The following is a 63,991-nucleotide window of genomic DNA, read 5'->3' on the forward strand; positions in this document are numbered from 1 at the left end:
TCTTTCTTTCTTTCTCTTTTGTTTCTTTGAATATATTTCCTTTCCTCTCTTCTCTTTCCTTCCTTATTACATGTTCGTGGTGGTTGTCTTTCTCCTTCCGCTTGCTTGCACTCCCCCGGGCCTGCCTTACCCCCCTCCCTCCCCTTCCCTCGTCCCCCTTTTGTTTCTCAATGCCTGAATGCCTTACGATGCAGTGATCCCCATCCTTCAGGCACCTTACCGCGTGTCGGCGTTTGAAGCATAATTATTTCCCCCATTCGGAACCTTTCACTCAAGATTGAATCTATCCCACCGGCCTTGCCCCCTCAAACCCCCCCCTTTCAGTTTTCTCCACGTTAAGCTTCAATTGTGACTGGATGGCCTTAATATCTCCTTTCCGGTACTGATTGGCAGATGCAGTGCCCAAAAGAACACCCTCAGTGCTCCCATTGCACCAGTGACAACATAATATGCCAATATATCTCCTCGTCTAGCTCACTGGTGTGGCCCAGGGTCAAGTCCCGCTCCACCACTCCAACCATTCCGCCAGCACGGACAACGGCGTCTCAACCGCAACCCAACACCAGGATTTATGCTCAGTATCGTCTCGTAATGGACCACTCCATTAGTCCATGCCCTCCGCCGGGAGGCGAACTCAACATCCAGGACTTGGAACTAATGATGCAGTGGTGCACCACCACCTACCGTTCTGTCTCGCGCAACAGCACCGTGGAAGGAATTTGGCAGGGCGTGGTCCCGCGCGAGGCAATGCGCCACCCATTCCTTATGCATGGTATTCTGGCCCTGTCAGCCCTACATCTGGCCTCCTCCACCTCCTCCACCACTGGAGCCAGCAAAGAGGAGTATCTGCGCATCGCCAAGAGTCATCAGCAACAGGCCGTTGCGGGCTTGGCCAAGGTCGCCGACCATCTAGACCGGTCCAATTGCAACGCGGCGTTTGCCCTCTCCAGCATCATGGTCGTCTTCGCGTTCGCCTTCCAGGGAAACCCAATTCCCACCGCCAGCACACAAACCAATGCCTTGGATGCGCTTATGGACATTTTCCAGTTTACCAGGGGCTCCATTGATGTACAGGGCGAGATCATCGAATGGGTCGCGGATGGAGAGTTCAGCGCTCTCCTAGAATACGACAACTCGCAGCCTAAAATGCCGGACACTTCGCGCCTGGCCATTATGTCTCTCTCAAGGCGGAATACTAACTTAGCGACCAAGGATCCGACGCACGAAAAGGATGTGTACGATGCGACCATCAACCATCTCGGATTCTCCCTGGATAAGCTTGCACGGGGAGGTGAGACCATGATCATCGCCTTTCAATGGATATTCCGGATTCCGTCGCGATATGTGGAATTGGTCCGGGCGCGAAAACCGTTTGCATTGGCGATTCTAGCCCACTACGCTGTCATCATCCACTCGTTGCGAGGGCATTGGTGGATTGGCGAATGGGGGACTCGATTGATCCGCGACATTGGCCAGCATCTGGATGCCGGCTGGAGAGAGTCGATCAGTTGGGTCATTGACGCCACAGGTTGTTATATCCCTCCGGTCTGAACAAGCCCACCCGGCTTCTCTCTACGACCACCACAGATGTTCGCCTGAATCGCGCCTCACTCCACGACGCATGTCACCATAGCACTACGCACAATCTGCTACGCTGCAACCAGCGAAGCGCATGCACTTCCCGCAGCATGGGAACGTCGCTCTCGGGGGCGTACAGATTCTCAGCAACTAGCGTGGGCTCTTACCACACTGAACACTGCGCTACTCTTCCTTTCCGCGATCGACACTGGGATTTCGATACCTAGCCCCGCTCATTCAGGGATCAGAATCATTCATTTGTTCTGCCGACATTCCCCTAGAAACAGACTTTCGAATCCTCGACGCGCTTTCAAACCTCCAACTCCTCCTCAACTGAACGCCCTGCTCATGAGAACAAAACACCACTGGATCCCGCCATGACAGCCAGCCTGTCCCCGACCAGGTTCCCACCCCAACCCAACACGGGCTCAATTGCAAAATAGAATACAGGGTGCTGGACATCTTAACGGAACGGCCATGACACATATACGAAGAATTTTTTCCTTATAGGGGTTTTGTTGAGATGGAATAGCGTTGATCCTGGCTACTTGACCACTATTAACTAGCCCTTCCTCCACCGGTGTCTCCCCGCGCGCACTCCTCTTATAGCATACATTTTGGCCTTCTCCGTTCTATCATAGCGACCGCATCATCTATAATATATTCTTCTGGATAGAAAGAAAGACCACTACTCGGCATGCATACATTCATATGACAAGAAGATACACTCCTCGTTCTCGAACTACGGTACCGTGCCGGTGTAGTTTTGTTTCTCTTTATCCTTCCTTGGGCAGAACGGGATGGAGAAGGATCCAATGGTATAAATTAACGAGAATTCCGCAAGGGAAGGAGAGAGGGGGGAGGCTATTCCTGATAAGCCCGTGCATTCTCATTGGAGAGACATTTTGTTTCCGTCTTAGTGCCGTCACAAGCGACAAGCATACAAAAGGCCGACGACGCGCTGCAGAACCTATGATCCTTTTTTAATGAGAAGGTAAGCATGCATGGATTATGGACAGGACAAAAAAAAAGAAAAAAAAAGAAGCCACCCATCCTCCGCTGTTGCGGACGGATCAGAACAAGACCAGTCAACAAAACAACACAAACAACACCTTGACCAAAACCATACACCGGCGCCTGTTTCCTAATTTTGACGTAAGTCTACATGGGTATTGATTAAATAACATAATGTGTAAGAAGGAGAAAAAGAAGAAAGGAAACGGAAAAGGGGACCGGCTGCTGCCTCCTTGCAAAACCTCTCCACCAACATATGGCGAAGAAGGGAGCAGAGATTCAGAGAGTCGAAAGGAGATAAGAACCCCGAGAGGCCTCTTCAGGATCATCAGCAGCATCAGCGACATTGTGCCATTGACACCATCAATATCACCATCATCACCACCACCACCCCCGCAGCATATTGTCGAACTCCCCTCCTTGACAAAGAGTCGAAGCTGCCCATTAGTGACCAGAGTCGATCACAAATATATCACCCCTAGCATCCACCATCGAGGGTTACCAATTATGTAGTCATGTTTGGAGAAGAACCAGAAAACCCGACCGGGGACAAGGAGAGATACCTGTCCCACAGCGCCCTCGTCCGCCGGTAGTTGCCAAATACCGACTGCCAACGACAAGCATATCGAATTCTGAGGGAAATCAACTCCAAACGTGTGCTAGTCAACTGGACGAGGGTTGTCGCTCCTCGCTGGCCGGGCGACTCTCGCTACTGCTGAGAGCTCCCGGGGAGGCCACCGCCGCAGGAGGAGTATGCGCCGCCCCGGCCGTGTGCTCGAGGTCCTTGCGGCGATCCTTGGACTGGGTTCTCACGCGGGCCAGTTGGGCCTCCTGGGTCTTGACGCGCGCCAACTGCGCCTCGCCTTGTTCGCGCATGCGCTTCTCTTCTTCGGGGGTGGGGAAATATGCGTTTGCGACACCGCCTGTGGGAGATGGAGATGGATTGGTTAGCTTTTGGGACGAGGCTTTTCATCTCGACTATAATCAGGAAAACAGAGAAAGAGAGACGAATCAGGACCACGAAGAAGGTTGAGAAAACCCACCTCGTCCGGTAAAATGCGGCGCCTCGTCCATGCGCAACGGCGGGGTCTCGACGTCCTGCAATTCGCGCGCCAGTTCGGGATGTTGCGGGTCGTTCTGCATCATGTTGCCGGAGCCGCCGCGGCCGGTGGTGAAGACATCTTGCTTGATGGTCGGGGTGACGAGGTCCTTGGTGGTGGTGCGCGATCCGCCGGTGCCGGAGAAGATGTTCCCTGTTGGTATTTGGGGAAAGATTTAGCTAACGGGTTCTTTGTTTCTTGCAGTGTCCCTGAGGGGGGATGATCGGGGTAGGAAGTAGTGAGTGGGGTCTTCGGGGAAGGGGGAGGGGGGGGGGGAAATTGAAGACGTACCCGCGCCACCGCGACCATGAGAAATATTCCTGCCCATGACTTTTTTCCGCAGCGGGCGATACCGTGGAAGATTGTGGGAGATAATGAAATCGGTGACAAGGGGAAAAGAAAGTCAAGGCGCCTCGATCCGTCCGTTTTGCGAAAAGCAAGAGATTAATTGCACGAGACGGGAAAAGAAGTTGCGATCGGCTCGACTCGGTTGAAGGTTGAAGATGGAAATTGTCCGGACGGGTTGTTGCTGGTGGTCGCTCGACTCAGCTTTCAAATGGCGAACTGGCGAACTGGTAAGAGACTCTGGTTTCAAGAGGGGTGCACGAAGGATGATAGATTTGCCCCCACCAAGGCCGTGAATTATTGCAACGGTGAGACACAACAACACGAGAGAATGGGAAGTGAAATTCGAAGAAAGAAGAAATGAAATAAATGGTGGTGGATGATGCGATGAGAGCCAAGAAGCAGCAGCAGTTGCCCGTCGGGGGTCAAATGACGTCCGTTTTTTTTTTCCTTGGGCAATTGGCAATGAAGTGCCCGCAACGGCTCCGTCTTTCTTTCTTTCTTTCTTTTACTGCGCCTATTTTACTTCTTGCCTCGAGGATAATCAAGTGGTACCCTCATAAGATACAGTATGTCTTTAGGCATTAGTACCATCTCTAAGTCATCAACCAGACAAAGTCAAGTAAGGTTGGGTCTTGATTTCCCCCCGCTCAATGCAACTGAATTTTTGCTCGGGGCAGTTTCAGTTTCTCTTACCTCACTGATATTCCAGCCCTTCCAGGTGACCCGATCGTGATACTTAGTTGTTGTACAGTACAGGGGGCATTAATTTCCACCCCCGCGCTTTCTTTCTTTCTAGACTGCCTAAGGTACCCTTCCAAATCTCCAGATCTCCTTCTAGCCGGTTACTGCTTTGATCGAGGTCCGAGTGGACCCTTTGTCCAGTATTACCCCAACAAGCTTACTGCTTTTGGGGGTAGAGGGGTCAGATGACTTGTCTTGAATATTAAGTCCGAGGTAAAGGTTAGTACTAAGTAGTTCGTAGGCAGGAGAGGATTGTCTGTTCCGGCACAAATGTGTATTGAGTATCTTCTAAGGGCCTGTATTGAATAAGGCCTGCATTGCACTATGCAGAGTACTGTAATGGTGATCACAAGAGGTAGAGTAGGCTGATCAGTTACAGTGTGGTGCCCTATCTCCTGGTAGACAATACACCGCTTCCCCCCTCCCCCCCCCCTCCCCGCTTCCCCGCCATAGCTCGATCGCAGCTCAAATCAAGCCGTAGATGCATTCGGATCATCCGTGTAAAGCAGGGATGCGAGTTGGATTAGCAAATGTATACCATCGTCTTCTTCTTGCTGAACACGGCATGCATGTCATGCCGGCCGGATGTAAATTTCTGTCTGTAGTCTATCTAGGAAACTGCACGAGTAGTATCACAAGAACAAAGATCGCTTGGAGGAAATTAAAAAAAAAGCCATACATGGTGACCCCGATGCGGTACCCCCTATCATATACACAAGTCCCTGATTTCCATATTAACATTCGAAAGTCGAATTGAAAAAACGCAAAAGTCATGCCCACATATATCATTATAAGATCGCTTCCTCCGTGCTTGCATTTGAGTTCCGTAATGGGGCAAAGCTGACGTATCCCCATACTCTTTTTGGTCGGAGAACACCTTCCACCCAGCGGGAAGGTGGTTATGGAAAATTCACATATCAAACCATCGATACGAGTCTCGTGTATATGCCTCCTCGAAGCCCATGCTCCAGACGCCGTGGGCGCCCTTGACGCGGTACGGGCCTTCCCACTTCCACGTCTTCTTCTTCTCCTTGTACGAGACGGCGCCGACATGCTGCATCTGCGAGGGGGAGATGGCCAACCGGTCCAGCCCTTCCTTCCCGGCCAGCATCTCGATGACGCTATCCACCGCCTTGGTGGGGACCTTGTCCTCCCGTTCGGCCAGGTACCGCAGGAGTTCCGGCACGTGGGCCCGGTTGTAGAGCAGGGCCTGGGAGCAGCAGCCGTGCGCGTTCATGACATGCACGCCGGGCTCCATGGGAAACCAGGTGACGCGGCCGGTCATGAAGAAGAGGCCGATGAGGGCGGGAACGCAGAGGAAGCAGACCACCAGGAGGAAAGGGTTGGTGAGCACGCCCTGGGTGGCGCGGACCTTGCGGCGGGCGACGAGGACCACCCAGGCGACGCAGGCGACGGTCAACGCGCTCCAGAAGAGGTAGACGGGCCAGCTCTCCGAGTTCCAGCCCAGGAACTTCTCCGTGTAGAACAGGCGCACGTACAGCCAGTCCGTGGTCAGGAAACCGCGCTGGCGGCCGTCCTCGATGCGGCGCACGCTCTGCATGGTGTGCTCGTACCAGTTGCGCTGGGCCACCACGTCGTCCTCCAGCATGATGATCCAGGGGGCGTCGCTGCGGTCGTAGCAGGCCTGCAGGCCCAGGCGGTAGTCCAGCAGCGACTTGCGCTTGATGTCCTTCTGCTTCTCGAGGCGGGCGATCGTCACGTGCGGCGCGTCCACCGTCTCGTACGTAAGCACCTCGTCCACGATCGTCGACAGCCACGTCTGGTTGTAGTCCGGGTGGTCGGCGGGGTTGCTGAGCGCGAACAGCACCTGGATGTTCAGCGCGCGCCGCTGCTCCGGCGTCAGCGTGTCCTGGATCGAGGCGACCGTCGTGCCGAGATTCTGCTGCAGCGGCCGTTTCACCGTCACGATCCCCACGCAGGCGGTCTTGTCCTTCGGCGGTTGGTATTCGCTGGGCGGGTAGGGGTAGCTGATGCCGGTCTGGTTGTAGACGGACAGGTAGTCGAGCGATTCCTGGATGCGGGTCAGGCTGTATTTGGGGCGGTAGCCTTCGGTGGATTCGAAGAAGAGGGAGCCCGGGTCGCGGAGGGACCAGAAGCGGCAAAGGAGGAGGAGGAATGAGAAGAGGATGGCGTAGGCGATCAGCAGAAGCCTCTGCTTCCTGTTGAAATGGTGGAAAGCCATCGGTCACATGCTGGGAGGAATTGAAGCGACGAGAGGGATGTCAGTTGACGGTGGCGGAGAGGAGAGGAGGGAATTGAAGCAGGGTATATATTAGAGGCGACAAAGATGGGAGAGAGCGAGAACGCGAGAACGAGGGACACAAAAACAACAATTGCAGAGAAATGGAGAGAAGTGCGAGGATGGAAGAGAGATAAAAGGAAGAGAAAGAGGAAGAAGAAGAAGAGTCAGTCAGCCATGGTCGCCGCGAGTTGCAGATAAGCAGCAGCAGCAACAATGGGATTAGTTTCGTAAACTACTGGCAGCACAACAGCAACAGCAGCCAGACTAAGCCAGGGTCCGTCCATCGCTTAAGCAGCACTAGTCCTGATAAGCGCCTAGTTTAGTGCTTGTCTCGGGCGTGTTTTTCTTCCTCTTCGCCCAGCTTCGTGTTTTTGGGACAGTGGAGTGTGGATTTCCATTTCCATTTCCATTTCCAAGACTTTTCCAACTTGTTTTGAACAGGCCGTCCGAGTGTCTTTTCATTCTCGGTTCCTGACCCACACCTCTCAGCCTTCCTCCTGGGCCACCACGCAATCCACACTTTACCGAACCAAGCACCCCAAACGATCAGGAGTTACCGGAATAGGAATTTCCTACTCTCCCAGCGGTGTTCACTTTACGAAGAATGGATTGAGGCCGTGCAGATGATTGTCCTCAGATGTACTGAGCACATACAATATGAGCATTGGCCATTGGACTTGACTCAAAGACCCCAGGATGGCTTGGATGGCTCCATTTGCCCCTCCCAATATAGGCAGTGAATTTGCAACCTGACCAATGATGGGGCGATGGGCGGTCGCTAAAAAAAGGGCGGGAGCAAAAGCTTAGCTCCGCGATTTGACTCGGTGGAAAAAAAGCCAGGTGAGGCGCTTTATTTTTATCGATCATGGTCACCACTCTCTGCTTTGGTCAGGATGTCTCATGTGTCAATTGAGGGGGGTCTTCGATGATGTAACTGTGAAAAGGATGATATATTGCCCTGGTTTGGGGATATCATGGTCTGTGGTCTATGGTCTAGTTAAAGGAGTAACTTACTACCTACCAGGATATGGTCCGGTGCAAACCACATGTCAGATAATGTAATCGCTATCTAGCCTTACCCAAGGTCCACTGCCTCGGCACTCCAGTAAACTAACTCAGGACTAAGGGCATCACATCCAATCCATCAAGTTGATAAGTATGCATCAAATTCAATGGCACCCTGATGATGAGAATATCAGAAAAGAGAAATTGTATCACAGCACCATGCTTGGCTGCGGGGTAAGAGAGAAGGTTAACCGATTTGGCCGAGGCAAAACGTCTATACCTCACCTCAACTCATAGGTGAACTATAAGGATATAGGTGATGCCAATGCCAGTATTATTTCGAGTACTAGATCTGTATTGCTTCAGTATACCTGGGAATCAGAAAAGCCATTTGATCTTCAAGTCTGTAATCCAACACCAAAATGTCAACCACCATCACCGTCCCAACGTCCTACGAGACCCAGCCCACGCAACACATCAAGCTCTCGCACCACCCGGCCGGCTCACCCACCGCAACCCCCGTCATCACCGTCACGCTGAACAGACCCGAGAAGCGCAATGCATTCACGGGCACCATGGCCACGGAGCTGGAATGGGCCTTCACGACCCTCGACCGCGACGAGCGCGTCAAGGTCATCGTCCTGACCGGCGCAGGCGACACCTTCTGCGCGGGCGCCGACCTGGACATCGGCTTCCCTGACGACAAGCAGGAGAGGCCGATAGATCATCGAGATAGGTGAGTAATCACCCTACCCATGACCTTTGACTGAATGGCAGACACAACCACTAAGCCGCCCCACCAGCGGCGGAAGAGTCGCCCTCGCCATCCACCGATGCCGCAAGACCACCATCGCCGCCATGCAAGGCTCCGCCGTGGGCGTCGGCATGACCATGACCCTTCCTGCCACCATTAGGTCTGTTGACACTGCAACAAAGTAGAGACCACCCAGTTAACATTAGGTGTAGACTCGCCCACCAAGACAGCAAATACGGCTTCGTCTTCGCCCGCCGCGGCATCACCATGGAATCCTGCTCAGCGTACTTCTTGCCCCGGCTGATCGGCTACTCGCGGGCCATGTACCTCGTCGCCACGGGCCAGGTCTTCCCCCCGACCGCGGCGCAGTTCGACGGCCTCTTCGCCGAGACCTTCCCGCAGCGGGAACAGGTGCGGGCGCGGGCGCTGGCGCTGGCGGACGAGATCGCGTCGAACGTCAGTCCGATGGCGGCGGTGTTGAATCGCGCGCTGATGTGGCGGGGTCCCCACTCGGCGGAGGAGGCGCATCTTCTGGATTCGAGTGTCCTGGCGCATATGTTTGCTTCGGAGTATGTGGTTTCCCTGTTCTTGGATTGGGTCCTTCAGAGGTTGTGGGGGAGAAGGGGAAAGGGGAGGCTTCGATCCCGGGGAGGGAGCCTGAGAAACGGCTGCCACATCCAAGGAAGGCAGCAGGCGCGCAAATTACCCAAGCCCGACACGGGCAGGGAATGGAGAAAGTGTGGTATGATACGCTAACTTTTGTTTCCTTGTTTAGGGACCAGAGAGAAGGGGTCCGAGCCTTCTTGGAGAAGAGAAAGGCTAATTTCCGGGCGACACTGGAGGAACACGGTCCGGAGAATTATCCTTGGTGGGCTGAAGTGCGCGTTGATCGGAAGCCGGCTGCTGTGGGGGAGTCTAAGTTGTAGGCCGTTCATGAGAGAAAGTAGAGCAGAAGCAGAGCTGGACATTTAGGAAAGGGGGCAGAGGTAAGAATGATAAGGCAAGCTAGCAGTACAAAGGTAGTAGAAGAAAAAATCCATTTCAATCGCTCACGGATACTCAATATTCATACAATCAAATCCACCAGACTCGAAGAGAAGTCCCGTACGGAGGATGAAACCAATTAAAACAACACAATGCCCAATCATGGAAAGGTAACCCCGTTATGCAGAGTAGAGAAACCTATACCTCATAAACATTTAGGCGATGAAGTGGCGTCTCTTGCGGTTGTACGCTCTCTGATCCTTCAGCCATTGTCGGTAGCCCTGGACACTGCCGATCTTCTCACCATAGTAGTCAGGGACAGGGTTGGCGATGGAGTTGGACGAAGGGTCGACGCGGAATCGGCGGATGCGATCGTAGAATTGCTTTTCTTTCTGAGGGTTGCGAAATTGCCATCGTTAGTATCTTCTCCATCATTTTGTGCGGCTGTCACAACATGGGGAGCGTTGTGAGAAAGTGATAAGTCAAACTCACCTGTAGAAGGGAAGGCTTGTATCTCCGGTAGATCAAGCTCCAGACCGAGTTCCCCACGAAAGGACCAAGGAGCCAGCCCGCCGCACCGCACGCGGCAGTCGCCATACCCAGCACCACAAACGGATCCAGACCCATCACCTGCGCGCCCAGGGACTCCAGATCCTGCGATGAGAGGACCTGCATTCCCAAGACCGTGGTGAAAGCCGAGGTCACGACCGACGAGGCCAGCGTGTAGCGACGCCGGCTGGCACGGAGCTTGAAGAACGAGTCCCAGTCCAGCCGCACGAGCTGCTGCCCGGAGGGGGCAGGCGAGGCGGCGGCGTTGGACTTGGCCCGGCGGGGAGCTGGAGCGGAACAGAGCGAGGGAATGGGCTTCTGCGGGCGAGCAGCCGAGGTCTTCAGCGTGCGTGCGGCATTGTTGGCCGTCGCTGTGCTGGCCGTGCGGGCCGATGGGATCGCATGATACAATTGTCTCGTGAGGTTGCTGTTGGCATGTGCGAATGGTCTCAAGGTTGAGGTGGAGAAGCTTCCGCCGAGAACGGCGGTGCGCATCCCGCAGATTGAGGTGCTGTGCATTGTGGTCGTTGAGGGTCGAGAAATGGTGAGGAAGAAGACAAAGCTGGTTGTCAATGATAAGTTGACGAGTTGGATCAGGTTCGGCGGAGAAAGATGCGCGGATTAGATAAGCGGCGGCTGCATGAGGTCACTGCCTCGGGTCGGCCATTGCAGAAAGAGAATGAATAGTGGGTACAACTAAGGTTATGAGGTGAGAATTCATATATTCCAACCTGAGATTCTTTCACTTTATTACGCTGGCTATGGCCCGAGAGAATAAATCACTGGCTAGTATCTCTCATATTATCTTGATTTGTTCAGGTCCAAAATTCTATTGTTATGTCTATGAGACCATGCCAAATCACAGCTCATACTCTAGAAAGCTTCACCAACGCTGTATCAAAAGTCTATACCGTCCCCTTTCCAAGACGATAGTGTCCAGTCCAACCGCTGTCATGTGCCGCCCAATTCTGGTAAATGAGCAAGTGCCCTAGAAGTGGCCATTCTGCTTGATGGCACCCGGGCGAGACTGGGGCTTGCTCGTTCCAAAGCCGTTGACACGTCCGTACAACCACTTCAGGGTGCCAGTACTCAACGCCATTACCACTGCACTAATAGCAAAGATCCCAACACGACCTTCGAAGCCCGCCACCTCAAAAATCGGATAAGGATATCTGGAGACATATGAGTGGAGTGATTCGGCTCCGAGACTGCGGGATTACATACATTCCGTTGTATGAAAAGCACCGTTCGATCCAGAACCAATACCCTATCGCAATAGTGCTGGATAATCCCAATGAGGGAAGAATAGTGATGGTCCATGGTGGTGACAGAAGTAGGAGATCTATCAGAAGGATCACTGACGGGGCGGCATGGAAGCTTATGTCTGAATTTCCAGGGGTGTTAACGATTACGGGAGTCTGTGCTGTACGATCCTTGAGACTCACCAGCATTCAAGGGAATGATAGCCCAGTCAGGAACGACAAGACGCTTGTCAATCTGGAAGCAGTATATCAGAGACACGAAGAGCAGGGGCGACAGGGTCGAGTACTGACCAAGCGAAGACCCCAGTACAAAATACTAATCAGCACCTCCAATGGCGTACAGCACATCGAGAGGAGGTTCTTGACGAGAAAAAGGCGGGGTGATAGTGTCACATCTGCGATAAGGCCACAGGCCATAGTGACAAGAGAGAGGGAGAGGCCTAGCACGGTGAGGTACTGATAAGGAAAGAAGTCAGAAACCGATGACGGCTGGAGCTCGCAATCACGTACTTGAAAATGCCAGCCATATGCTTCGTTCCTATCAGTCGCAAAGATAAGTAAGCATCGAACATACTCGGCTCCCGAGGCCAAGGATCCGGGGAAAGACTAACGCGTGATTGGGGTTATCGTGCATACTAAGAGATTCATTGGTTAGCAGCTGAACCCAAGTGACCTCAGGCGGACAGCTCAGGATCAGTAAGCACATACTACTTGAATGACCATATAAAGCTAGTGAGACCCAGAAGCTTAACAGTGGTGGAGGTGATTAGTGAGACAGTCCATGGAACAGTACTGAAAAGAGATGGAAATCTAGACGTACATGGACCAGAGCTGAGAACCCTCTGGAAGGGCTGGCCATTCGTTGTAAAGGATGCTTTCGTTGAAGCGATTCAGCGACGGCTGAGGAACCCATACTGCCAAGGGTCTAGAAGATCGAAAAATTGAGTTAGGGGATATGCTTTAGAACAAATCAGAAAAAGATCTAGGTTGATATGATTGACAGGGAGTTGACAGGGAGTGGAATGATTCTCAGTAGTCCACTCAGACAGTATGATATCACAGCTCCAGACTCAGGCTGCTTCCCCGGGTTTTCCGGACCAGCACAACCTAAAGCAGGCTAGTGGGATTCTCACCCGACGGACTGACCGACTGGCCGACTGACTGACTGACATAACCAAGTTGTGGCGCTGCCTGCTCGGAGAAACCTCCCGGAACAACTGTCGACTGAATAGACTAATTTAACAGTGGAATTCCAGCCAGTCTTATCTGCCCTTCTCTGATTGACGGAGAAAGCCGATGACTGTGGTTATCGGCAGGTTATCTTGCTTATTGACTGGTCTACGCACTCCGGGTGGATATACACTAGCCTAAAGGTATACTTTGGTGATGGATAACGAATTGAGTCCCCTTCCTAGTCGACTCCCCGTACTAACCAAGGCTAGGCTTGACTGCAACAATCCCCATTCATTCACTCATTCACCTCCTCTTTTCTTTCTCCTGCTTCTCCGGTCCCCTCCATACCGTCACGAGCATTCTAGCCCTACGCATCTCGATCTATAGACAGAAGAATACCAAAGCATCGCTTCTAGAACAAATCCGCAGCTAGTTCGTCCCACACCTCGATGACGAAGAGCGGGTGTGGGTGTCTTCTTGATTATCGTTTCTTAGCATCCTGGGTCAAACACCCTACATCAACGCACCGGAAACACCCCCACTGGGACTCATCTCCAGACTCTAGCAAGAAGAAAGTGTTTTTCCACTACGTTGTCTGCATGGCGATCTTATTGTGCAGATCGATCCGAAGCTATTTCAAGATCCCGGCCATTAGCTCCCCTGGTCGTGGATTTCTTTTGCTGGAAATATTCCCTCAGCCAGATCGGATCTGAACCTCAATGCCTCGACCGAGAAGACCCGGGGCCCCCGAGCCGAAACGAAGGTCGCGCAAGGGCTGCTGGTGAGGGTCTCCAAAGCGATCTTTTCCACTGCTGGATTTGACTAATCGTGCATGTTTCCAGGCCTTGTAAAGCACGCAAAGTGAAGTGGTTTGTGATACCTTCTCTTACTTAGTCCACAAAGTACTATCGTAAGCTGATCGCTTTACAGTGGTGAGGAAAAGCCGTCGTGTCTCAATTGCCAACGCCAAAATGAATTGTGTGACTACCGCATCAGACTGAACTGGGGAGGAAGAACCAGAAGAAAGTCATCGGTAGACTCTCCGATATCGCATTCGAGCAGTCCTTCAGGAACCTATGGCTCGTTCTCACTATCACCGGCGAATACCTATCAGTCCGACAATTTATCGTCCTCGCACTCACACAAAGCCACATCTCCAGAGTCCGAGAACACAGCACAATTTCCAGCCACAGAGGAATTGCAATGGGATGTCGAGCTTTCCGAAGAGATGGCAATAGGGACTCCGGCAGCTTATCCTAGAGGGCTACATGATATTCATGAATCTCCAATCTTTGGCCAGACTCTTTATAGCTCCAACCGTACAAATGGCAAGAACTCTGTAGACAGCATGAGGGCTCCGTCACCCCGACAGGATGGGACATCCCCATGGCCAGACCTGCCCCAAACCAGCACCGCGACCGTCTTTTCTGCCTCCGCTCCAACATCCCTGGAAACCATCATCTCTCATCCGTCTCCTGTGGAAACGAATTCCAGTATAGGTTCTTGGGCCACCTTGAGCTTCTCGCCTGTCACGGCTCTATCGCGCCCGATTTCGTTTCTCCGGCACACCTCCGAATCGCATCATGCGACACCCACAAACAATCGGATGTCCGATCATGGCATTGAGTTCAGCAGCTATTTTTCCGCGGCCAACGCAAAAGCCACTTATGACAACTACGCGGTTCAAGAGACATCGGGCCTCGGCAGCTCAGACTCACCATACGCAGAAGAATCAGCCATGTCGTCATTGGACGCGAGCGAAGGAGCCCAACCTCTAGAGGCACAGCCATCCGTTCGCTCGGAGAGCTACCTCACCAAGATCATGAACCGTCCAATAGCCTCGGACCGCGATTTCAATAGCGTGCAGATGCCTGGCTCAAGCACGCGCCTGCATCAGTATCCCAACACCTCCAGTCAAAGTATGGTCGCAACGGATGCCTCAAGCGCCGAGAGAAAATGGCAAGCCTATCTCACAAGCGTTACAGACAACTACGGCTTGGATCGCGGTCGTCCTGATCTGGATTTGAATAGGAATGATGATCATTCCGCTATTGATATCAACTATGCTCTTGACTTGATCAACGCACAGAGAATTACCCCCCCAGGGTCCACCCCTCGAGGCGGCAACTTGGAAGGCGTGGGAAATGACACCTTCGATTGCAGTAAATACATGTATTATGCTTCGCCTGTACCGATCAACATTCCACGCTATTTGTCTCCGCTGCCACCATCGCTGGTCAAAACACCAATCAATCTGATGTACTTTCATCATTTCCTGAACCATACGGCCAAGATGCTGGTCCCGCATGATTGTGACGACAATCCATTCATATCCGTACTGCCGACAAGTAAGTCTTTGAATTGTCTGAACTATTCAATTCTTTCGTCTGACTCCACCAAAAGTGGCGATTAGTGATTCCAATCTGCTCAATTTGACACTGGCATACTCAGCTAGCCATCGGGCTAGATACCTCGAGCACCCGGAGCCGGCGAATCGGATTGCGCATTGGGTGAGCAATGTCTTCCCAACTCTGCGCTTAGCTCTGGAGGATCCTCACGAAAAGGTCACCGATAACCACCTTGCTGCCGCTATAATGCTCCTGTCGTTGAAGATTGTCTCGCCCAGTACTTTTGAGGTCCCAATTCCATGGCAGAGCCACCTCAAACTTGCACGAGACTTGTTCCTTGCACGAAAGGAGCAGCTGGCTTACCCGGGAAACCTTGTGGGTGCATTTCTGACTCGCTGGTTGAGCTATCTTGACATTGTGGGAACATTGTCATGCCGCCACAGCGAACCGCCCTCGCTAAACTATGCATCCGTTCTCAGCGCATGCAGTGGTGTCGGAGAGTATGACGAGTTCCAGATCGACTGTTTCACCGGGTTCACGCCAAGGACAGGTCAGTTTCTCGCGCAAGTCGGGAGACTGACTCACCAGTGTGACAATGAACGGTTCGATGAGTCGGGCATCTTCAACCCAGACTGGAAACCGTCTCCTGCTGCAGTCATTGCCGGCGAAGAACTTCTGTCGGACATTGAGCTGTTGGAAACACACGCCCATGCCAACGGCACCCATTTCCATCTCGGTAATATGGACAGCCTTGCTATCGACAGGGCATTTCGATATGCCGGACTTCTACATCTCCATCGTCGTGTGCTGGACACATCGCCTCTCTCTGGGCAGGTCACACATGCCTCGGACGAGCTGCTGAAGGCAATGGTCGAGATTAGACACGGCGCCTCTGCCGAAGTGGGCGCGTTGTTCCCTCTGTTCACCGCTGGGTGTGAGACCACGGACCCTCATATTAGGGCAGATATTCAGGAGCGGTTCAAAATGATGGAAAGAACTGGAATGAAACAGGTGAGCTAACCGGATGATGTGCCGAGATGATGCACTAACTCTTACAACCATAGATCCAGAATGCGCGTAAGTTAATGCAGCGCTGCTGGGACGAGGACCTTCCGTGGGTTGCGCTGGCTGAAGGAGAATTTCTCGGATGATCGATCTGACTCTGTCCTGGTTATTATGTAAGGCTCAGCAAAGTACTCCTCGTGCTTTGGACGTACACTCTACGAGCACCACTGTTCATCTTCTCTATCTTTTTGAGGTTATGCATGAATTGACTATGCGCCTTTGGTGGCTGACTGGTTCCGCGTCGGAATTCTCTTGGTACATACATGTAACCGATTAAGGCTGTACTTCTATAGTTTCAAGGTGTCAAATGTTTCAAGTATGAAGGAGTATCACCTCCATCAGTATCGTTTCCAGCGTTCTTGTATGCCAGTTATTCTATTATCTTGCTCTGTTTGGGCTTACCCCAACATCACTCAAAGCTCTCTCGTCCCTTTAATGCGAATCTCTCTTCAAGTAACTAAACACTTATATCTGGGCTTTTCAATTATAGTATAAAAGCCTTCTTGGTAACCAATCTGGTCACCAATTACGTGCTCACTAAACTGTGCTATCTCTCGAACAAGAAGCAACTGCACTGCTCACCGTACTGGAAGCACACCACTCACTCAGGGCTCTTGTGCCAAAGAATCGCTTAAAATGGAAGGCTGCACCAAACAGCTCCACTTCTATTGCAGCCCGAAGGGGTATAGCGAGTTGGTGCTAGCGCTTCTACTCTCTATGGTGATCGTTCTCTGTTTACTTCTACATCGTCTTCTGTCATTGGCAGTTTCATGCTCGGCAGTTAATCGCTTCCCAGCCTCAGCTCACAGTGAGCTGGGCGTCATTCACTCCTCCATTCAAAGGATGGACCCGCCGCACCCGGATTTGCAGGCCACGTTCGAGCGGTCACAACACGAGCATGATACCTGTATCCTTGACAGTCGGCTGGACGACATCCATGTCCCCAGCCTTGTGCCGTTGCCTTGCCCACCGGTGATTCTGCCCAAGAGAGTCAACCATCCGAGCTCTGCTCTCGAAGCTCATGTTGACCGCGAGCTCACAGTCACTCCAGCCCCGGCTCACTTGGTGCGTGTTTCCATGCTGCGCAGCTCTGCAGTTAACATCCCCCGTGTGCTACAAGCTAACATGCCTGTATGTCTCTACAGGCACGTCCTTCTGCTGCTTCCGTCACCATGACCGCCACCGCCGCCACCACCGCATCGCAGCTCGTTCCGTGGGACGGAAAGATCAACTGGGCCCTGAATGGAGCCACCGTCTTCAAGGACTCGGAAGAGGAGCGCCGCGCAAGGGTCAACCTGTCCAACACCTTCAACCGGGAGTCGCACTCAAAACTCTGGGTGTTCCAGTTCGGCCTGCGCTACATCCCCGCCGACTTCGAGCACAACGTGTACCGCGCCATCAAGGTCGACAGCCTGCCGTCCGGGACCGGGCTCTCGCAGATCCTACCCCTGATCCCGGGGGAGATCCTCTCCGCCCGCCTGCTCGACACCCGCACTATCACCGGGTCCAAGACCGCCTTCGTCACCTTCGTGCACCAGGCCGACGCAGTGGGCTTCCTGCACTCGACAAAAGGTGTCCTTCAACTGAAATCCGGACAGGCCCAGGTCGCGCCGATCCCTACCCCCAGCTACCCCATCAGCGCGGACATGGAGAAGTTGATCCACGAGAAGGGATACACCCGGTGCATCCGCATCACCAACCTCCGGGAGTCGCTGAAGGGGGATATCTGCCGTGCCTTGAGCAACGCGTATCTGGTTCCGCAGATTGAGAGCATCCGTGAGGGGCCGGGGGCCGGTGAGAGCCAGCTGCGCTTCTGCTCCATCAAGGCGGCGGCGGCGGCTTATGTTCTTCTCAGAGGCCATGCCAAGTTCGATGAGTGCCAGTGGGAGTTTGTCAAGGCTGTTCGTCCTAAGAACCCTCGGATTGGGATCTGGGACTAGAAGGGAGGGGGTACTGCTGCATGTATTCTGAGGAGCTGTGCTTGTGACGAGGGAAGTTGAGCAACCGTCCAAGGCTTCGCAGGGGAGGAGAGGGCTGCTAGGATTTAGCGTGTATTTCAGATCCGGACAATACAACTTCGCTTGATGATGAGCAGGACCTTTAGTGCCGTAGACGGTCAGGGAGATGGACAGCTCAGACCGGTAAGAGGGAGATGATGTTTCTCCTACTATCTGACATCCCCTCTTTTCCTCCGGATTTAGCACTGCCTAGGCACGAAAGAAGCATCAGGGCCGCCATGAGCGAAGATGGCTAGCCCGACAGCGGCTGCCTCGATTATGAAGCCGCGGATATAACCCTTATCATAGTCTCTCTCATACAGAGGCACACCCCCTTACGACCACCCTCAGCAATGGAGCAGAACGCATAGCTGCCGTAATGAATCTCACCCAAAGCAGCCCGAAACCAGACCGATTCTACGAGACTAATTCAAAGGCAGATCTGCCCTCTCTATCCTGTACCCTCTATCCTCTTTACCCCTCCTCTCCCCCCCCTCCCCCCTCGAACCCCACAATCTACAACCCATCGTAAACCTCACCCCTACCCCACCGAATACAAATTCACAATATCCTGATCCTTCCTCGGCCCCTTGACCACATGCCGACTCGCCCAGCTAACCACCTCCCCACTCTCCGCCCGCACCCGGAACGCATACGCCGTGCGATACATATCCTTGATGCAGAGATGATTGCCCCTGGCCGTGACGACCACCGTCGCCTCCGCCTCGGACTTGGACGTTGACAGTAGTTCCGGCGGTGCAGGAGGCGTCACGTAAGTCTCGTCGTTACTGCTGCCGCTGCCGCTGCCGCTGCCGGTGTTGGCAGCATCCGCACCGTCAACCGCCACCTCAAACTCCACCTCATGGAACAGGTAATCGGCTTCGGGGTGCGTGGCTGCGTCCTTGGTGACCTTGACAAACCATACGCTAATCCGGCCTTCCGGGCTGAGACGCCAGATGTAGGATTTCGTCCAGCGGAGGTTTGGGCCGAGGGTTGCGGGGAGGGAGCCGGATTCGGTGTAGAGGGTTTGGGTTTGGGGGTCTTCGGTGGGTGTAGAGGTAGAAGGCGGGGCTGGGAGGGGTTGGAAGGAGGCTTCGCCGTGGAGGTCGCCGTGGAGGTCGAGGGGATTGTCGCTTTGGAGGGTGCGGCGGAGGGTCCAGGTGGGCGTGCGGGCGAGCGAGGCGAAGAGCGTAGGGAGGAGGCGCGGGGAGATCTTGGTGGTTGGCATTTTTGTTGTGCTGTGTAGATGGATATTGGAGCTGGAGGTGAGATGGTGGAGTTTAGGTCATAAGGTCATTGTTGCGATGGTGGTTCTTGGGTTAGGAGGAGGAGAAAAAGGAGGATTGAATTGAGATGATGATGCCAGGAGTCAATTCCGGTGGGCCGTGCGCTGCTCCGCTCCACCCGCCCACTCTCCATCTCCATCATCTCCGACTCCACCCTGCAACAACAACAACACCCATACAGATTCCCGGCCTCACTTCCTAGCGTCGGAGATCTGTTGATATGTCCGGTGAGAATTGAGAATTATTCGTCAACAACGCTACTTTTTCATTATTTGACACTGATCTTTACAGGGGTCAAAGTTACTGCACCGTTGGTTCAAAACGGGTTGAGCCATGATGAGCCATGTTGATTCATGACTGATGTCCATAATTCTCGGCTTGGCATCGCTCCTGCCCTCTCTATATGATGGTTGTCTTCCGCAGTCTGAAGATGGCTTTTCTCATCATCAAACACGTCCGCATCGAACTTGCCCCTAGCAGGAATGGCTGAGAAACGTCTTCCGGAAGACGCACCCTGGCCCGAGACCAACAGCGCGTCTGCTGTCGAGATCAATGCCGCCCCGGAGGACGATACCAGTCATGGTCCCGACTTTGGGCTGACCGGCCTACCGTTGGCTCTGGTCATCCTTGGCCTTGGTCTCGCTATCTTCCTCATGTCGTTGGACTCGTCGATCATTGCAACTGCCATCCCCCGCATCACATCCCAGTTCAACAGCACCGGGGACATAGGCTGGTATGGAAGTGCATACTCCTTCGCCATGTGCGCTCTGCAGCCCATTGCCGGCAAGCTGTTTGCAAGCTTTTCCATGAAGGTAAGTCCACTGAATACCCAATGACAGAGCCCCACTGACCTGTGCAGTGGATGTTCCTTGGGTGTTTGGCCGTGTTTGAGCTTGGTTCACTGCTGTGCGCCCTTGCTGTGAACAGTCCAATGCTCATTATCGGGCGCGCGATCGCCGGAGCTGGGGCAGCCGGATGCTTCACGGGAGCCTTCTGCATCGTCGCGGCTGCTCTCCCGCTTGCCAAGCGCCCCTTCTACGTGGGAATCCTCCAGTCGACGTTCGGCATCGCGACCATCATCGGACCCATCCTAGGCGGTGCCTTCACGCAGCACGCGACATGGCGGTGGTGTTTCTGGATCAACCTACCCATTGGCGCCATCACGATCATGGCCCTGGTCTTCTTCTTCAAGCCGCCCCCGCGTGACTCCTCTACAACTTCTCCTGTCCTGCATCGGCTGAAGAGCTTGGATCTGTTCGGTGCTGTGCTCTTCGCCCCGTCCGTGATCATGATACTCCTGGCTCTCCAGTGGGGCGGAATTTCCTACGCGTGGAAGAGCGCCACCATCATCGGACTCTTCATCGGCGGCGCAGGACTCGGCCTCATCTTCGCCGTCTGGCAGGTCTACAAGGGCGACGCGGCCATGATCCCGCCGCGCCTGATGACAGAACGCACCATGCTCTTCTGCTGCCTCGGAGAATTCTGCGCCATGGGCGCCGTCTACATCTCGATCTACTATCTTCCCGAATGGTTCCAAGTCATCGAGGGCGCGTCCCCGACCAAGTCAGGCCTGATGTATCTGCCCCTGGCGCTGTCGGACGTGCTCTCCGCCACGCTCACGGGCGCCTCCCTCAAGTACCTGGGGTACCCGAACCCCTACCTGCTGCTCGGCACGGCGCTGATGAGCATCGCCACGGGCCTCTTCTCGACCTTCACCCTCACCACCCCGCACGAGCACTGGATCCCCTTCCAGGTCCTCCAGGGCCTCGGCGCCGGCATGACCCTGTCCATGCCCTACGTCGCCACGCAGACCGTCCTCGACCACGCCGACATCCCCGTCGGCACCTCCCTGCTCCAGTGCTTCCAGTTCTTCGGTGCCGCCGTCAACCTCGCCATCGCCGAGGCCCTCTTCGACAACAAGCTGGTCACGGGTCTGGGGGATCTCGGGCTGCCCGCTGCGGAAGTCGAGCGCATTGTCAGCGCCGGATCTGCGGAAGTGCGCAGCGTGGTTCCCTATAGTGATCTGCCCGGCGTGCTGCATGCCTACAACCACGCGCTCACCACCACCTTCTACGTCGCTGCGAGCTTTGCCGCTCTGGCCTTTCTGCTCTCGCTGGGCGTCCGGTGGAGGAGTGTCAAGCCGCCGAAATCCAAAGCTGTTGCTGCTGCTGCGAATGCGGATGCGGATGTGGAGGCTAGGTGATTCGGTTTTGTTGGTGTGGTTCTGTGGTATAGACTTTGCTTCCAGATGTGTATTTCGGTATTTAGAATTATATATATCGTTTAATGATTGTATACTAATGAGAATCTACTGGAATCCGCGAGAGGAAGTAATGACATTTAGGTGGTATTACTCAAAGATTTCCCATGCTTGGTCAAGCTCGTACGGTATATTCCCGGGTCAGATTGTATGTTACGCAGCATCACGGTTAGATCAATCCCCCCGTACCTCACTTGCCCACATTCGGTCTTGTTCAGTGAAACAAGCTAATCACCAGCAATCGCATCTAGAGCTTCCTGCACAGGTGGAATACAAAACACATGTACAAGGCAAGTGCCAGGAAATTAGAGGGTGGTATTCAGTATTCGCATTATGAAGAAGGCTTTCGAGGGAGTCCAGAAAGCGAATCTGAGATCATGAATTGCGTTCCCTCTACTATACCGTAGGGGAGGGCGAAGAAAGGCACTCGCAACAGCATGTGCACAGAGACCTGAAGACCTTGATCCATTATGTGAACCCCAGTTCTAGCGAGGGATGGCTATAGGAGTCCAAAGGCGGAGAGACCCCCCTCTTAAAATTCAGCGAGGGAGAGCATTTAAGATACTTTGATACAGTACAACAGTACTTTCAGGTGATCTGATCTGCGATCGGAGAGAAACTGCCCAGTGGGTTTTCCTATGGTGAATCGCCGATAAAGGTTCGAAATGGAGTAACTGTGCATCTGAGCAGGTCTGTCCCACATCACCTTTTGGCTGCTCTGCGTCCTATCAGCAAACATGCCAACAAACGGATCACGTCCGATCATTGATATCCAAGCTCAGGATATCATCCTCGAGACTCAGAATGCCCATCGCCCAATTCGCGTTCGGCCGCTTGCTGACCGTGATGAACCGGCGTTCGGAGCTGTTGTACGGGCCGCCGCCGCCGCCGCCGCCGCCGCTCTCCTCCTCAGGGGGCGGGGTCCACATGGACACCGGCTTGTTGAGAGTCCTATCGCGACGGGTGTACGGCGGCCCGCGGCCCTGCGCGGCGGCGACGACCCACGCATTCTCGCAGCCGCGCGCGATCGTAGCCGAGGTGCGCCAGCCGCTCAGCCGGTTGAGGTCCAGCAGCTCGGTGACCAGCCATTCGCGCTGCGCGGGGTCTGTGTACTGGACTCCCGCAAAAAACAGCGGCACCGTGATCTCGATCAAGCACGAGCCCAGCGTCGGGCTCAGGCTGCCGGCCTCGAGGTGGAAGGACTGCGGGTAGTAGACACCCGCGGCGATGCGGCCGATGATCTGCGCGTATTCCGCCGTGGTGGCGGCGGCCACGCCCGCGGCGACCATCATCGCCGGCGGCATGCAGGGGTGTAGCCGGTGCAGGAGGATCCGCCCCGTGTAGTAGAAGCACCAGATCGTGGCGATCGTGTGCGTCCGGTACTGCAGAGCGGGGCCGAAGGGGGTCGAGATCGGCGGCACCGAGTCCGCGGGTAAAGGCATGAAGTACGGTCCTAGGGCCGGCAGGAATGCGTCGAACGCCGCCACCATACTCTCCCATTCCTTCTCGGCGTCGTGGTACGAGGTATCCTCTTCTTCCTCTTCGAGAGGCTGATGGTGGTAGTGCTGGGATTCCCGGGTGTTGAGGAACACGGCGGGGGCGCGGCGTGGGCCGCTGGACGGTGCCATGCCGTACATGGGCGGGGCGTTTGGGCCGGGGCCGGCGGGTGGACCACCAGGCCGAGGAGGAGGTGGTCCTCGGCCTGGTGGTCCGGGTGGTCCTCTGGCGAACCGGGCCATAAATTTGCCCAGATTGGCATCCGGGCGCCACTCCATGCCTGTAGTCTTAGCCGTTCTCAGTTTGCGTTTCCTGTCACGATAGCCAAATTCTGCCAAGCGACCTAGAAGTAGCCATAGGTGGTCTGCAGACCCGTAGATAGCGTCCATCCGGCCCATACCCGCGCGGGGAGGGCATTGACCCCATTGGGAGTATGGCATGCTGGGTTGCGGTCAGTGTCGTAGCTCGAGATAAGTGAGGGGGGGGGTCTTATGACTTACAACAAAGGGCAGCCGCTGATGATACTTTGCATGACATCTTGTTTGCAGTACCACCAGTACAGGTCACACTGGATTCGATAGTTCTCGATATCTTTCCGTGTGAAGTGCTTGTACAGACGAGGGTTCCCATTCTCATCGTTGACCTGCCCGAATTCGTCGTAGTTCACGGCTCGTCCAAGTAGAGTCCCGATAAACTGCTCGTTGATGCTACTTTCTTTCTCCGCGAAAGGGTCGTCGTCCGACGTAGGATCTCCGAAGAGGTAGCTGTCTGTGAGGGTCATGACCGGCGGCTGCATCTGCTGTCGCTGAGCCCATACTCTCCGTCGCTGGGCGCGGAGCCCACGAGTCATGCCGGCAAAATCAATCTCACGCACCAATTGCGCCGACCCTGCCACGTGACTATTCCATTTCGAGTGATCAGCACCCATCACCTCGTAATATCCTAGAAGCAGGGTAGCAGCCAGGGTAGTGATCTGCTTGCGGCGCGTGGGAAGCCCGACAGCCACACCGACTTTTCTCAGAGCGTAGTGATAATGCTTCAACGAGACCGTCGGAGGTGCTTGTTGGAGGAAGGAGATATGTAAACTGCTCAAGGCGAGGATAGCTTGCAGCAAGACTTGACTCTCGAGAGCCTTGAGGGGGAGGGTATATGTCCATAGGCCCTGCTGGGCGGTTGGTACGGGGGCGCCAAGCATGGTGGATGGGTCGATCGGATGACGCTCGAAGACAGATAGCGTCGGTCCGGTGGAATGGATGAAATGCAAGAAGATCCGGGCCGTCTTTGGATTGTTCAAGGGTGATGAGCCGTATGTGGGGATGTACGAGCCGAGTACATTTGGCTCATTCAAATATGTAGTGAAAGAACGCAGCTGCCGCTCGTCGCGATTGGCAGAAGCCATAATAAGGCTAAGCTGGTTGTAATTCTGCACAGAGATCTGGTCTTCCCGTTCCTCCTCTGATTCACCACTGTAGTAGTCATCCTCACCGTCATCTTCCATATAACCTCCATACGGCGATGTTGATGACTGCGAGAGAGACACACGTGCAGACGAAGCTGTTCTGACTTGGTCTTGCAGTAGATTCACACTAGACGGTGCGGCGTTCGGCAGCCACGGGCCTCCTTGAGGATATGAGACTGCGTCCGACCATGAGTAGCCCGTCCCCAGATCAGTCGACACCTGCCGTCTTTGGTGATCAAGGAACGCGAGGGTGTCCGGTGGTGTGTAGCTTTCGGACGAGTTCTCCGAACTCGAAGGAAGGTGGACCTGGCCTGACACTGCTTGCTGAGGAAGAGTCCTGTTGATCCCAGGAGCCTCATTCAGCGAAGAGGTAGCGGTGGGATTCCGGGTCTCGATATCGGGTGGCAAAGGCAGCTTTGGAGCTATAGCAGGGTGGTCTGGTCTGTCCTTTCTTTGCTGAGACACCGAGTGCTCACTGGGGACTGGTGCTGACTGTGTCTGCACGCTGAAGGCCGGCTGCTGGCCGAACCCGGGACCTGAGATGCCCAATGGGTTCTTGAAAATCAGGCGGGGCCCGTAGCCTTGACACTCGCGTTTTGATTTCACGCAGTTATTGCATGTCGGCTTTTCTTCGCCGCACTTGATGCGACGTTTGCGGCAAGCTATTAAGCGATGTTAATGCATGGGACGTGATCTACGGCCAGTTGCACTCACTTAAACATCCTGTTTTGGTACGCTTTTTGGCCATTCTTTGTGATGTTACATTGTTCGATCCCGCCTCCGCAGGGTCCAGTTGGGCGCCGTCTGCGACGTCAGGACCCTGCGCTGTGCCTGGCCCACTGATAGACAGATCTGGCGGAGACTGCCGGGCACGGTTGGTGCTTTCCATGGCGATGCAAAGTCGAAAGCGAGACCAATTCCATAATCATCGCCAGCAGAGAGGAGACCGACCTGGCTTGACACAGACAACGCGCACTATTACTTCCGAATGGAATTCGCACGACTTCTGTAGCATCAAGCTTGAATGGAGTTAATTGCAGACCGCGGTGGAGGTCGTCAAAGAGGTGAAATTCTGATTGGCCTGGAAATATGTGACGGGTCGGTATCGGTGCCTCAGGTATACGCAGTCATGCCGTGCTTTGCTCTGTCACCCCAAGGGCTGCTACATGTGCAGAGAGATTGCTCAAGGTGAAATTATGACAGATAATTTGAGTAACTGGGGCAATGGGTCCTACTTATCATATCTAAGGTTTTTTTTTATTTTTTCCCCAAGCATATGGCCTGATCACTGACCTGCTCGGTAGAAAGTCTAGACAATATCCACAATCTGATTGATCCGAGGCACTTCTTTGGTAGCAGTCTTCAAGATCCTATCACTAGCAGCCCACAACTACTCCATCTAGATCTGACAGATGGTCTCAGACGTGTATATGCATCAAACTCTAAAATCACAAATCCATCAATTAGCCACGAGTAATTAGACAAATCACCGTAGTGCCCGAGACACTTCTCGAAAGCCTGATGGAAGCGACAAAACAAACAAGACAAACACAGCACTCACCGCCTCTGCGACGGGCGGCAGAACACCCCGAGGACTGATCGTCTCCGCCTTTTTTTGCCAGAAAATTTTAGTGATGCACGGCCGGGCAGAACAATAACCAACCATTTTCCAGAGGCAACATATCGCAAGCATGTTCGCTGTACCGGGTTGGTCGCTCGAGAACTCTGCTCTCAAGCAGCAGAGTGAGCCTGCTCCTGAAAAGACAAATGACAAATCATCCAAGCCGAACCCTAAAGACCGAAAGCGCAAGCGGGAGGATAATGTCACCAAGGGAAATGTGGACGCTATGTTCCGCCGGCACATTGAGGGGGAGAAGATCACCCCCTGGGCCAGGAAGAAGGCCGAAAAGGAGGCTATGATGAAGGGCGAGAAGAAGCAGGACCAGGCCAAACCCAAGACCGTCGAAGCGGACGCACCGCGACCAACCGACGCCGCCGCCGCCGCCGAGGAGGGCGAGAAGCCCAAGAGCAAGAGACAAAGGAAGAACAAGAATAAGAACAAAAACACGGAGGAGAAGCAAGACCATCCGCAGGGTGATGTCGCCAAGGAATCTGCCACTACCACCGAATCGATGCCCGTGGCGCCGCCGGAGACGAAAGCCATCCTGACCCCTCTGCAGCAGGCCATGCGACAGAAGCTAATCTCCTCCCGATTCCGCCATCTAAACGAGACCCTCTACACCACGCCCTCGAGCAAGGCCTTTGAGCTTTTCACTTCGAACCCCGAACTGTTCGACGAGTACCACGCCGGCTTTGCGCGCCAGGTCAAGGAGTCCTGGCCCTCGAACCCTGTGGATGGCTACATCAAGGCTATGCGCGTCCGTGGCAGCGCTCATGCGCCCCGGAGGGGCAAACCGGACAACAACAAGGGACGACCCTCAGCTGCCCCGCTGCCCCGACGTCCGAACGGCCTGTGTACCGTGGCCGACTTGGGCTGCGGTGATGCTCAGCTCGCGCGCGCGCTGCTGCCCTCTTCCAAGAAGCTGAACCTCAAACTACTCAGCTACGATCTGCACGCCCCGAAGGACTCCCCGATCACCAAGGCCGACATATCCAATCTGCCCCTGGAGGATGGATCCGTCGACGTGGCGGTCTTCTGTCTCAGTCTGATGGGCACCAACTGGGTGTCGTTCGTGGAAGAGGCGTGGCGGGTGCTCCGCAGCGACGGCAAGGGCGAATGCTGGGTCAGTGAAGTGAAGAGCCGATTCGGCAAGGTTACCCGCAAGAAGGCGCAAATCGGCGCCAAGAAGCCGCTCAGCAAGGCGGAGCAGAAGAAGCTCAAGAAGAAGCAGTCGGCGGATAACGCGGACTCGGATGTCTCTGACAACGAGATCTATGCGGAGGACGCTCGCCCCGCCAACAACGATGATGAGACGGATATCTCGGCCTTCGTGGAGGTCTTCCGGACGCGAGGCTTCATTCTCAAGCAGGAGACTCTTGATAAGTCGAACAAGATGTTTGTCAAGATGGAGTTTGTGAAGGCCGGTGGCGCTCCCACTAAGGGCAAACATGCCGGTTCCGCCGCCTCCGGCGCTGGTGCTGGTGGCCCTGGCAAGAAGCGGTTCATCGACCGATCGTCCGATAAGGGCATGTCCGCTGCTGAAGAAGCGGCTGTTCTTAAGCCATGCGTCTACAAGATCCGGTAGTCCTGGCGTAAGGTGCTTGAATAGTGTATAAGAAAAAAGTAATTGAGTTTAATCATGATCAAGCGAGCCGTTACTGTAATATATGCATCTACTAGTACTAGTACACAAGTGCAGTCTTCAGCATCGTAGCCGTGATCCGAGCCTCGATTACGAGCTTTTAAGCCGTTGTATACCTTCCTCCTTCTTCGGTTACTTCTGCGTGGACCTTATGTATAAAACATTCAGCTAGCTACAGATGAAACCCTAGTATGTATTACAGTAGTTGATATATCCAGCATCCTCTTCCACCCCCGCATAACGAATCCACACGCAAAGAGCACCGATTAAAAAGAGTCCCTAATAAGTCGTACGCCATCTCCTGTCCTATACATCGTCCCATCATCAGAGTCATCATAGTCAATGAGCATCCTTCTGCCTCACCCCAAGCTGGAGCATATCAAACCCCCACTGCTGCATCTTGAACCGATCAAGCACTCCACAGAGATCCAGAAACACCTTCGGACCCAGCATCTGCCCAGCAATGCCCTGCCATCGCACCTGCTCATGGCTGAACTCGTCATACTCCGTAAGCAGTATCAGCCCACTGCAACCCTGGCAAGCCGCATCGACCGAGTCAACGATTGTGACTGCTTCCAGAGATGCGTCCGCAAGACGTAACATACTCCGCAGCTGATCACCCGGGATCCGAGGATCGAAGACCGTCACTTGCACCCCAATCCTCACCAAGTCGCGCGCCAACTCTATTGCCGTGGACGACCGATCCCGAATCGCACAATTCTTGCCCCCCGCGAAACCCAAGATCGCCACCCGATGGTCCTTCAGCTCCCCCGTGAACCGCTCCGTGACCCGCTTCGCGGTGCGGCTGTGATAGAACTCGTTCATCTGGAGCACCGCCCTCCAATACTCAGCGACGGGGTGCAAGCCCAGCTCTCTTGCAAGATGGATCAGGCACAGGATCTCCGTATGGGAGTTTGTACCGCCCCCAAACCCCAGCCCTACTCGTGGTGGCAGCCCCAGTGTCTGGGTGATATGGGCGATGTTGGCGTTGGTGGACTCGCAGATCGCGCTCAGGGACTGGACGTTGCTGATCTGCTGCGCGAGGCAGGCGTTGGCCGCGAGCTTGCTCAGCTCGGACGACCAGGCGTCCATGGTGATTAGTCGCTCTTCGGGAACCCAGGGCAGGTAGAGGCGCTTTAGCGCGGTGATGGCCTCGACGGACATGTCCTCGGAGAAGATGTGGCCGATCAGGACGCGAGGCGGGTAGAGCAGGTCGCGGACGGCCGTGCCGGGGATCAGAAAGTCCGGGTTCGATAGGACGTCGAAGGTGGCTGTTGGGGATGCGGTTTTGCGTAGCTATATATTGTCATCATGAAGTTGGGGGTGTCAGTCTCCGCACTAGGTAGCAGTTTGGGGCAGTGCTTCAGTGTGTTATTTGTTTACTGACAGCTTTTTTGATGCGCTGGACGATGCCACACGGCGCTGTGCTTCTCTGCACGATGATCTTGTGCCCGGCCGATACTTGGGCGATCGCTTGGATTGCGGCCTCAAGCGGCGCGAGGTTGATTCCTTCTTTGGTCTCCGACTGCAGTCCAATTGTCAGTACTTGGTCCTTTTTCTTGTGACATCGTCTGTTGGTCTCACCGATGCATCTGAAGAACATTCCACACAAAGAAAGACTAGATCTGCGGAAACCACTCCCGCATGGATATTGGTGGAAAAGGCGAGGTTGGCCAACTTCCTTTGTCGTCGCGTTCTTTCAGCATCATTGTTTTGGCTCAAATCATTCACCTTCGCTTCTTCCGGGAGGCTGGATGCCTCCATCGCAAACCCGGGAGGTTCATCGAAGAGCAAATCCTCTAGCCCCGGCTCAATGATAGGAGGACGATCCGATTTCCAAGCCTCAATGAGACTCGCATCTCGATCGACAACACAGAATTGGACGTGAGGGTTCTGCGACGCCAGGATGATGGCAGTCAATGCTCCTTTTGAACATGGGTAAGCTCTTTGAGTCCCTCAGGACAAAAGACTATATGTTACTTTGCACTCACCCACATGGCCCGCCCCAATGATACATGCACTACGCACGTTCTCGATCTTCGTACTCGGTAGCGGTCGCAGCTCGATTCCCTCTACACTATCGGAGTACGTGTGGCCCTTGACAACGACATGAGGACTTCGAGGACTCCCACCACTCGCGGCTTCGATGGCCTTATACCGACGTCGCGAAAGGAACAGAGTCAGACCCGCCAAAACAAGTAGCAGAGGAAAGAACGGCATTGCTTTGCAACGATATACTCCTTAAAAAACCCTGAACCCACAGTTGACGACTTACCAAAACCCCTCTTCCCCGTCTATCGCACAGGATGCATACACAAAACGAAAAACCAAAGAAAAAAAGAGGGAAAGGGAAACCAGACGGACTTTGAACCCCTCTCCCTCACTCCCCGGCGATATGCGGGTTGTGTGTGAGACCCGATCAAAGGGCGGTCTGGTCGCAACGTTGAACTGGCCACCTCATAGCGAACTACCAATTATTCTAAAAATATGGACATGTTATTGGGCGTGGTCTTGTCGAGCTTGACTACGTGTTCGCAGCCTTGGTCTGCTTGAATCCACATTGAGGCGACGCTAAGGAGGTCTGATATGCAACTCAATTGGAACAGCATGGGTGGTCCCATCTGTCGCGTCAACAGCCGATGCAAGTTTTGTTTTCCATCAACAGCCTCACTCTTTGAATTTTGGGGTCTAAAAGGAAGAGGAATCTATGCAATCGCTATCAGAAATGAGAAGAGCGAGGAGGCAACATGCTGAGGTTGTTTAAATATCTGTCTCATGTTGACCTGCCTGCATGAGTCCAACGGTCGCCCAAAGGCTAGTGCTAGTGATTGTTTTGGCTGATCCTTTGAGGCGTACCCACAGATCTACCTTATGCATTAACTTTTGCTGGCGACCAACACCATCAGTCCCTCCCCAGGCAGCAGCAGCCTGCACTCATGCATCAAGCACAAGCTACAGTTCGTTCTTCAATTGACAAACAAACAGAACAAACAGAATGATGATGGATGTCCCTGTCACATGCCCCCAGAGGCGTGGCGCTGTGCGCACGAGCCACATAGCCATGTGACGTCACCGGTCGCGGCCCTCATCCCCCATCCTCAATGACATTGATATCAGAACGATCTGCACTCCCGCGGCTTCCAGAACCTGGACCCTGTCATACGGTTGGATGGAGCATTGACAGCGCCGGCTTGAGCTCATCTGCGCCAGATCCACAGACGTCATTGCATGCGTCAGCCGTAGTCTGTCAAGTATAAAACTTCTTACTCGCCTCACAAGCTCGAAATCAAAACACTAGCTCTATACAACTTCATCCTCAAGCACCGTCATAACTCCTACTATACCACTCCCATTCCACTAAAAACAAACCAACCCACACATCCGCAAAATGGACTCCGTCAACAACGCCGTCGGCCGCCCCAGCCAGCCCCGCCGGCACACCGAAGAACAACAGCGCCACATCTACAACAACCTGCCGGAGGAAGAGCGCAAGAAGCAGACCTATGCCGAGTGGGTGCAGGAGGTCTACAACGACCAGTACGAGAAATGGATGCCCTGGCTGGAAGACCAGTACCTCAAGTGGTTCGGCAAGGGGGATAACAAGGCCTCGTATGTCACGAAAGGTAAGTCCGCCATCCCTCTCTATCACAACCAGGCCGGCCGAAACACAACTAACCTTACCCATCATGGCAGACAACCTAAACAAGACCAAGGTCACGGGCGTCAAGCAGGTCGATCAGATCCAGGACGACGTGCACAACCTCGTGGGTAACCAGCTGGGCGAGAACGGGCTGCTGTCGCCGGTGGGCAACGCCGCCTCGAAGGAAGGCATCAATCGCGCCGAGCGGAAGGGGAAGGATGAGAATGGGTCGTATGGCGGTCCGTTGGGGGGTGTCACGGACTCCGTCGTCGAGGGCTCCAAGAGTGCCGGCCAGGGACTGTACTCGGGCGTCCAGTCGGCGGGCTCTTCGCTGGCCGCTGGCACCAAGAGTGTCGCTGGTGCTATCCCCGGTGTGCAGCGGTAGAGTGTGGAATTCGTCGGTTTACACCATTGTTGTATCTTATGAGTTATGAGTTATGAATATGCTATTTTATTGTTTTGATTGTACTTTCCGGCCTATAAACCGTATTCTCTGAATATGTCTCCGTGTAACCCACCTCGATATTGCAGTGTTCATCTGGGGTGGTCTAACAATGGCGGTCTTCCATTCTTAATATCGATAAAAAACCTCTAAATATCTCACAGAGTCAAGACACCTGCTATCTGATAGAAAATTTAAATGCAATTCGGTGCACGTCCACACCCAAAGTGTGGTATACAACCATAACCCACAATCTATATACATTCTGACCGAAACCAAAACAGCCACAATGATCAAACCCCGCAGAATCCCCCCTCTCCAAGAATCAGCTTCATAGAAATTTCAAACAAAACTATAACCACTCTGAGTATTCGCATACACAAACTCCGGACGAGCATGAAAATAAAGCAGTAAACCCATCAGCGCCCGTAGCGCTTCCCTCCGTTCCTCCGGATCCCGCAGATTGTACGCTTTCGTCCGCTCCACCCTGACCTTGCCCGAGAAGTGCGGAGGCATTCCGAGCCGCTGCGCTTCGTGGATCGGCATGGTGGCCTTGACGAACCGGAGGTCCCACCCCTGCTGGCTCAGGACGTACGCGTTCTGGGCGTCGAGGTCCTCGGTTTCGAGCTTCGTGTTCATCCAGGCTTGGAGGAGGAGCGGGGGGATCTCGTAGCGGGCGATGCCTTCTCGGCCGCGCTTGTTGTTACACTGGGAGAATTTTGAGTTAGATTACTGCTGGTTGAAGGGAGGGAGAAAAAAGCTTACCACGCAAATCGCGAGAGGCGGAGTCTCGAGTCCATCGTTGACGTATTTCCATCGTGTGATGTAGTAGGCGAAATAGGCGCCTTCCTTGGCACGGGCGTGCTCGCGCGAGAGAGGCAAGTAGCAGTCGCCTAGGAAGGTGCTGTAGTTCGGGGTTTCTTGGAGTCAGCTTTTTGTTGATGGGGTAAGCAGGGCTTGATACAGCACTACCCTTGGGATAGGGGGGCTGGGTGGAACGTACACGTCTCCATTTCGATCAGATGGGAAGTCTTCGACGAGTTTCAGCATAAACCAGAACATGTCCGCGTCGGTTTGATCGCGGTACAGGTCACTGCGGACCGCCTTGAAGAAATCGGACAGCTTGATTTTCCCAGGGGATCGCTCCGGGTCCTCTACAGGTGGGATCTGCCATTGGGCTAGGCGACGTCGGAATTCTGGGTAGAACGAGATATGGGTTAGCTTTGTTCTAGGCAGATGCATGTCGAGTGCCGTTGTGATGTCGAGGGTGTAGGATTTGCGTACCAGGATCATCATCCGATGGCAAGAACTTCGCATCAATGATGGCCTCGAAGGGAACCTCTTCATGGACATCCACCTCGGCGTTGACAATGATTGGGCCCTCCTTGTACGGGAGGCTTTGGTAAATCAATTGCTCGACAGCGAAGCTGGTGCCACTATTTTCACTGCCTGCGTGGGTTTCACTTTCGATTTGCGACTTGCGCTGGTAGATTTGCGGGGCCTCTGGGGCACTGCTGCCACTGACAAAACCCAACGCCGCTTGTTTGGAGACCAGCCGTAGTCGAACTCCCACCTTGAAGCTGTAACGTTCTGGCTTGGGCTTTGATTTGGAGACTTTTGCTGGCTTGCGTTCCTCTAGAACTTGGAAGATCTCACGGCCCACTGGGCCCTTCGAGCGGAGCTGATACCTGTGGCCGCTTGCTGCGCCTGTCTGGGAATGGGTTTGGCGTTGCGCTGACATCGGTGACAACTTGACTCTAGGAGCTAATACGGGTTGTATTGCGAACAATGATTGAGACGGATAATTTCTATGATGAATAGTGATCAATGTATCTACCTACAGGAAACAGAGCAGCAGCCGGATGGCGGCTTCGTATGATTTAAAGGGGCGGACATTTTCTCTATAGACGTTGAGAACAAAGACCATTGAGGACAAGTAGACAATCGAATTCTTTCACACTTTTCATCCGTTTAGCTGTCTCGAAGGGCTTTGTTGCTCACGGGGAAGTATGAACAAAGGCTGCGAACTGGGAATTCGACGCCACATGGAGAACGAACAATGGGGGCTTAGAAGTACCTTGTTAGGGCTTGCGTACTTTGTCAAAGAAAGGTCTGCAAAAGGATCCAGCGCAAGTTTCATGGCCACGGGTTGTAGGATGTGTGGCTAGCTAACAGTCTTGGTAGGTGAGTCGAAAGTAGAAGCAAGGCTGGTCTTACCACGAAATAGGGGGGTTGTTGCCTATTGAATGCGCGTTAGAAATGAGAGACTTCCCCAAGCATTCGGATGGAATAGATCTCCAACCGTCACCCTTAACCATAAGGTGTACGTAGTGGAAGCGGCGCGTGGACTAGACCAACTCCCCTTCGGCCTGAAAAGAGAGTTGCCTTAGCAGAAAGCATATGAAGGTATATTTGTGTCCCAGTGACTTAATGTTCGAGTCAATGTAAATGAGATCGGTTCAAACGTTATCGTATCCAGACCTTCCGCTGATACTTTACCGAAACAAGTCTCACGGCTCATTCCAGCCTCCTATCCTCTGAATTGACTTTGAAGTATCCCCACGATAAGAGTATTCACTATGCTTGACGCAGTTGTGATGCAGCACGTGTGTCGTTGTATGAGGTCTGCTGAACGCAAGAGTAGGAGTGGCGGACTGCTGAACATGCACATATAAGTGAAGTAGATCTTGACATGGTTTGATCACGAACAATCCCTCAAGATTGATACACCATCTCCTTTAGCAATTGAGTGTATCATTTATCTTACTGGAAAGTAACCAGGTCGTCGTTGAAAAGCTGAAACTAATGTCTAATCTTTTCTAGGTCTGTTCTCGAAAACACCATGCCGTCTTCCAAAACCGACACAGGCATTCGACTCCCTCAGAACGATGACCAGACTCGCCGTCTGAGAAGCACTACTCAAGCTCAGAAAGCAGCCTCTCGACTGCAGGACGTCTCTCTCTCAGGACGCACAAGGGCTCATGCAGCTGCTGATCCGACTTCAAGCTGGACACCGGAAGAGATGTTCGAGTCTACTGTCAATCAATACAGCGATCCAATTCCCGATCGATACTCGTTCACCGACGGGGCTAGAATGGAGAGAGGAGCTTATGGCAACGATGAGGCGGATGCATTTGAGGCTGCCAACAACGAATTTGATTAAGTCTTCATGTTGTGATCATGGTTTAGCTGAAATGTGCGCGCTTTCATGGGGTACCTCTGCACTAGCTAGACTATCCAACGGCCCATAAATTTAGTTTCATCTATCAGTATCGATAGTATCGAAATTCGTGACACTTGTATCCATAGATACCTAGTAGCCCGTTACTCCCGCCGTTTAGCCGCGCTTGGTTGAATTTCTTCACTTTGACATTCAGAGACCGGTTGGTGAGAAAAGTCCGTACTACTAGGATGAAAAGATCACGCTTTCTGAGGTAGATTGCTAGATACTGGGTAACACTTTTTCTTTTCTGGTTTATAAAGGTCTGCCGGTCAACGCATCCGTCAACGAGCTGCACGGCGCTTTTCGCGTACATAAAGCTTTAAAATACAATATCATGTGTCAGCAATGATGGGCTCGTTATCGTATTCTCTTATTGCTGTGTATCCTAATTTGAGTGATATGTGGCCATCTGCCATCTTAGCCACTTTCTGATTCCTCATATTCGAGGCGGGACTTCCATGTTCCAGGTCAGTAAGATTTGTAATTATAATTCTGCCTTCTTTCTCTCTTCAGAGTCCATTGCAAGTTCAAATCTTTTATCGATTCCACCTAGATGATATAGACGTAAACGGTCACGTCACTCAAATGATGGGCTCGAGAGTACGACTGTCACGAGCCAGATCGCCTTCTGCGAATCTTGCATGATTGTAAGATAAAAAGAAAACATCCAATCCAGCATCGCAAGAATAAAGGCTATTTGTGCTTAGAACAAGTGAAGTAGATATACAAGAAAGCATTGAAACCAAGCATTCGATGGAAGAACTTGCTTTTGGCCAAGGGATGCCGACTATAATCCATAAAGACGTCGCGGGTTCAGGATCATCACATGATGCCATTCATCATCGGAGAGCCATTTCCGCAGGCTCTGGAGCCACTTCATATCGTCCACTTCTAAATATGGAGTCTCCGTAAGCGCTTCTTCACGCGCTCTGACCTTCATCAGAGGTGTATGGGGCCTATTACCATTAATACCAAATATTTCGAAGAGGGACAAGAAAATCACGTACCAGTCACTACCCCACACGACTTGTCTTGGATTGGCATCCATGAATGCGCGAACAAGCGGCTTGAGATTATCATAATCTGGAGCTTCCTTGCTGACACGATAGGGGGCACTGATCTTGATATACAAAATTCCATCTCGAACCAAATCGATCAGCTCTTGGAAGCCCTCTTGCCGAAAGACGTCGCCGTGCAACTCAGGAGGCAAAAGGCTTGCCCCCTTGAAGAGTGCAAAATGATCGGTTACGAGGCGACCGCCCAAGGGAGCTATTTGTTGGGTGATAACAGGCTTGAGCTTCACCCAGAATTCAGGGTGCAGTTGGGTAAAAGCCATACTCCAGGCGGGGAATCGACCCTTAAGCGCGTGCGCATGTTCGATGAGGGCCTTCTTTTGCAGTTCCACGTCATGCATTGCGTTGTAGCGATAAAGATTGACCCTGATACCGTGTATACCATCATCATACATCTTTTGGAGCTGGTCAGTAGTGACGGTCTCGGGATCAATGACTCCTATGCCACGGGTATTCTTTTCCCCCAACTCGGCGATGAACTTCGTGAGACTTGTACAATCAGCGCCGTAAGACAGCCCATGGGTCAAGACGGAGTTGGAAAGACCAAGGCTTTTCTTAAATTCGTTGTATCTCTCAACAGTAGCCGGAGGCGGGGTCAAATGACGATCCGGTGCGTAGGGGAATCTTTCCGCTGTCAATAATCAGTTTGTAAGTCGTGGTACAATCCTAAGGATTCATGGGGTTGCATCGTACGTTCAAAAATGTGATGATGTACATCCCATCCTCCCTGGGGGAAGAGCGATAGAGTCATTGCGATAAGTTGGAGCGCGTGGGATGCAAGTTCAAATCGTTTCTGGTCACAAAGGGGCCACTGAGGTCGTTCACTTTAAATAGATGAGAAGAAATATTAGATGGCGGACGACGTGAGGACAAAGACAGATAACGTTAGCTCGTCCCACTTTTGGGCGATCGACTTGAAGTATCAATCCGAGAACTTGGTCTGGGAATGCCCGCAATAGTGGGGTGACGAAAGCGGATCGTGAAAGGAGCACGGAGGCTTCTGAATTTCCTCCATGGTACTTATAATTTCGACAAAGAGCCTCTTTTCACTAGCAGCCCAATTGAGCTTTCTACGTAGCTCTCGGAGCAACCCGGACTAGTGACCATGTCGTCAATAGAGCGAAATATGCGTCTATTCGAAGACGGGGCTCTACCCCTTCACCTCCACAGATTGTTCACTCGGGGTCGGTGGGGAGTCCCAATGGATGATCAGTAAGCGGTGCTGTTGCCGACTACGTTATTCCATCTTCGCAGGCCTTGAAGCTTTAGATTTGTCGCAATGAGACTTATTTCATGGCCAGCTACGTCATTCTTTTCACGATTAGGGATGACACTATCGCCCTTTGACATTATAGAATGGGCTTCCCATGGTCCATCAGTACAAGTAACTTTTTTACATACCAGGTGATTTCAATGACATTTAAAACCTGTGCACGAAACGGAAACCGGAAAAGGCTATTATAAATTCATAGAGTAGAAGTAACGAGGATCAACTTAATTGTACAAACTGCCAGAAAGTATCATCAATTGATTCTTCCCCGCTTAAAATTGGAAAGCACGAATCTAGTGAGTCAACATGTTCTTGTTCTGGTGGCGCATCAGCTTGGCCTGTACTGCTAGCAGGTCCATCCTTGGCGTCAAACCCGACAGGAGAGACAACTGGGAACGTTAATGGGCGAGAAGTGGGCCGATTTGAATTTGGTAAATAGCCGTCTAAGTAGAAAGGGGAAAATTCCACCCTGAAAAGCAGGTCAGAGATGACGCGAATCTAGATGGAAGCGGCGCCAAGTCCCTCTCGGGAACTCCACCCCTGTCAAGGATCGTGACATCTTGTGAATACTGCGATTGTAAAGCTGAAGTGTTGAGTGCGTTAAGCCGCTCTATCAGAAGGTCTGCCGCTCTTTCCAGCCTTCGCTTGGCCTTCCTCACAGACGGCCACCATTCGCCCCCGGTACTTAACAGATTAGAGCAGAGACGCATGTTTTTCGAAACACTTGGTAGAGATACTGATTGCTGCACCGAAGGTAAGCCGCATACCAGATAAATTAGTATCACACCGGCGTGGAAGATGTCCTGCATGCTCCTCCAACTGCAAAATAATTGTTCAAGCTCGTATAGCTGCGAGTATATGGAGAGACGCGCTACAGCTGAGTCATAGCAAAGACGGCATGCTTCAAGGCTGGGCTTCCGAAGGGCCTGTGATGGCTGGAAGAGAAGTATGACTGCCGAGTGATATTGAGCTTCTAATTTCAGGCGAAGTCTTTTACGTAGTAATTCATCAGGAACTGTTAGTCGGTCCATGACGCCTGGAATATCATGCCGCCACATCTCAAGTTTGCTCTTGAGAATATTTTGCTGATTTTCGAGATCTGAAGGCCAAATGAACAGGTTCTGCTCACATGACGATGGGCAGCGGTACAACAGTAATTTGATGGCTGAAACCAACGATCCAGAGCAAAACGGTGTACTGTATACGGCCAGACACCGCTTGGGTCAAAGCTTGGAGCTAATGAGCTCCACTTATCGATGCTGTCGCCCTTGAAGTCGAGTGCGGGATCGGGCCTCTGAACGTCGAACGTCTCGTCTCTAATCCCGAGGGGTCTCCCTTGTATCGTTGAGATTGACCTGTGATTATTTAGAAAATGGAATCAAAATTTTTAGAAGTTAGAGTGCTGACCTGTCCAGTGAATAGACAGTCCAAAAAACCATCCGTCGAATATGAATAGGAAGACGATTGTGAGGACTTGCAGCCATTTCACGATGTAGCCCAATGTCAACGCAACTCGCCATACAGAGATGCACCATCGTCCAGATATTTATATTCGATGGTGTCATCAAACTGTGTGCTACTAGAAGCACCAGAGATTGTATAGTCGTAAGAGATGGAACAGCCAGACAATAATCAGCTATAGACACAGCTGCTTTGTAGAGTCGCTGAGGGGACTCTTCTGAATGCTTCTGACGGACCTTGAAGATAGACGCTAGACTCAAAGCCATAAGCACATGAAATGCCGCGGTGTATATTGATATTGATGTTTCGTATCGACCATCTCTTATTTCCATTTCGCCATTATATGCAAATGCCGGATCATCCTCGGGCCAGCCTTTTCTCCCTAGCGTTGGAGAGAGTTGTCTTGAAGAGAAATTATAGACCGCTTCGCAGATTCGACACAAAGACTCCGGATCGAGTACAGGAAAGTCAGGATGTACAGTACGGAAGTATTCATCCAGCAAATACTGACATCGAGCACGATGAGGCAATTCCTGAGTCGACTGTCAATACAACCCCAGATGTGTGTGTATTTTACTTACTTGACGAAGCGTAGCTCTCAACTGCTCCAAAGTAGTGTGATGCATGGCTATTGACGCCTGCCTCGGCGTTGAATCAGGCGAGGATTGAATACTGAAAGTGCTTGCACCGGCAACACCAACAAGATGCGCGAAAAGAATGCCAGTGGATGTGCCCATATAATATGTTTGTCGGGAATCCTCGTGCAGCGACACTTGTCCTAAGCTTTGCGCAACTGCACGAACCTCGTTGGCAATATTTGAGTCACCAGGGGGTGATTCCCAGCAATCGGGCTGAGGCTCACTCGTTGCGCCATCAAGGGACTGCGATGAACTGGTGGCTTCGGGAGCGATTGCGAGAGACGAACGTGCCTCGAGGGTCTCTTTCGAGACCATCGTCGACTGTGTGGAAACTAATTTCGCATCGGCGGAATCCAGCACCGCCTGACTTGAGCCATCGAGTTTTGGGCCGGCGGAAAGGTCCACATGCGGTAAATGTGTCTGTATGATCTGCTCTAGCCACTGGATTCGTCGAATACAATCTGCAGAAAAGCTGTGATGGATATCAACAAGTGGAAAATGCCAGTCTCGCCCAGGCATCCTTACCTACGTGGTAGTAGCACATCGCCAAGCCTCCCATCTGCATCTACACAAGTGGCGTTGGCTTTGAGGCAGTTCCTGCATGCCGGTACCTCTCCGTCACACTGTTGATCGTTCAGGTTGATGCCTGATGAATATGGGAATCGAACTGTAACGCACCTTGATACGACAATTTCGACAACGGACACACGCCGACCGAACCTTGGACAGGGCGAGCGCCGGTCGGACTGTTGTTGGTACCTGTCTGATTCATACTCGCATTTTCTTTGTATTCGTGCAGCATAAAGAAACGCCAGATAGGTATGAATAGAAGTTGGTGGGGTGAGGGTGGGCGGGGGACAGCCGAAGACCCTGCAAGGTTCGCAACCTTGTTACGCCAAGAGGTCTTTACTAGGGGGGAAACGGATTGTCCCGAGCACGGAATGTTCCGTCTACGCTAATCCACTTTCGGTGCCCCGCAAAGGACCTATTACAAGCTTATGGATATTTATCTGGCCCATCTTTCCCCGGTTTATTGGAATGACCTGAAGAGACGCATTAAAGCAATCTTATTTCGATTTGGCCCAGGCACAAGACTCGCTAGACGATCAGAATGTTTTCCGGTGAAAAAGATCTGGCTAGTTTTCCAGCCAACAATCTTACGTGGAGAATCTTGCACGATGCCGCCGAGGGGGGTTACGCTGTTGGTGCTTTCAACTGGTATGGAGCTCCTCATTTGTGATACTACAAAGAATCATATCATGGATGTCATTCGGTCCGTGATACAGGATGTATTGATTCACAGCAATTGACTAATCGTTGGACAATCACAACAGCTATAACAACGATGGTGTCATGGCGGTCATCCGAGCGGCTGAAGCCAAACGATCTCCTGCCCTTATTGAAATCTTTCCGTGGACGATGCATTTTCAAGGCCCCCACTTTGTCAAATACATCGTGGAAGCGGCTCACGCAGCCTCGGTTCCGATCGGGGTTCATCTCGATCATTGTATGGACCCAGCCGATGTTAAGCAGGCCTTGAGCTTGCCCATTGACTCCATTATGGTGGATGCTTCAAGACTAGAGCCAGAAGACAACATTCGCTATTGTCGGGAGATCACAGAGTTGGCTAAAGCCCAAGGCATCACCGTGGAAGCAGAAATGGGCCGTATCAACGGCGGAGAGGACGGCATCCCGGACGCGGGTCACCTAGAAGAGATTTTGACCGATCCTCAACACGCAGCAGATTTCACACAGCGAACTGGTGTCCATTTTCTGGCGCCCTCCTTTGGCAATATTCACGGACCCTACCCTGAAGGCGGCTCTGAGAGATATTGGCAACTTGATAGGTACGTATACACTCGGCGATCGAAGGCGGATATGAAGGGGGGGAAGAATCGAAGAGAGGATAAAAAAATGAAAAAAAGAAAAATTGCGAATTGAATACAAGAAGAGAAACAGTCGTATCTCGCTGACACATATCCAGGCTCAAGTCAATTGCCGACGCCATTGGGCCCTCAGTCCCGCTAGTTATCCACGGGACACACCCCGTGCCGGATTGGCTTTTCCGTAAGGCCATCGACACCGGCGCTCGTAAGATCAACATCAATCGGAATGCGCGGGACGAATACACCAAGTTTGTTGCTGAAAACGCGGGACGCCTTGAGCTCACGGCTTTGAAAGAGCAGTCAGTGGCTATCTATCAGAAATCCGTCGAATCCTTGATGGATGTCCTTGGTTCGTCTGGCAGGGCTCCATAGGCGGCGAAAGATGCACAGCGCCATATTGAAGCCGAGCTGGACAATAGGAAAGAAATCTAGTCCCTAGGGCTTGAACGAACCTACGTCCGCTGCATTTATCCGTTCCCTGATTGGTGGCCCCCGGGGCCCCTTCCCCGCCCCGACTAGTTTGTTGACTAAATAAAACCTTCTATTATTTCCAAGTATCACTGCCAAGATGCTAGCGCGATTAATTTATTGAGCGGGCCGCATTAAAGTTATGGGGCCGTGTAAGATATTGATACCCACAGTCGCTCAAACTTAGCAATCCACCGAATGCACAGGATAAACACTTGATTCCGCACTCAAGCGCAGATGGCCGTGCCATGTACCTCCATGATTAAACTCAAAGCATCCGATAGTGGTCCCACTGTTATGCAGTGTCGTCACTCACTTCTCCACCGCGGCTAAGATAGTCTTCTTCTCCGCCGTGGTATCACAGTTTGACCCCGTAGTCGTCGCCTTGTACGCATACCCCAGTACCTTCGACCTATCTACCTATCTACATCTATCCCATAGGTCAAGGTGCAGGAATTGGTGTTGGACTTAGACTTGATGATTCCCGCCAGGTACTCCCAGATCTCAAGCCCGGCCTTCACGGTGAAGATGATTTTGGAGGCGACTTTCACCGTGGTTACGACCTTCTGGATGGTAATCGCAGTCCGTTTGTCAACAGAGGGAGGAGGTATTGGTGGCGTTCGACCACTGCGAGGCGTAGTCGGCATTGATCACCTTCAGGGTAACCGTCATGTTTTCTGCCCGTCATCCCATTGCTGATGGATCGGTGAAGTAATCACCTCGTATGTTGTTTGAACGTCTCCAGCAAGACATGAATCAATAAACCGACATGTGAGATCGCTACACAGGAGAGTGGTGATCTTGACCAATACCCGTCGGTGTAGCGCTGGTATATGGCACAGAGATTGAGGAGAAAATTGCAAGCAAGCTGGATCAGATCTATTGTCATGGATAACCTGCGGAAATATGGCGGATTAGCAACGGTCTACCTGCGCATCCTCTGTGTAAGGTCGTGACGTCAATGACTTCTGGTTTCTTAGTACTTAATTCCTAGGATCTTGCTAGACCTTCGGGATAGCAAGGATCAGTCTTGAAATCAATAGACTGCTATTATTCTATACCTAACTGACCTACTTTCCTTAGAAAAGTCTAGAATTATTTTAAAAATATTCTTGTCTCATGAGATATCTTATAGTTTACTTTTTTATTTTAATCTAGTTAATATATTTATAAATCATTTAAACTTTTTTTTCTGCTGTAGTATTCGATATATTATACTAAACTGCAGACAAAATTAGTATATATATTACTGTTGGCCGCAACCCTGAGCGGGTATTTTGCCACCATCGACCGCTTCGTGAGCTGCCGCGGCCTACCGCCTCCAGCGAGGTTTCCATGTATCGTACATAGTGTAGATAGCGAGAATCAACCAAGCGTTGATGATCATACCAATTCTTCGTCATTGGCGGTTATCGTCACTGTTAACAATTACTATTTTTATAATATTATGCTTATATTATTTATTTTCTTGAAATTCATATTATTTAGTGTATGTTATTAGCTATAGATAGTCTATATACAGTTATATAAGCAAATATACTTAATTTTATAAAAGCAAACTATACAGTCGGAAAAACCTGCTGGACAGCAGGCTTTCTGTAGTGGGGGATGTAAAGAACTCCACTGGACATGGCTGGCAGGTCGATTCCGTTGTACAGATTGCCGATTCGCTTTCCGCGGAATTGGCCTGTCCTATCGGCATGTGACTTTCCCGCTTATCGACAAACTTCTCCGCATCCGCCATTTACTCCGACATCTTTCTTCTCCTTCCCTTCTTCTTTCCTCCTTCTTACCATTCAATCTTTTCATATTTCACCATCATAGCTCACAATGTCTTCTATCCGCTCTACAAGTCGTGGTCTTCGCCTCTTGGCTGCCAATTCGCGCCCTCGCAGCGTAACTCTGTTGTCACAACCTCTCATTGCTTCTCCCCGCCTTCTCCGCTCCGCCGCCGTCTCTCCTACTTCTACTGCTCGCCCTCGTATTGCAATTGCTCCATTGCGCGCTAACGGAGGCTTGCGCTATGCATCCTCTTCAAGCTCCACCGGCTCGCTGAAACAAACGCAATTGTATGATGTCCATGTTGCAAACGGCGCAAAGATGGTGCCTTTTGCGGGGTTCTCCATGCCCCTCCAATACTCCGACCTGAGCCATGTTGAGAGCCACCACTGGACCCGCGAAAAGGCCAGTTTGTTTGACGTTAGCCACATGTAAGCTCCAGTACCCGACCATCTACCTTTGGTTCGGTCTTGCTAACACAGACATGCAGGGTTCAGCACCACTTGAGCGGCCCCGGCGCCCTGGAACTTCTCATGAAAATCACACCCTCCTCACTCGACAAGCTCAAGCCCAACACATCGACCCTCTCTTGCCTCCTCGAAGATGGCACAGGCGGCATTCTTGATGACACTGTGATCACCCGGTTGTCTTCTGATACCTTCTACTTTGTTACCAACGCTGGCCGCCGCGCTGAAGATCTTGCCTTCCTCCAAGCTGAGATTGACATCTACCGGTCCACTCACGGCCCTGAGTCCATCAACTGGGAGATTCTCGATGACCGCGCTCTCGTTGCCCTGCAGGGTCCTCTGGCTGCTTCTGTCCTTCAGCCTCTGGTCAAGGACTCCGACCTCAGCAACCTCTACTTCGGCAACTGCCGGTCGATCACTCTGACATTCCCCGATGGAAGTTCGAGCGCGGAGCCCCTTCTGGTCTCTCGCACTGGCTACACGGGTGAGGACGGATTTGAGATTAGCATTCCCACTGCTAAGGATCCTTCCCTTCCCCGCCGTGTGACAGAACTCCTTTTGTCGAATCCCGAGCAGGTGCGCCTTGCCGGTCTCGCCGCTCGTGACTCTCTCCGCCTCGAGGCAGGCATGTGTCTGTACGGCAGCGACATTTCTACTTCTCAGACGCCTCCCTCTGCATCCCTGACCTGGCTTGTGGGCAAGGAGCGTCGCGATCCCGCCACCGCCAAATTCAACGGCGCTGGCACGATCCTTCCTCAGGTCGCTTCCCCTGCCAAGACTCTTTCCCAGCGCCGGGTGGGGTTCACCGTCGAGAAGGGATCCCCTGCTCGCGAAGGCGCTATCATTGTGGATCTCAACGACGAGTCCCGTGCGCAGATCGGAGTGATCACCTCCGGCCTGCCGAGTCCGTCGCTGGGAGGTGTGAACATCGCGATGGGATATATCAAGAATGGCCTGCACAAGAAGGGAACCGAGGTGGGAGTGTTGGTCCGGAATAAGGTCAGAAAGGCCACGGTCACCGGGATGCCGTGGGTTGAGAGCAAGTTCTACCGGCCCAAGGCTTAGATTGGAAACTGTTTTCGAGGACTCGTTACATGGATAGACATTAGGTGTTTTCAGCGTCTGTTTTTGTTTCATCTGGGTATGATATTTTAGATTCCCCAGTCTCTTGTTTTGCGACGATGGTATGACGTCAAGTCAGGTTTGCACTGTACTGTACATACAAAGTTTATGTTTTGGCCCTCTGCATGTTTAGCTTCAACCAGTGGATATTCGAGGCTCACCCGCTTGGTGAATTCAACTTCTGCCTCAAACACTTAAGAATTAATCGCATTTCAGAAAAGCTTTTTAAAAAAAGATGTAGCGTCATCCAGGAGATATAGCGTCTGTTTGTACCCCAATGCGATAAGACCATTGATGCCTTGGGTATCAGGCGCTTCACAGCATGTTTGGGACATTTGCATCATAGTCACGTGCAGATAGCCTTCTGTTTACATCCTTCACGTGCCGTGGTCACCAATCGCTTTATCCCTATCCTATACCTTTAATTGTTTCAAACCAGGTGAACGATCGCAAATATCACAATCTCTGCCTCGAATGACCTCGCGAGCGACAACTCAAAAAAGAATGGGCATCGACAGCACCGCCGAAGACGTAAGCTCCTGTCTCAATTCCCTTCCCCCCCCTTCCGCGCGGAGCCTACCCAATTGCCCCAGAAACGCAAACCGAAGACTTGCTTTCCCCCCCCTTTCAACATGAACACAAACCACTAACCCCGCCTCAAAAACAGTATGATCTAAGTCTACATACCCTCTCCCTCGAGAGAGAATATGACCAGACCGTGAGCACCGCGGCGCAGCTCCTCGACCAGGAGGCCCGCCGCGTCCACCGGGTGGACCAGCTGCTGCTGCAGTTCGAGAATGAGAACCTGCAGCAGCAGCTCGATCAGGCGCGTCAGGAGATCGGGCGGGTGCGCTCCGCCGAGCTGGAGATTCTGGGGAGGTTGAATCAGGTCGCGCTGGAGCGGGACCGCATCCAGCAGACGGTGTATGTGCTGGGGCATGAGAAGGAGAATCTTGCTGTAAGTTCTACGTTCTTATTCTTATCCTTGCTGCTTTGCTGTTACGAGTTGGGGGTTTGGGCAGGGGATGGAGGAGAGGGGCTTTTTTTCTTGCCGTTGTGTTTGCTTGGTGCTTCGTTGGACTTCTTTTCGTGTCAAGGCATTGTACTAAATTTCCGACCAGCGAGAGCTGGAATCTATGTCCGACACATCCGTCGAGGTGAAAACCTTGATGACGGAGAAGATGCGCCTGGCTAAGGAGTTGGCCGGGGTGCAGACCGAGGTGCAGCGGTTGCAGTCAGTGGAAATCTCGTCGCAGACTCTCTTGGCGGAGAAGCAGGCGCTCTCACGGCAGTTGAGTTCGCTGGAGGTGGAGCTTGAGAATGAGAGGCGCGCGCACGAGCGGACGCGTTCTGCTCGCGGTGGGTCTGAGCAGCAGCAGCAACAGCAGCAGCAACAACAACAGCAACAATTGCAACAACAATTACAAAAACAGCAGCAACAACAACAAGCAGCCACTGCAAAGTGGAATGCAGAGAAAGCCGCGTTGGAAGATAAGATCGAGACGCTTACGAAGAAGCTCCTCGCGACCAAGGATCAGCTCCGCAAGGCCCAGATCAACAACAGCGCCACGCAGCAGCAGCAACCCCTCCAGGCCGGGACGAGTATCGTCCCCGTCAAATGGTCGAGAGAGCAGCCCTCGACCGACCGATATGCAGCTGCCGCGCTGATCAACCCGGAATTGACGATCGCGACGCCCGGCGCGGTCCGCGCCAAGAACGCGGAGAGGGAGAAGCGCGCCGCAGCTGTGGCGGCCCTGCCCGGCGAGAAATCCGCCTTCTCAATCACCCCGTTCCTGAACCGGACGGCCGGTGCTCCGTCGGCTGAAGCAGATTCCAACGAGAATCATGCCGACAACGCCAACAACGACAGCGACCAGGAGTCCTCCTCGCTCGAGGACAGTATCATCCGTGAACCGGATGTCCCCGCCCCTACTGCTGCTGCTGCTGCTGCACAAAGACCCCGCCAACTATCCCTGGGCTTGGGCAAGGCACGGCCGGAAAAGACCACCGCTGCAACTACCACAACTACAGCGACAGCTGGCAATTCGCGAAGACCGAGACAGGCGTCGAGGCGGCTGGATCCGATCGATGACGACGACGACGACGATGACATCTTCGGCGCGGGGAATGTCTCGATGCTGGCCAAGCCGCAGGTCCGGAAGCGCAAGCTGGGCGGGCAGCAGAAGAAGCTGATCATCGATGAGGAGGACGATGATATGGAGTTTGATTTCCGGAAGGCGGGCACGGCGCGCGGTCGGGGATTCGGCGGTGTCCCGGCGTTTTCGCCGTTGAAGCGCGATAGGAGGTGAAAATCCCTTTTGGGTTCTGGAGTTCGCGGGGATGTCTATATATCTTTTCTTCTATAGGTTTTAGGCGGGCTTAATGCGCTAATCTAATCTGGAAATTGGATGATTTGAACGTGGTCAGTCTCGGTGCCCTGGCGGTGTGACCGCCGCTGTCTGGCTTTTACATACTGAGGATGTCAGCTCGGTCTAGTACGCTGAGGAGCTCGATAGACTACGATTCCATGCAGGGTCCGACTAGTAAGTATATTCGTGGATTTATGCCATTCGATTAAGTAGCACCTATACACATATGCAAGATAATTCGGCTTGTAGCAGCCATTCATAAAGTTGCCCGTAGATCATCTAATGTTGACCACAAACCAATGAGGGGGTGCTCCAAAACGCAGGATCTGTGCACCCAGGGCTTATTTCGTGAGTACATGCTCATTAGTGCACGGCACTCTGGTCACGATAGAGGTCACAGGCATGGGGATGCTGCAGACAATACTTGGGCACGAGCGGGCTCGCCTGCACGCCGTTGGCGACGAGGTACTCGCGGAAGTTCAGGATGCGCTGGGTCATCAGCGTGGTGCGCTTCTGGCCCTGCTCGTCGCGGTTGCCGGACCAGACGAGCTCGGCCAGGGCCGCGGCGCGGGGCCAGAAGCGGCTGGAGACGGTCACGTCGTCGACCTGCTCGGACCACAGCGGCGCAACCGCGCCGATGATGTGCGCGGCTTGGGCGTCGGTCAGGTTTGTGGTGAAGTCGTAATCGTAAATGCGCTGCCAGGTCTTGTAGGGCCCGCACCAGCTGCCGCCGTTGCCGCCGTAGTTGAAGTTCGGGGTGCTGGGGTCCGGGTTGCTCATGACGTCGTAGCGGGGGTCGTTGGTGACGAAGCCGCCGAAGCCGCAGTCCAGATACATGAAGTCCGACGACGAGACGATGACATCGTAGCCCTGCGTTGTCAGCTTGCTGATGTAGTCCAGCCCGTTGTTCCACGACTGCATGACGATGTCGGTGGGGACGTCGTGCGCGTGCTCGGTCGAGAGCACGATGTCCTCCCACATGACCAGTCGGCGCGAGGTGCTGTAGTTGCGGAAGATCGGGACCGCGTTGTCGATCCAGTGCTGCGCCAGGTCGTTGTAGGTCCGCGAGGGGTCCTCTTGGAACCACTCCGTCACGTACGTGCTGAAATTGAAGCAGTTGGCTTGGATCTCATCCGCACCGACGTGGAACCAGTTGTCAGGGAAGATATCCGAGAGTTCGTTGTACACGTCCCGCACCACATCGTATGTGCCGGGGTAGATGATGTCCAGCTGGCCCGGGTTCGGCTCGACTGCTGTGTGCAGGGCCCAGTCATCGTTCGACCACCACGAGTTGATACAGGTTACCATCTCTGGATCCGCGTTCTTCCATCCTGACGAGGAGTGGCTGGGCATGTCAACCTCGGGGATCACCCGGATGGCACGAGCACGGGCATACGCAACCACGCTGCGCATATCTGCATGAGTGAAGATCTCGCGCGGCGAGTACGCATCCTGGATCATCTCGGGGTGGGAGTCGATCTGCACGGGCCATGACTGGGTGTCGTCGAGGTGCCAATGCAGGACGTTCAGCTTCGAAAGTGCCATTCCGTCCAACTGCTCGTAGATCTTGTCGACGGAGATGAAGTTCCGTCCCGTGTCGATCATGATACCACGGTACGGATAAAGGGGTGCGTCTTGGATTGAGACACACTGTTCGATGATCAGGCCACCCGAGCCGTCCGAGATTATTAGCTGCTGAAGGGTGGTGAACGCATGGAGCGCTCCCCAGACCGTCGCGGCCCTGATATCAATCGTGCTGCTCCCCTCAGTCAATTCAAGAGTGTAGGACTCGTCGACACCATGTTGAAGGTCCGCAGTGATGTCTTGAACTTCCACGTCGACATATTGCACCGAGGGCGCTGAGACGCGCTTAATTCTCTGAGCGGCCTTGGGAGCCGCAGTTGGGAAGGGCTGAAAGCTTGAGATGGGGGCTTCGATGGCGGCAGGTACCCACTGCAGGTCCACTATGGTGTTCCAGGCGCGATTCCAGGCATTGGCGAGGATGTTGTCGTCGGTGTCGTTAGGTGCGCGTAAAGTCACAAAACCAGCCAAGTGCTTGGGTCCAGATGATCCCCAAGTGATGTTACGCGGGGCAGGCAAGGGGTTCACTGAGACAGCGGAGGCCGTAGCCAGTACTAGAAATACCGGCCAAAGGCGACAACCCAACATTGTAGACGGATGTCCAATTCAAGATAGACGAGATGTGAGATTTTGAAGGGTGGCACGGAAGCAAGAGAAGAAAGAAATAAAGAAAGGTAGATCAGAGAAGAAAAAGGCCAGGTGATGGATAGCCAAGGCACCTCCAGGACAGGGGGTGCAGAAGAGGGGGCGGATCAGCATTCCAAGGTGTTTGCTGCTGCATGTTTAGCCTAGATTCACTTGCGCGCGAAGTATGATAGAGTGGTCGGCGTGAATGTGGGTGTGAATCGGTGCTAGACTAGTAGCTGGCACGGTGGTACTGCTACCAGACACTAGTCAACAGAAGGTGAAAGGGTAGTATTTGAGTGGGGACGTGAGACTATCTACAGCCTACGAGTAGAGGAAAATTGATAGGAGATAAAGTGCGGAGTAACTTTAGGAGGTAGTCGTTAGTACGGAGTACAATAACTTACAACAAACATCGCAAACAAACAAACAAACCAAGCAATCCTTGAGCCTCAGGCCGCGATTGTATGCCTTATGGGTCTGCGTGGCTTGGAAGACTTTCCCGATCGGTTTCATTTCCGCTTCCATACGCTCTCATCAGCCACTTGAAGCCAGACCACACTACTCATACATAGTACGTCTGTACCTTAGTATTGTGGACTCCAGTCAGAACTTACCATGGTAGGTGGTGCAATCAACTGCTCTGAGTGGGCCGCTATAGCAGCTGTCATATTACGAATGACGGCGCCCACTACGTCATTTACCGGCAACCCGGTTTAAAACGATGATGATTTCATACTTCCCCTCTATCCACCAAGTTGTTTATTTACTGCTGCTCGCCTTCTCGAAAGAAAAGAAGATACAGTGCTGCTACTACAGACTCCCTATTTTTTACCCATCCTCCATACAAGGTCTGTGCGCTTGAGTCTCGTGCACTACTGCCAGTGCCGACCTAACAAATGTCCCTCAACATGGCGACCGGCGTGGCGACCAGCGGCCTACAGGGCCGACCCCCCAAGCTGACCGGGGACGTCAAGTCTACGGTTCAACAGGGCCAGAAGACGGTCAACAAGACTGCCCAGAATACCACCAACTCGGTGCTGCCCGGCCAATTTCCTGGAGACGAAGACGGAGTCAAGTCCGCTCAGCGCGATCAGAACAATGACGGCCCGATTCTCTCTCCTATGCGCGACTGGTATCGTCGCTGGGTACCCCGAATGTTCGACAAGATGGAGTCATACCTTATGGGCTGGCTCTCCTGGCTCTTGCCGGGACCACGACAAGCCCGGCTGTACGACGCCGCATCCAAGCGGCCGGCTAGTACAACCTTCCTCATCTGCCAGCTGCTTTGTTGCGGAGTCCCGTTGCTCGTCTTCCTGGCCGGTGTCTTTTTGTTCGCTGCTGTGGCAATTATTCTCTGGTGTGTTCTGTCGCTGCTCATCCTCGGTCCGGTCCTCTTGGTGGCTAGCATGATGGGTGTCTCGCTGTGGGGCTGGGGCTGGTTCTTCTACAGTGTCATCAAGTGGATCGATCAGACCTATCTGGGTGGTATGCTTTCTCGGTTCTGGTTGTCGCGAAGCTCGTCTGATGACGACGACGGCGAAAACTCGGGCAAGGAGGAAGGGAAAGAGAAGGGTGGTGAGGAAAAGGAAGGATGAGCAGAGCCAAATGACGACCGAGACTGTGGAAGGGGTGCGGGTATGGAGGAGTAGTCATCGTTGAGTCAGAACGGTCTAGGGAAAGTGAGCCGTCGATGTATAGCCTGGTCGCTGTCAATCGAATTCTTGTAATTATTTTCTGACAAATTTACACTTATTCTCTCATAGATCATCAGGAGACAAATGATTCCCTCAGCTTTGACCAAGTCGCTGCCAGAAGACCCTTCTCAGGCAGCCGATGGCTGCAAAATTCACTCCACTCCCACATCTTATGCGCCTGAAGACTGCTGGTCATCTCTTTCCACTCCTCGGGCTTGGGATAAGGAGACTTGTCAAAGACCAGACGCATGGCCCACCTTGAGGCATCTCCACCTTGTCTGCCACCCGTTCTATCATGCTGCGTAAGGAATGATCCTCGTTCCAATCGTACGGTGAAAAGCTTGGGCTCAAAAGCCTTCTCGGTGAGTAGAGCTTCGTTGATGCGGCGGCCAGGTGGAACATAAGTCTCTGGAGTCTGTCGCTTGGACAGTCGAAACTCAATCTCGAATTCGCTAAGAAGGCCATCGGCGGTGGTGGCAGCAACCTGCTCGAGAGAAGCTGGGCGCAGAGATCTCCAATGCAACTCCGCCATAATCCACACCTGTGTTTCGTAACGACAGATCAACTGGTCCTGAGTTAGCTTTCATGGTCTCGCGGACATGAAGGAAAGGGGTAAAGCCTTACGTGGCCAGCTCCGTTTGGATGAAGCCTAATCTCATTGCTCTGCATGGGATCCCAGAACCAGGATTGTCCGGTGAGAATTGACAGGACGGAGTTGCTTGATTCGCTCATGGTGTCTCGACGAATACTACCAAATTTCGCCTTTGGTAAAACAGATGGTCTCAGAAAGAAACGGAGAGGAAGCGGTTTGATATAAGATGATGCCTTCCACGTGGGGGCCTTTTACTGTGGCTGTTCAAATTGCCATGCTGGTAAGGCTGACAGACACCAGACCCTGAGACGCTAACCCATTTGGCATGTTTGGGGCTGAAACTGACACAGCCCCCTAGTCTCGACATCCAAAGTAAGTCGTGCTGTCAGTTTCCGACCTTTGTGCAGGGTAGATGTACGTTCTAGGATGTTGTTAACAAAGGGGAATAAGCTTAAGTAATCTAGGACCAGATGAGGCTTTTGCACAGATATATCTGATCGCGGCCGGGCCGGCAATGCAGTCCGATTCAACTAGGATGGCAGAGATGATGGGTCAAGCCGATCAGCCGCCCTAAATTCTGAGTTTCTCGTTACTATTTACTCTAACTTTCCTATCTACGTGCATTATCTTTGGTCTTCTGCTTTATCATGGCTATCATGGGCATGAAGGACGGCGTTATCGGGCCGGACTCTCCGCAAGCCCCGCCGTCATCGGCCCGACACGTGACCATGGGCCAATGAGACTCTTTGTGGAGTAGATACAGCTGACTGACGACATCCGAAGCTTATCAACAATTCCCCAAAGCGGGATTGTTATTTGAACCCCACGATTGCCCCTCGTTGACTTCCCCTCACTCATTCTACACTTTTCTTCATTACTCTTTGCCAAACCCATTGTCTTGTCTCGCAGTGATATCCGGCAACATGACCGGGTCTGATGACAAGATTACCATTTCCATCGATCGTGGCGGTACCTTCACCGACGTACACGCCGTCGTGCCCGGTCGCCCCGACATTATCCTCAAGCTACTGTCCGTCGACCCCGGCCACTACCAAGATGCACCCACCGAGGGTATTCGCCAGATCTTGGAGCTCGTCACAGGAGAGTCACATCCACGAGGGAAGCCCCTGAAACTCGACCGCATCAAAAGTCTTCGCATGGGAACGACCGTGGCTACCAATGCACTACTTGAGCGCAAGGGCGCTCGGTCAGTTCTTCTCACCACCAAGGGCTTCCGTGACCTGCTCAGGATCGGGGATCAATCCCGTCCCAACATTTTCGATCTGTCCATGGCGAGACCTGGCGTCCTGCCGGAGAGAGTCGTGGAGATCAACGAGCGGGTGGTCCCCTGCCACCCGCTTGCAGACAAAGACTGCTTCTCTGAAGCTCGAGTCGTCGAAGGCACAACTGGGGAACAGTTCAGGGTGGTACAGGAACTTGACATCGACGAAGTGCGGCGGGTCCTGCAGGAGTTGAAAGACCAAGGTTACCAGTCATTATCGGTCGCGTTGGTCCATTCATTCGCTTACCCCGAGCATGAGCGCCAGATTGGTGAGGTGGCTGAGAGCATGGGCTTCTCCGTGACCTTATCTTCGAAACTACAGCCAATGATCAAGGTTGTCCCTCGAGGGATGTCTGCCGCGGCGGATGCCTATCTCACCCCTGTGATCAAGACCTACATTGACTCTATCTCGGACAGCTTTGAGGGCGGTCTTGAGAAACAACACGAATGTCGCTTCGAATTCATGCAGTCAGATGGTGGCCTGGTAGATTTCCGCAGGTTCAGCGGTCTGAAAGCGATTCTATCCGGCCCGGCTGCTGGCGTGGTCGGATTCGCGGCAACCAGCTGGGATCCCAAGGAGAAGACCCCGGTGATCGGATTTGACATGGGTGGCACATCGACAGATGTATCCCGCTACGATGGGCATCTTGAGCATGTGTTTGGATCCAAGGTTGCTGGTGTTCTTATCCAATCTCCGCAATTGGATATCAACACTGTGGCCGCTGGTGGTGGTTCCATCCTCTCGTGGCGGAATGGTCTCTTCTATGTTGGACCTGAGTCAGCATCAGCCCACCCTGGCCCTGCTTGCTATCGCAAAGGAGGTCCGTTGACAGTCACCGACGCAAATCTGTTCCTTGGTCGGCTGTTGCCAGAATACTTCCCTCACATCTTTGGAGAAAATGAGGATCAGCCACTCGACCTCGAGGTCACCACGAAGCTTTTCAAAGAACTCACAGAGAAGATCAATTCCGAGCGGAAGGAGAAGGGCCAAACAGAGTTCACTGCAGAAGAGGTCGCATTGGGATTCCTGAAGGTCGCAGATGAATCAATGGCGCGCCCAATCCGCAACCTTACCGAAGCCCGTGGCTTTGAGACTGCTTCCCATCATCTTGCATGCTTCGGTGGTGCAGGAGGGCAGCATGCCTGTACGGTTGCTGCCTCATTGGGAATCTCTCGCATCATTATTCACAAGTTCTCCTCTGTCCTATCTGCGTACGGTCTGGCACTGGCCGAGGTCGTCAAGGAGTCGCAAGAGCCCCTCTCCACCGAATACTCGACTTCCCGCTCCACTCTCGACAAACGCTTCGATGACTTAATCCAAGCGGCCGTGAAGGATATGGAGAGTCAAGGATTCTCAGCTGATCAAGTTCGACACGAACTTTATCTCAACTTGCGCTATGAAGGCTCAGACACAAGTCTCATGATCTTGAAGCCTGAAGACGACTCCGACTTCCTGGAGGAGTTCAGTGCCAGACATCGCCGAGAGTTTGGCTTCAACTCCGATCGGCCAGTCTTGGTGGACGATGTCCGCGTTCGTACAATTGCTTGCTCCAAAGTGCGTGAGGAAGTAAGCCCTCTGGTACAGCTCCGTGAAGCCACAATCAAGGATGTTAGCGGTGACCCAGACACTATCTCGAAAGCTTATTTCGATGGCTACTCCGAGCGGATCGATACTCCTGTGTACCAGCTGAACAAACTAGACAAGAACACTCGAGTACACGGTCCAGCAATCATCATTGATGAGACGCAAACAGTTGTGGTTGCGCCTAATGCCGAGGCCAAGATTCTGGATACTTGCATTGTGATTGATCTCCAGGAACTACCAAAGAGCAGTGAAGATGAAGCTACATCTTCCTCTGGTATTGATCCTATCCGCCTCACTATCTTTGGTCATCGCTTCATGTCCATCGCCGAGCAGATGGGCCGAACCTTGCAAAAGACGTCCGTGTCGACTAACATCAAGGAGCGCCTGGACTTCTCTTGTGCCCTCTTCTCTCCCGATGGCGGTCTGGTAGCCAACGCGCCCCATGTTCCGGTTCACCTTGGCTCCATGCAGTTTGCTGTACGCTACCAACACCAGAAGTGGCTGGGCAAGCTTCAGGACGGCGACGTCTTGGTTGCCAACCACCCTAGCTGCGGTGGAACTCACCTGCCTGATATTACTGTACGTGATTCTTTCAACATCTTTTAGTGGACAGGACTGACCTTCACCTAGGTAATTACCCCTGTATTTGACAGACCCGGTGGTAGCGAGATCATGTTCTATGTCGCCTCTCGCGGTCATCATGCCGACATTGGTGGTATTCTCCCGGGATCCATGCCGCCCAAGTCGACCGAACTGTGGCAGGAAGGTGCTGCCATCGAAGGTGACAAGATCGTCAGCAACGGTGTGTTTGATGAGGAGCGGATGATCGAGCTTCTGGTTCACAAACCCGCGCAATACCCCGGTTGCTCTGGAGCTCGTTGCATCTCGGATAACCTATCAGATCTGAAAGCACAGATCGCCGCCAATACCCGTGGTATCTCCTTGATTCAAGCTCTTTTTGCAGAGTATGGAGTTGAGACGGTTCAGAAGTACATGTATGCCATTCAGGCTACGGCTGAGACTGCGGTACGAAATCTGCTGAAGGACCTCCATAAGAAGTTTGGTGGTCAGCCATTGGAGGCAGTCGACTACATGGACGACGGGACCCCGATCAAGCTAAAGGTCACTATCAACGGAACCGATGGGTCTGCGGTGTTCGACTTTGAGGGCACTGGTCCGGAAGTCTACGGAGGGTGGAACGCGCCAATTGCCATCACCCACTCGGCCATCATCTACTGTCTTCGATGCATGATCAACGCGGACATGCCTCTGAACCAAGGCTGCCTGGCCCCCATCGACATCCGGGTGCCCTCGCCCAGCATCCTCTCGCCCACGAAAGCGGCAGCCGTGGTCGGAGGCAACGTGGTCACCTCCCAGCGTGTCACCGACGTGGTGCTGAAAGCGTTCCGGGCGTGTGCGGCGTCCCAGGGCTGCTGCAACAACCTGACCTTTGGCACCAACTCCAAGAAGGACCCGGACACGGGCGAGACCGTCCCGGGCTTTGGGTACTACGAGACCATCGCCGGCGGCAGCGGCGCGGGGCCGACCTGGAACGGCGAGTCCGGCATCCACGTGCATATGACCAACACACGCATCACGGACCCCGAGATCCTGGAGAAGCGCTACCCGACGCTGCTGCGCCAGTTCACTCTCCGCGACGGGTCCGGCGGCCAGGGCAAGCACCCCGGTGGCGACGGGGTCGTCAGAGAGGTCGAGTTCCTGTCCCCGATGGAGGTCTCCATCCTCTCGGAGAGACGGGTCTACCGTCCCTATGGTCTCGAGGGAGGTGACGATGCTCAGCCTGGAATGAACCTGTGGGTGACCACGGACCCGGATACCGGGGTGGAGAGGAAGGTCAACATCGGAGGAAAGAATACCGTCTCTATGAAGACGCATGACCGCATTGTGATCATGACGGCCGGTGGCGGTGGTTGGGGTGCTGTATCTGCTTGATTTGTTGGAGAGTGGATGAGATGGACAGCGTTGAATGGGTTATTTAGAGGATTGATGTTTTTTAAATAATGATGTATATGGCTAGCGAGGCGTTTTAGATTGATACAGTCGCTATGAATTGTATATGTGCAAGATTACTATTGTCCAGATCAAGCGTTAGCCGATAGAATCTCAGTAACAGTGCGGGCTGAACAAGTACGGAGAGCTACTACTTGAATCAGGTAGAGGACGGGACGAGCTTTCGGTTTTCAGTAAGACGGAGACACGGGTATCGTACGGGACCGCTTCAGGAATGATACTGTCTGGTATTATCGTAAGCTCGTCGGTAATACAGCACAGCTCGGCAGACCGTACAATACAGCCAATACAGGACTACGCCGTCCCAGACCCACACTACTTACTGTAAGGTACGATAAAATGAACCGGCATCCGTAGTTATCCCGCAGAATTTGAATAATTCATCGCATGATGCCGGATCCAGCACAGCCATGGAGAAATATTTAACTGAATCATAACTTTACAATTTCATCACATTATATACACCCAACCACCAACAACCACCAAGAATTCCTTAGGGGTTTACAACTTGGCATCCCACGCCATGCGATCCGAGCTTTCAAGAGGCCGCTCGCGCCCGTCCCACCACAGTGGACACAGCTGGAACCACTTCTCGCGGCTGCAGAAGACGTGGACGGAGCGCTTGTGGCCGAGGTCGACGTATTTCTGGACGGTCAGGCCCTGGGCGTTCTCGTAGGAGAGCACGGTGCCGCCGGAGGCCTTGGGCTCGCCGACGACGCACTGGGTGCGCGGCTCGTCCAGGAAGATGTAGTGGATGACGCTGGACCACCAGGCGTTGACGCGGAAGGCGCCGCGGATCTTGTTGTCGCCGACCAGCGAGTGGCGGCCGCGGTCGTAATCGCCCGCATCGTAGTGGGCGCCGTAGTGGTCCTCCTTTTGCCGAAAAAAATAAAAAGATTAGCACTGACGAGAAAAGACTCGGGGAAAGGGTTAGTGGAAGGGGCGTACCTTGGCCCAATACACCTCGAAATAGGCAAACGGCTTCTCGTCGAACCGCCCAAACAGACACAGCACGTGCTTGTCCTCGTGCAACTTCCGGAGGTAGTTGCGGTGGTGCTCGACGGAGCCGGTCTCGTTCCACCCCTTGGCGACGCGGGGGTCGTTTTGCCACGTGTGGAACAGCTGCAGGTGCTCCTCGTTCTGCCAGTCCACCGCCATCAGCGAGAAGTGCTGGTCCAGGTGCGGGATGTATCGGCTGTACACCAGGGAGCCCGGGGTGGGCTTGACGGGCCGGATCGGGTGGCGCGCGTACACGCGCTCCTCGGGGAACTTCATCGAGAACTCGTAGTTCTGCGCCATCGGCGGGTACTGACTGCCTGCGCGGCGGAGCTGGCCGTGGGTGCCCTGGTCGACGGCCCAGATGGGCCGCGGGCCTAGCGGGGAGCCGGCGCCTTGCCAGAAGGCGGACCGCAGGAGCACGATGGTGGGCAGGTTGGAGGGCTGGTTTTCGGTGCCGAAGGGCTCGCGCGGCGAGGGGAAGGGCACGGCCAGCCCGGTGCGGATGCACTCCTCGCGCACGATCTCGTGGCCGGAGCCCTCGAGGTCCAGGCGCACCGTCTCTTGCTCGGGGTGCGTGAGGAAGGTCGCGTGAATGAGGTTCCAGATCTGGGCCAGCGTCGGCGGCGAGGCGGTGGTCCAGGTGAAGGTCGTGCCGGGGCTGCGTTGGCTGCGCGCCCACGGGCTGTTGTTGTTCAGCGGGATCTCTTTGGCGGATTCATTGTAGCTGAGGTCGGTGTATTGGAGGGAGTCGTGGTGGAAGGGCTCGGGGAGGGGTTGCCCGGCGGCTTGGCTGTCGTGGAGGCGGAGTTGCAGGACGCGCGGGGTGGTGGATTCGGAGACAACGTGGATTTTGTAGGTGGTGAGATAAGGATGGGGGAGTTTGACCCAGGGTAATGATTTGGTGGAGGACATGATGGGATGTGTTTTGAGGGAGTAGAGGAGGAGTGTGTAGAGGAGAAGAAGTGATTGAGAGCGGGAGAGGGTGGGGGGGGGGGAAAGAGTGGAGAGAGAAAGAAGGAAGAAAGAGGATGCAGGGAGGAGAGCTACAAATAACAACCTAAGTTAATCAATCAAATCAATCAATCAATCAATCATCCCGAGGTCCACGAAGGCCAAGTCAAGAGTGGATCTTCTGTAACCTCGTATCAAAAGTACCCATCTTTACCATTCCATAACTTACACACCGAACCGAACTTACTTCTTTCCGTACGGCTCCAGTCTTATATTATAACATCATTTCATCTCACAACTCCCACCCTTTCTCCTGAGGCCACTCCCCATTGCTACAACTACAACCTCTCTCACCTCTATCCCCCTCCTCCAATTCCTTCTATTTAATCTATGCAACCATCCTACAACTGATCACATCACTAATCATGTCCCAAAACCACCCGACAGTCCAAGGCTGCCTCATCAGCTTCCCCACCCCGCAAATCCTCCTCCTGACGCTCAACCGCCCCGAAAAGCGCAACTCCATCACTCTCGCCACGAGCAAAGAGATCCAAGAACTCTGGTCCTGGTTCGATGCCCACCCGACCCTGCGCGTGGCCATCATCACCGGCGCAGGGGGTTCGTTCTGCGCCGGAGCCGACCTGAAGGGTTAGTCACTCAGCCCCTTCCGTATCGCGATTACCCCATCAAGGACCACCACTTCTTACTAACAACCCCGATTTCCAACCAACAGAATGGAACGACTTAAACGCCCGCGGCATCGAAAACAAAATGACCGCTCCCGGTTTAGCAGGGCTACCCCGCCGCCGCGGCGTGAAACCCATCATCGCCGCCGTCAACGGCTTCTGTCTAGGCGGGGGGTTCGAGATGATCACCAACTGCGACATCGTGGTGGCCAGCAGCACCGCGACGTTCGGGTTGCCCGAGGTGCAGCGCGGGATCGCGGCGGTCGCAGGCTCGCTGCCGCGGCTGGTGCGCGTCGTCGGCCGCCAGCGCGCCGCCCAGATCGCGCTCACGGGACGGCCGTTCTCGGCCGCCCAGATGGAACGCTGGGGGTTGGTCAATGAGGTCGTCGACACACCGGAGGGGTTGGTGGACCGGGCGGTGGAGATCGCGACCGCTATCGCCAGCAATAGTCCCGATAGTATTCGGGTGACGCTGGAAGGGTTACATCTGGGGTGGGAGGAGGCTCATGTGGAGGTGGGCAGTGAGAGGTTGGTGGAGGAGTGGTATGGGAAGTTGATGGCCGGGGAGAATTTTCATGAAGGCGTGCGGGCGTTTGCGGAGAAGCGGGCGCCGCAGTGGAGGGCTTCGAAGTTGTGAAGTGAAGCATTTGGTGATGATGATTGGAATTGTGAAGGGGGGAAATTTGTCAGGCTGAATGATACCACTACGTATGAAGAATGCATTGTTTACTTGGTACGGACTGACGTACGCCCGCGGTTCTGGTTACGCCCGGGATTCCGGGTGTTGTACGGAGTCTTGTACAGTTGGAGGACAAAAAGAGGGGGACACATCCTGCCACTGTTTCCACCTTAGACCCAAACTCATGTTCTACTCCACACAAGGTTCTTAGTCGGGTATGCAGAACTGTGGCAGTTTCGGGGTGGGAGACGATTCTCAAAAATTTCCCTGGTTAGCGACCCTGAGGAAACGCAGCAGTGAACTCCCCCCCGAGTCAGTGGTGTATTGTCCAACCCTTGGCAACACTGGCGAATTAATTCAACCGAGGCACTTCGCTCGACCGGCATTTTCGGTGTGGGGCTGGTTTGCGTTTTCAAATCCCGAAAAAAGTCTAGCGGGAATGGAGTTTTTCGCGCAGATAATCTAATCAGATCCTTCATTGGAAGGAGACCCACCTCGCTAGACCTGTATCTGATCCGCTTTGTCTAATCTGATCTTCTAGCTGTATTTGTGTTTTGTCACATCCTGCTTGTAAACCAGTACAGTACCATAATTTCAGACCTGTATTGCGGACGAATACACGGTAACGCACTTTCGCCGTACCAGTACAGAATTAAAGTATCGATCAAGTCATGAAATTTCTCTATCCCATCTCGAAGGTATTGTGGTTAATATAGACACCAGTCGGGCACGGTAAACTTTTAACCAGCCATTAAGCTTCTTCAATGCATCTCAACAACCGCTAACATCTTTTTCTTGATAGTCTGGTACTGAGTCTCTGCAGTATGTATAGCTTGCTGCATGACTCCCTCTCTGAAAGGGTATGAAGAGGTATGAAGAATCTTCCAGGGCCCTAGCAGTCGGGCTCAAGCACTGATTCTCCTACTCGAATTTGAGCACCCAATTAGGTCCCTTATTCCTAAATTGTCTCACTTCCATTGCCTTGAAGTGTTCTCGAGAGCCGCTGCGTCTAGGGCACTGACGACGTATATTTTGGAATGAAGGACACGTCAGTTCCAATGGCAAAGCTTTTCCCCCATGCTGAGAAACCAGCTCGTTTGCCAGAAGCAGACGAAGTCAAATACATGATGTTTCCGTAGACTGCGGTTGTTCCATCGATAGATTCTAGAAGTTCTACATCGTGGGACTGAGTCTTTTCTCGGCTGGAGGTGGTAGTCGTCGTGGTATCCCTTCCTGGCGAGTTCAGATGCAGCTTATGCTAGCTTACCCCCACACCACTTCTGGAGTCGATGGCTCGATTTGGCACTGTTCTTCGAGCGGAGAATTGTATGCATACAGCACGGTGATTAGTCGCGTCGCAGATGTATTCGTTTGTCAGGTCTTCCCCGCTCTGATAGCGGTGGCTGTAGAAGGCAATCTTCTTGTTGACTGATATGCGTGCTTGGTGGCGGGGCATGCTGTGAATGCTCCATCATTCTTTATCGAAAGAGTAAGCTATTACTTAGTCAAGAGGCTGTTCCTTCCCTGAGTCGATTCTCTTGTCTCTATCATCGGTTTTGTTCTTTAAAAATCACCCACATGCCACAGTCGCAAAGTCAGGTACTTTGAGGGGTTCTTCTTTGATGCTCTGCCGCACTCACAAGTACTTTGTGCATGCTCTCGAAGTGTCATTGCCTGGCTCGGGGTCACGAGAGTGCTATCGCCGGTGTATGTAAGGTGCGAAAGCGGGAAAACTTCTGTTCTCTCCAGCTTCGATTAAGTGGGTGGCCAGCCTGTGAGCCTTCGACCAGCTAGGTTCCAGCCCTGTTAGGGGCGACGTTTCGAACCGATGATGCGAAAGTTCGTGTATGACCCTCAAGGTAGCTTTATCTCTTCGAAGCCACTGCATTGATTGCAACAGGTTGCCACAATTTCAGGATGGTTGATCCTTCTTTCCGGTGATCTTATGTTTCAAGGTGCAACACCAGATGGTCGATTTCTTCAAGTCTCGTGCTCCCGGCTCTGCTCCGAGGTTGGAATGTTTCTCTAGCTGCTTCTAAATGTCGAGATACAGTTGCCCACTTCCATCAAGCTGTCTGAAACGTATGACAATTCCCGCGTACGTGAGAAAGATGGTAGGGAATCAACAGAAACCCAATATGCAAAAAGCTAGGATACACTGGAATCCAAGGGCTATTCAGATGTGGACATTCCTGCCTAAACACCAACACCGTCAAAACCGCCGCTGTTGTCTGGGAGTGGTGACCTATTCTTCTTGAGTGACTTGACCACGATTATTCAGAAGGACCTGTGCTTGATTGCTGAATTGAAATGAGGCAGTGCATATTGAAGAGATGAATTGATAAACGGAAACATAGGCGACAGGCTAGGGTAGTTCTTGCCATTTGGCTCTGTGTCGCCGCCCTCGCGACCAACATTTCTGGTTGTTGTCCCTGGTTCTTGGGAATCATTATCAGCGCTCAGATTGTATTATATCACGCGTGAGCCATCGTGAAAAAACGCCCAGCTACTGGTCCAATTATGGAGGATTTTCCCATGGTCTAAAATCAATCGACGATCTCATATCTCCTGCGGGTTCTGCAAATTCTGTGAACAGCCCTCAGAGGAGGCACTATTGAATCCCATGTACATTGCCTCGAGATACATGGGAGCTTGTTCCAACCATGTGTTGAACCGTAGATAAGCAACGTTAAGGCTGAGTCACCCATGCCGCTTACTACTGCCCACTTATCGATCGCCGACTTCTCGTGTCATCAAAGTTTGGTGAGCACGGGCACAGATGCGTAATGCCACATATTTCTCTTTGCGCTGCCTCAGCCAGAGCTTCGATATTTCCTGGCTCAAACCCGGCACGGAACCACACGACATCCTCCTGAAGTATGGCTCCATTTTCGTCTACTGAGCGAAACTTTGGTATACCGTCCATCACCGGATGCAAAGTCCAGACGAAAGCTCACAGTTCCTCCCCGCAGTGTCAGGGGGTCATCAAGGAAGTGTGCCGAAGGGGCTTCATTGTCGGAAATGGCGTAAGTACTGGCGCTTGGAAAGGAGGTTTCTCGGTTACCCTTTCCCACGAAGATTCTGCAGGGGCGATGGGTAAAAACAAGATATGCGGTCTGGAGTTTAGGATATTGAGGTTTGTGAAGTTGCATCCTGAAGGTCTCGCAGAATTGATTTGCTCACAGGGGAAGCGAGTCTACCTGCAAAGTCGAGTCTGAGTCCGACTATGGACTAGGTACGCTACAGCAGCAGTGGCAGGCAGATGGGCGGCGACAAAAGCTCCAGTATGGCCTACAGCCAGTTAGCCGCGGAGACTCTCCACCCTCGGAGACAAAGCAACAGAAAAGGGGAGCAGCGAAACTTACCATAATGCCGGCAGTGTGCACTTATCAGCATAGACCTCGGGGCGTCTCGTGTGCCTGAAAAACCGTTTCAGTGTGCAAGGCTTCTTTTTAGCCTCAGTATCCAGCCCTACACTGCAGAAGACCCTGGTAGCTTGT

The 63,991-nt window shown here is 53.1% G+C and overlaps 25 protein-coding genes across 25 annotated transcripts; 13 read left to right on the forward strand and 12 right to left on the reverse strand.

Moving 5' to 3' along the window:
- Positions 1-591: 591 nt before the first annotated feature.
- On the forward strand, positions 592-1,551 carry ASPACDRAFT_41450 (uncharacterized protein; the record flags this gene model as incomplete). The annotated part of the gene is made up of 1 exon (XM_020200940.1): positions 592-1,551. One exon carries the CDS (start codon positions 592-594, stop codon positions 1,549-1,551), a length of 960 nt encoding a protein of 319 aa, XP_020057525.1.
- Positions 1,552-3,255: 1,704 nt separating this feature from the next.
- Positions 3,256-4,020, reverse strand: ASPACDRAFT_58917 (uncharacterized protein; the record flags this gene model as incomplete). The annotated part of the gene is made up of 3 exons (XM_020203397.1): positions 3,256-3,515; positions 3,636-3,845; positions 3,984-4,020. 3 exons carry the CDS (start codon positions 4,018-4,020, stop codon positions 3,256-3,258), a joined length of 507 nt encoding a protein of 168 aa, XP_020057526.1.
- Positions 4,021-5,321: 1,301 nt separating this feature from the next.
- On the reverse strand, positions 5,322-7,295 carry ASPACDRAFT_1897980 (uncharacterized protein). The gene has a single exon (XM_020198730.1). The coding sequence runs from the start codon at positions 6,982-6,984 to the stop codon at positions 5,692-5,694; it is 1,293 nt and encodes a 430-aa protein (XP_020057527.1). The 5' UTR covers positions 6,985-7,295; the 3' UTR covers positions 5,322-5,691.
- A 1,176-nt stretch (positions 7,296-8,471) lies between these two features.
- ASPACDRAFT_41453 (enoyl-CoA hydratase/isomerase family protein) lies at positions 8,472-9,729 on the forward strand (the record flags this gene model as incomplete). The annotated part of the gene is made up of 4 exons (XM_020200941.1): positions 8,472-8,785; positions 8,853-8,963; positions 9,016-9,372; positions 9,579-9,729. The coding sequence occupies 4 exons, from the start codon at positions 8,472-8,474 to the stop codon at positions 9,727-9,729; spliced, it is 933 nt and encodes a 310-aa protein (XP_020057528.1).
- Positions 9,712-10,864, reverse strand: ASPACDRAFT_77029 (presequence translocated-associated motor subunit PAM17). The gene is made up of 2 exons (XM_020204854.1): positions 10,280-10,864; positions 9,712-10,179 (listed from the first exon to the last, which is right to left on the reverse strand). The coding sequence occupies exons 1-2, from the start codon at positions 10,853-10,855 to the stop codon at positions 10,003-10,005; spliced, it is 753 nt and encodes a 250-aa protein (XP_020057529.1). The 5' UTR covers positions 10,856-10,864; the 3' UTR covers positions 9,712-10,002.
- A 252-nt stretch (positions 10,865-11,116) lies between these two features.
- Positions 11,117-12,632, reverse strand: ASPACDRAFT_115776 (putative integral membrane protein). Its single transcript, XM_020195923.1, has 8 exons — positions 12,419-12,632; positions 12,307-12,344; positions 12,210-12,233; positions 12,109-12,136; positions 11,890-12,054; positions 11,782-11,833; positions 11,561-11,720; positions 11,117-11,508 (listed from the first exon to the last, which is right to left on the reverse strand). Exons 1-8 carry the CDS (start codon positions 12,455-12,457, stop codon positions 11,325-11,327), a joined length of 690 nt encoding a protein of 229 aa, XP_020057530.1. The 5' UTR covers positions 12,458-12,632; the 3' UTR covers positions 11,117-11,324.
- Positions 12,633-13,490: 858 nt separating this feature from the next.
- ASPACDRAFT_25871 (Zn(II)2Cys6 transcription factor) lies at positions 13,491-16,270 on the forward strand (the record flags this gene model as incomplete). Its single annotated transcript, XM_020199371.1, has 4 exons — positions 13,491-13,552; positions 13,702-15,119; positions 15,175-16,130; positions 16,184-16,270. 4 exons carry the CDS (start codon positions 13,491-13,493, stop codon positions 16,268-16,270), a joined length of 2,523 nt encoding a protein of 840 aa, XP_020057531.1.
- Positions 16,271-18,722: 2,452 nt separating this feature from the next.
- ASPACDRAFT_58923 (uncharacterized protein) lies at positions 18,723-19,409 on the reverse strand (the record flags this gene model as incomplete). Its single annotated transcript, XM_020203398.1, has 1 exon — positions 18,723-19,409. The coding sequence occupies one exon, from the start codon at positions 19,407-19,409 to the stop codon at positions 18,723-18,725; it is 687 nt and encodes a 228-aa protein (XP_020057532.1).
- Positions 19,410-19,949: 540 nt separating this feature from the next.
- ASPACDRAFT_14459 (MDR family MFS transporter) lies at positions 19,950-21,631 on the forward strand (the record flags this gene model as incomplete). The annotated part of the gene is made up of 2 exons (XM_020197141.1): positions 19,950-20,279; positions 20,327-21,631. Coding segments are annotated over 2 exons (1,635 nt in total), but the record flags the coding sequence as incomplete, so codon positions are not given.
- An 854-nt stretch (positions 21,632-22,485) lies between these two features.
- ASPACDRAFT_11187 (putative C6 finger domain protein) lies at positions 22,486-25,572 on the reverse strand (the record flags this gene model as incomplete). Its single annotated transcript, XM_020195590.1, has 4 exons — positions 22,486-23,665; positions 23,725-24,749; positions 24,810-25,345; positions 25,398-25,572. Coding segments are annotated over 4 exons (2,916 nt in total), but the record flags the coding sequence as incomplete, so codon positions are not given.
- Positions 25,573-26,304: 732 nt separating this feature from the next.
- ASPACDRAFT_115786 (25S rRNA (adenine645-N1)-methyltransferase) lies at positions 26,305-27,959 on the forward strand. The gene has a single exon (XM_020195924.1). It carries the CDS (start codon positions 26,375-26,377, stop codon positions 27,887-27,889), a length of 1,515 nt encoding a protein of 504 aa, XP_020057535.1. The 5' UTR covers positions 26,305-26,374; the 3' UTR covers positions 27,890-27,959.
- Positions 27,960-28,019: 60 nt separating this feature from the next.
- On the reverse strand, positions 28,020-30,647 carry ugd2 (putative UDP-glucose dehydrogenase Ugd1). The gene is made up of 4 exons (XM_020195925.1): positions 29,938-30,647; positions 29,531-29,871; positions 29,334-29,471; positions 28,020-29,242 (listed from the first exon to the last, which is right to left on the reverse strand). The coding sequence occupies exons 1-4, from the start codon at positions 30,164-30,166 to the stop codon at positions 28,286-28,288; spliced, it is 1,665 nt and encodes a 554-aa protein (XP_020057536.1). The 5' UTR covers positions 30,167-30,647; the 3' UTR covers positions 28,020-28,285.
- A 687-nt stretch (positions 30,648-31,334) lies between these two features.
- On the forward strand, positions 31,335-31,971 carry ASPACDRAFT_25668 (uncharacterized protein; the record flags this gene model as incomplete). Its single annotated transcript, XM_020199355.1, has 2 exons — positions 31,335-31,569; positions 31,640-31,971. 2 exons carry the CDS (start codon positions 31,335-31,337, stop codon positions 31,969-31,971), a joined length of 567 nt encoding a protein of 188 aa, XP_020057537.1.
- A 399-nt stretch (positions 31,972-32,370) lies between these two features.
- ASPACDRAFT_41463 (uncharacterized protein) lies at positions 32,371-33,769 on the reverse strand (the record flags this gene model as incomplete). The annotated part of the gene is made up of 4 exons (XM_020200942.1): positions 32,371-32,736; positions 32,794-32,932; positions 33,032-33,224; positions 33,313-33,769. 4 exons carry the CDS (start codon positions 33,767-33,769, stop codon positions 32,371-32,373), a joined length of 1,155 nt encoding a protein of 384 aa, XP_020057538.1.
- Positions 33,770-34,870: 1,101 nt separating this feature from the next.
- On the forward strand, positions 34,871-35,191 carry ASPACDRAFT_58930 (uncharacterized protein; the record flags this gene model as incomplete). Its single annotated transcript, XM_020203399.1, has 1 exon — positions 34,871-35,191. One exon carries the CDS (start codon positions 34,871-34,873, stop codon positions 35,189-35,191), a length of 321 nt encoding a protein of 106 aa, XP_020057539.1.
- Positions 35,192-36,038: 847 nt separating this feature from the next.
- ASPACDRAFT_58931 (uncharacterized protein) lies at positions 36,039-37,075 on the reverse strand (the record flags this gene model as incomplete). The annotated part of the gene is made up of 3 exons (XM_020203400.1): positions 36,039-36,207; positions 36,259-36,955; positions 37,018-37,075. The coding sequence occupies 3 exons, from the start codon at positions 37,073-37,075 to the stop codon at positions 36,039-36,041; spliced, it is 924 nt and encodes a 307-aa protein (XP_020057540.1).
- A 3,950-nt stretch (positions 37,076-41,025) lies between these two features.
- Positions 41,026-41,951, forward strand: ASPACDRAFT_1866518 (class II fructose-bisphosphate aldolase; the record flags this gene model as incomplete). The annotated part of the gene is made up of 2 exons (XM_020197876.1): positions 41,026-41,540; positions 41,678-41,951. Exons 1-2 carry the CDS (start codon positions 41,047-41,049, stop codon positions 41,949-41,951), a joined length of 768 nt encoding a protein of 255 aa, XP_020057541.1. The 5' UTR covers positions 41,026-41,046.
- A 1,873-nt stretch (positions 41,952-43,824) lies between these two features.
- Positions 43,825-45,625, forward strand: ASPACDRAFT_1854598 (glycine decarboxylase subunit T). Its single transcript, XM_020197396.1, has 2 exons — positions 43,825-44,257; positions 44,317-45,625. Exons 1-2 carry the CDS (start codon positions 43,878-43,880, stop codon positions 45,356-45,358), a joined length of 1,422 nt encoding a protein of 473 aa, XP_020057542.1. The 5' UTR covers positions 43,825-43,877; the 3' UTR covers positions 45,359-45,625.
- A 294-nt stretch (positions 45,626-45,919) lies between these two features.
- On the forward strand, positions 45,920-47,724 carry ASPACDRAFT_41468 (uncharacterized protein; the record flags this gene model as incomplete). Its single annotated transcript, XM_020200943.1, has 3 exons — positions 45,920-45,946; positions 46,083-46,373; positions 46,537-47,724. The coding sequence occupies 3 exons, from the start codon at positions 45,920-45,922 to the stop codon at positions 47,722-47,724; spliced, it is 1,506 nt and encodes a 501-aa protein (XP_020057543.1).
- A 224-nt stretch (positions 47,725-47,948) lies between these two features.
- ASPACDRAFT_115795 (beta-N-acetylhexosaminidase) lies at positions 47,949-50,310 on the reverse strand. Its single transcript, XM_020195926.1, has one exon. The coding sequence runs from the start codon at positions 49,951-49,953 to the stop codon at positions 48,148-48,150; it is 1,806 nt and encodes a 601-aa protein (XP_020057544.1). The 5' UTR covers positions 49,954-50,310; the 3' UTR covers positions 47,949-48,147.
- A 513-nt stretch (positions 50,311-50,823) lies between these two features.
- On the forward strand, positions 50,824-51,747 carry ASPACDRAFT_77036 (seipin co-factor family protein). The gene has a single exon (XM_020204855.1). It carries the CDS (start codon positions 50,901-50,903, stop codon positions 51,585-51,587), a length of 687 nt encoding a protein of 228 aa, XP_020057545.1. The 5' UTR covers positions 50,824-50,900; the 3' UTR covers positions 51,588-51,747.
- Positions 51,548-52,755, reverse strand: ASPACDRAFT_115798 (uncharacterized protein). Its single transcript, XM_020195927.1, has 2 exons — positions 52,311-52,755; positions 51,548-52,251 (listed from the first exon to the last, which is right to left on the reverse strand). Exons 1-2 carry the CDS (start codon positions 52,416-52,418, stop codon positions 51,760-51,762), a joined length of 600 nt encoding a protein of 199 aa, XP_020057546.1. The 5' UTR covers positions 52,419-52,755; the 3' UTR covers positions 51,548-51,759.
- A 306-nt stretch (positions 52,756-53,061) lies between these two features.
- ASPACDRAFT_115799 (5-oxoprolinase) lies at positions 53,062-57,106 on the forward strand. Its single transcript, XM_020195928.1, has 2 exons — positions 53,062-55,724; positions 55,776-57,106. Exons 1-2 carry the CDS (start codon positions 53,202-53,204, stop codon positions 57,096-57,098), a joined length of 3,846 nt encoding a protein of 1,281 aa, XP_020057547.1. The 5' UTR covers positions 53,062-53,201; the 3' UTR covers positions 57,099-57,106.
- Positions 57,107-57,538: 432 nt separating this feature from the next.
- ASPACDRAFT_1898017 (GNAT family N-acetyltransferase) lies at positions 57,539-59,160 on the reverse strand. Its single transcript, XM_020198731.1, has 2 exons — positions 58,125-59,160; positions 57,539-58,049 (listed from the first exon to the last, which is right to left on the reverse strand). Exons 1-2 carry the CDS (start codon positions 59,085-59,087, stop codon positions 57,678-57,680), a joined length of 1,335 nt encoding a protein of 444 aa, XP_020057548.1. The 5' UTR covers positions 59,088-59,160; the 3' UTR covers positions 57,539-57,677.
- A 391-nt stretch (positions 59,161-59,551) lies between these two features.
- Positions 59,552-60,514, forward strand: sidH (enoyl-CoA hydratase/isomerase family protein; the record flags this gene model as incomplete). Its single annotated transcript, XM_020197877.1, has 2 exons — positions 59,552-59,774; positions 59,860-60,514. The coding sequence occupies 2 exons, from the start codon at positions 59,552-59,554 to the stop codon at positions 60,447-60,449; spliced, it is 813 nt and encodes a 270-aa protein (XP_020057549.1). The 3' UTR covers positions 60,450-60,514.
- Positions 60,515-63,991: the final 3,477 nt, after the last annotated feature.

This window comes from Aspergillus aculeatus (genome assembly GCF_001890905.1).
Source record: "Aspergillus aculeatus ATCC 16872 unplaced genomic scaffold ASPACscaffold_5, whole genome shotgun sequence".
NCBI lineage: Eukaryota > Fungi > Ascomycota > Eurotiomycetes > Eurotiales > Aspergillaceae > Aspergillus > Aspergillus aculeatus.

Coding starts and splice junctions, on each gene's coding strand:
- ASPACDRAFT_115799 (XM_020195928.1), top strand. CDS start 53,202: ATGACCGGGTCTGATGACAAGATTACCATTTCCATCGATCGTGGCGGT. Junction 55,725..55,775: donor CTCACCTGCCTGATATTACT/GTACGTGATTCT, acceptor ACCTTCACCTAG/GTAATTACCCCTGTATTTGA.
- ASPACDRAFT_77036 (XM_020204855.1), top strand. CDS start 50,901: ATGGCGACCGGCGTGGCGACCAGCGGCCTACAGGGCCGACCCCCCAAG.
- ASPACDRAFT_115776 (XM_020195923.1), bottom strand. CDS start 12,457: ATGGCCAGCCCTTCCAGAGGGTTCTCAGCTCTGGTCCAT. Junction 12,234..12,306: donor TTTATATGGTCATTCAAGTA/GTATGTGCTTAC, acceptor TGAATCTCTTAG/TATGCACGATAACCCCAATC. Junction 12,137..12,209: donor CACGATAACCCCAATCACGC/GTTAGTCTTTCC, acceptor TGCGACTGATAG/GAACGAAGCATATGGCTGGC.
- ASPACDRAFT_1897980 (XM_020198730.1), bottom strand. CDS start 6,984: ATGGCTTTCCACCATTTCAACAGGAAGCAGAGGCTTCTGCTGATCGCC.
- ASPACDRAFT_115798 (XM_020195927.1), bottom strand. CDS start 52,418: ATGAGCGAATCAAGCAACTCCGTCCTGTCAATTCTCACCGGACAATCC. Junction 52,252..52,310: donor ATCCAAACGGAGCTGGCCAC/GTAAGGCTTTAC, acceptor ACTCAGGACCAG/TTGATCTGTCGTTACGAAAC.
- ASPACDRAFT_77029 (XM_020204854.1), bottom strand. CDS start 10,855: ATGCACAGCACCTCAATCTGCGGGATGCGCACCGCCGTTCTCGGCGGA. Junction 10,180..10,279: donor ACAAGCCTTCCCTTCTACAG/GTGAGTTTGACT, acceptor CGCAACCCTCAG/AAAGAAAAGCAATTCTACGA.
- ugd2 (XM_020195925.1), bottom strand. CDS start 30,166: ATGCCGTTCTTTCCTCTGCTACTTGTTTTGGCGGGTCTGACTCTGTTC. Junction 29,872..29,937: donor CATTGGGGCGGGCCATGTGG/GTGAGTGCAAAG, acceptor CATGTTCAAAAG/GAGCATTGACTGCCATCATC. Junction 29,243..29,333: donor TCCAGCGCATCAAAAAAGCT/GTCAGTAAACAA, acceptor GACAATATATAG/CTACGCAAAACCGCATCCCC.
- ASPACDRAFT_1854598 (XM_020197396.1), top strand. CDS start 43,878: ATGTCTTCTATCCGCTCTACAAGTCGTGGTCTTCGCCTCTTGGCTGCC. Junction 44,258..44,316: donor TTGTTTGACGTTAGCCACAT/GTAAGCTCCAGT, acceptor ACAGACATGCAG/GGTTCAGCACCACTTGAGCG.
- ASPACDRAFT_115795 (XM_020195926.1), bottom strand. CDS start 49,953: ATGTTGGGTTGTCGCCTTTGGCCGGTATTTCTAGTACTGGCTACGGCC.
- ASPACDRAFT_115786 (XM_020195924.1), top strand. CDS start 26,375: ATGTTCGCTGTACCGGGTTGGTCGCTCGAGAACTCTGCTCTCAAGCAG.
- ASPACDRAFT_1898017 (XM_020198731.1), bottom strand. CDS start 59,087: ATGTCCTCCACCAAATCATTACCCTGGGTCAAACTCCCCCATCCTTAT. Junction 58,050..58,124: donor TCGAGGTGTATTGGGCCAAG/GTACGCCCCTTC, acceptor TTTCGGCAAAAG/GAGGACCACTACGGCGCCCA.